The sequence below is a fragment of the Arachis stenosperma genome, chromosome 3 (genome assembly GCF_014773155.1).
Source record: "Arachis stenosperma cultivar V10309 chromosome 3, arast.V10309.gnm1.PFL2, whole genome shotgun sequence".
Lineage (NCBI taxonomy): Eukaryota > Viridiplantae > Streptophyta > Magnoliopsida > Fabales > Fabaceae > Arachis > Arachis stenosperma.
The window spans coordinates 68,808,244-68,880,332 of NC_080379.1; the positions used below are offsets into that span (position 1 = coordinate 68,808,244).

The following is a 72,089-nucleotide window of genomic DNA, read 5'->3' on the forward strand; positions in this document are numbered from 1 at the left end:
AGTCATCTTGGCCGGGTTAAAACGAAGACTCCAAGAGGCCAAAGGGGCATGGGCCGATGAACTCCCCCAGGTATTATGGGCATATCGGACAACCCCGCACTCTACAACGGGAGAATCCCCATTCCGACTAGCCTACAGAATGGAGGCAATGATTCCCGTCGAAATAGACGAAGGATCACCCAGAACCATCTTCTACAACGAAGGAGGTAACCCTCAGGCACAAAGGGAAGAACTCGACCTCCTACCCGAGGTCCGAGAAAGAGCCCGAATCAGAGAAGAAGTCTTAAAACGACGAACGGCCCTCAGATATAACCGAAAGGTGATAAAACAAAGCTTCTCCACTCACGACCTGATTTTAATCCGAAACGACATCGGAACACAAAAATCGGGAGAAGGAAAGCTAGCCGCAAATTGGAAGGGGCCCTACAAAGTAACAGAAGTCTTAGGGACAGGCTACTACAAGATATCCGACCTAGAAGGCAATGAGCTGCCCAGAACCTGGCACGCCTGTAACCTAAGACGATACTACAGCAAGAAAAACTTAACCCGAGGTGTACTCTTTTTCCCCACGAGGGTTTTTTAATGAGACACCCGGTTAAGTAGGACACCCGACCTAGTCAAAAGGGTAAACACTTTGTACATATTCTTCTTTTTAATACTAATCAAATTTCTTTATTTTCTCTTTCTCGTTATAAAGCATATCCTAAAAAGTACCCCACCAAGGCGCATTAATTATGCTCGGCAAAACGCAAAAAATCATTTGCCAAAGGCCATACGAGGTCGGCAAAGATGAAGCGACGAGGTTCAAATTAATGTGAGAAGTTATAAACGTAACTCTGAAATGGCTCAAAAAGCCAAATAGAAAAGAAGTTACAAAAATAACTTAAAAAAGGCCGACCAAACAACAAAGTCGGACCTGACCAAAGGGGTACTCAAGGATCCCGATGTCCGAGAGTAAACTCGGACCCAAGAAAGAAGCTGGCAAAGAACCAGGACTTCGAGAAACGCTAGCTAAAAAGTTGTTACCCAAAAACAACTAAAAAGCAAAAGCGAGAAAGTCAAGGCGCTAGCTAAAAAGTTGTTACCCAAAAACAACTAAAAAGCAAAAAGCGAGAAAGTCAAGGCGCTAGCTAAAAAGTTGTTACCCAAAAACAACTAAAAAGCAAAAGCGAGAAAGTCAAGGCGCTAGCTAAAAAGTTGTTACCCAAAAACAACTAAAAAGCAAAAAGCGAGAAAGTCAAGGCGCTAGCTAAAAAGTTGTTACCCAAAAACAACTAAAAAGCAAAAAGCGAGAAAGTCAAGGCGCTAGCTAAAAGGTTGTTACCCAAAAACAACTAAAAAGCAAAAGCGAGAAAGTCAAGGCACTAGCTAAAAAGTTGTTACCCAAAAACAACTAAAAAGCAAAAAGCGAGAAGTCAAAGCGCTAGCTAAAAGTTGTTACCCAAAAACAACTAAAAAAGCAAAAAGCGAGAAGTCAAAACGCTAGCTAAAAAGTTGTTACCCGAGAACAACTAAAAAGCATAAAAGCGGAACGAAGACAATCGAAACACAAAGCATGGCATAATAAAGCTACAAGAGTAGCTAAAATAGCAGAACAGGTGTCCAAAATGTTTGCAGAAAACATCCAAAAAACAAAAAGCCCACAGGTCGGGCAAAAGCACAAAAAGTACAAAAAATTACAGAGGATCAAGGCCCTTTCCAGACTCCGCATCAACACCTGGCTGAAACATGGATATCGGGACTGCAGGAACAGCACCATCGCTTGGAACCTCCATACCAACTCTATCCTCGGCCAAAGGTGAAGTCGGGTTCACGACCGGAGCCTCGGGGTCGGACACCGGAGCCTTGGGGTCGGACATCGGAACCTCATCCTCAACAGGGGCAGGAACAATCTTCCCCTCCACAACCATGTTATCCGTACTGAACAAACTGAGATCCAATTCGGGAGCAAGAACCCGGACCTGATCCCTCAAATTCACAAACATAGCATCCATACCCTTGGCCACATTATCTTCCAGCTCATAAAAGTCATCCCGAGCAGATTGCAGCTTCTCCTTCGTCTCCACAAGCTCAGCATACAGCTTGGTATAGTTCTCCGTCGCCACCCTCGCCATCTCCTCAGACGTCTTCGCCACCGCCACAGCCGCGGTAGCCCTAGTCTTCTCTTCCTCCAAAGACTCCTCCAGCTCGGCAATCCTAGCATCCTTCAGCTGACTAACCTTATCAAGCTCGGACCGGGCCTTCTCAAGTCGGGAGCTGGTCGCCCCAAGGGGAGCTTTCTTAAACTCCCGAGCAATGGCGGCATGAAGGCTAGCCATCCGAACACAACTCCGCGCCATATACTGAAAGTGATGCTCCATGGACGCATCATCAGTAGAAATAAAAGTCTGAGGAAGAATGTGCTGCTCAACCCAACCGAGAGCATCGAAATCCTTGTCATTGAAACCAGCAGGCTCTCGGGAAGTCTTCTGTTTCTTGGGGGGAGGACCCGAGGTCGAGGTCGGGGAAAGCTGACCGGGTCCGGAGGTCGGAGGATCCTGAGTTATAGCTCGGAACTGAGGGACCGGAATGGTCTTCGACCGAGTCTGAACACCAATTGTAGTCTTCTGCAGAGAAGGTCGGGGAGAAGCTTCAGCCTCGATATTCCGAGATGCCGCAGATTTCTTCGCTCGACGGAGAAACTTCATAGAATCAGCCTGAGAAGACATCTCTGCAGAAACGAAACAAAGAGGTTATCAAACAGAAAGATCAAAACAAAGTCAAAATATGAAAATGAAATCTCAAAAAGAGGTCGGGAACTACCTAACTCGGAACGGAGAAGGCTTGGATCTCCCAACATTTTCTTCGTATCCAAGTGAGGTGCCCGACCCCATAGACTGCTCAACACACCAACGAAATCCTGTTCCACCTCATCTAGACTCTCGAAAGTGTACTTAACCGACACCACACTCTCTTGCCAACAAAGAGGAAACGAAGGCTCCCCACTCTCATCTAAGAAAAAAGGTCGGACATCTCCAACAGCCCGGACTTTGAAGTAATAGTTTTTGAAATCGTGAAACGACTCATCATACAAAGTGCAAAATTTCCTACCCTGGTTAGCCCTAAACGAAACCCAGGACACCTTCCCAGCACCCGACCCCGGCTTCGTCAGTACAAACAGATAAGAAAAAAGAGAAACAGAAGGGGAGACGTCTAAAATCTGACACAAAAGTTGGAAAAGCTTTAAAAACGCCCAAGAGTTCGGATGGAGTTGTGTAGGGGCAAGGTTACAAGACCAAAGGACCTCGGATTCCAGGTCGGTGAAAGGAAGACGGACACCTAGCTTGGAGAAGAAACAATCATAAGCATAGAAGAAAAGTTTCTCGGAACTCTCTAACGGCGGAAAACATACCCTCTCCTCGGACTCCGGGGCTGCTAACTCGTAATCCCGCTCAGACTCCCTGTTCTCAAAAATACTACACTCCCTACGGAACCTAATCAGATACTCAGAATCTACAACAGACGGGACCCTTAAAGGAGCAGGATCTACCCAACCTAGACCACTCGGAATCTTGGTTGACATTGCTTGAAACACCTTTCGAGACATAAAAAAATCTTGCCTACAAAGAAAGAATACAACAGCAAGACAAAAATCACACAAAGGCAGAAAAACCAAATTCAACAAAAAAAAAGAAAGCAAAGTTCTTTTACAAACAAGAAGGCAGCAACTCGAATAACAAAAATGGATCGGAGAAAAGAGTCCCCCACACACACATACAAAGCAATAGCGGCGCCTCTTTTCGGGGCAACCCGGGCATAGAAGATATCAGAAAAAAGAAGCGTACGAAGAATAAAAGCGAAAAAAGCAAACCTGGAAAAGAAGAAAGCGACGAGCTCCGACGAAAGGAAAAACGGCGGCGCAGAAAAGAACTCTGAAAAAACGCACAAAAAATGGAAGACGAAGAACAGAGAGAAAGAAGAGAAGATGCTCGAAAAGAAGTGATGAATAAACAAAGAAAAATGAAGAAAGGGGCAAATAAATAAAGCCTCCACAGAGCGCCGCACGGAAATCGAGGAAGAAACGGTAACAAGCAATAAATGCTGAAACGACCGTTTTCAAATTTTGAAAAACTACTATGCCCGAGCTCGACCTTCCGAAAAAAGACGAACTCGGGCAGGGGCACTGTTCATACCCTGACCGAGCTCTCCAAACTCGGTAAAGCTGATAGAAGGCCCGACCTCGACCCAAGGCCCACGTTCGAGGTCGGACCTCGGACAAACAGGCCAAAAGAATGGCCCATCAGAAGGAACTAAGCCCAAAACCTAAAGGCCGAAAGGGCCTGGGAAAGGCGGTTCCGCAAAGATAGAGATGAATCTCCCAAAAGATAAGATAAGATAAGAATATCTTATCCAGGGATGATCGCAGCCAACTACTATAAATACACTGGAGCACCCAGGTATAAACTCATACTCTAATTCTACTTGATATCTGCTTGGACCCATGCTAACTTAAGCATCGGAGTGTCATTGCAGGTACAACCCCCCGCCGTTCAGCACAACCAGCTCGGGTCTCAGACCCACCACCTCGGGCCTTGCCGGAAGACCGAGCTGCACGTTTCAGGTAACCCTCGGAACATTGGCGCCGTTGCCGGGGACCTGGAAGTCATCCCTTTACCATGGCGGACGACCCTCCCAACAATAACCACGCTACATCAGAACAAGAAGAGGAAGTTGACACCGGAGAACGGCCGGACAGCCCTCTATCACCACACACTCCAGGAGGAAACAAACAGAATCGCCCAAAGACATCACCCCCAGACAAAGATCCACAAAATCCCGAAAGAGAAAAAAGTTCGGAGATTCTGGAAACAGTTCGGGCACAACAAAGCCGGCTGAGACAACTCGAAGAGGACGTAAAGAAGCAGAAGGAAACTGAACAGGATCTGAGAAGGGAAGCTCGCAAACGCAGAGAATTGGAAGAAAAACTGCGGAAGATAGAGGCCAACCTGAAAGATCGGACGGAACACGGCACCACTCCCGAAAGCAACCATGATCCCTTCACACAAGAGATCATGAAAGAGAAGGTACCGCGAAACTTCAAACCACCAGATATGGACCTCTACGACGGCACCACCGATCCAAGTCATCACCTCAGCAATTTCAGAAGCAGAATGTACTTAGTCGACGCCTCCGACGCGATTCGATGCAAAGCCTTCCCCACCACTCTCACTAAGTCAGCCATGAAGTGGTTCGACAACCTGCCACCAGGATCAATCTCCAGCTTTGAAGACCTGACCAAAAAATTCTTAACAAGGTTCTCTATTCAAAAGGACAAGGCAAACCATGCCCCCAGCCTACTCGGGATCAAACAAGGCAACCAAGAAACTCTCAGAGAGTACATGGAGCGATTCAACAAGGCCTGCCTGGACATACAACACTTGCCCACGGAAGCAGCCATCATGGGACTAGCAAACGGCCTAAAAGAAGGACCGTTTAGCCAATCCCTATCCAAAAGATACCCGACCTCCTTATACGAAGTACAAGAACGGGCAGGAAAGTATATCAACATGGAAGAAACCTCCCAGCTGAGAGACTCTTCCAGGAAGGAGTCAACCTACCCGCCCCGAGATCGAGATCGGGAACAGAAAAGAAAGAAGAATCCAACTCGGACAAGCCACGAAAATACCACAGCTACACTCCCCTCCGAGTCTCCCTGGTAGACGTCTACAGAGAAGTATGCCACACCGAGAAGATCCCACCACCCAAACCTCTGAAGCACAAGAGAGCAGGAAGAGATCGGTCCGAGTACTGCGAATATCACAGACTCTACGGCCACTCTACTAACGACTGCCACGACTTAAAGAATGTTATAGAAAAGCTAGCCAGAGAGGGAAAACTCGACAGATACATAGCTGAGAAAGGAGAAGAAACCAGAAAGAGAAGACGGGGAGATAACGAAGATCGGGCCGAGCAAACACGAACCCCGCGAACTCCTGAAAGGCACATACACATGATAAACGGAGGTTTCGCAGGGGGAGGGACATCCAAATCCTCACGGAAGAGACACCTCAAAGAAGTCTACCATGTCCGAGAAGACAGCCCCTTACCCGAGTTACCTACTATCTCATTTACCCGAGAAGATGCTCTTGGAATAATACCCGGACACGACGACCCTATGGTGATCACCATCATCCTAGCCAATGCCAACTTACATCGAACCCTGATCGACCAAGGAAGCTCAGCAGATATCCTGTTCAAAGCAGCCTTCGACAAGCTCGGACTCGAAGAAAAAGAGCTAAAAGCCTATCCCACTGACCTGTTTGGACTAGGAGATACCCCGATCCGCCCCTTGGGATACATCTCATTACACACTACCTTTGGAAAAGGCGAGCAAACCAAAACACTAAGCATCGACTACATTGTAGTCGACGTCACTTCAGCATACAATGCCCTCATCGGACGACCAACCCTAAACAGACTAGCGGCTATAGTCTCGACCCCACACCTCTGTATGAAGTTCCCTACCGCAAAGGGAATCGCTACCCTAAAAGGCGACCAAAAACTAGCACGACAATGCTACAACGAAAACCTGAGCCTAAAAGGGAAAGAGGTCAACACAATAGAACTCGGGCGAGTCCAAGCCCGAGAAGATCTTCGGCCACAACCAGAAGGAGAGACCGAAAAGATCCAGATCGGGAACACACCCGAGAAAGTAACAAACATAGGGGCAAACCTCGAAGCAGGCCTAAAGGAGGAACTCACAACCCTCTTAAGGGAGAATTCCGACCTCTTCACCTGGAAAGCCTCCGATATACCAGGCATAAGCCCCGACCTGATGCAGGGTTCATTAGGGAAGTAAAGTACCCCCTATGGCTCGCAAACGTGTTCCTAGTGAAGAAGCCCAATGGAAAATGGAGGATGTGCGTCGACTACACGGATCTCAACAAAGCCTGCCCCAAAGATCCATATCCACTACCGAACATCGACGCCTTAGTCGATGCCGCTTCGGGCTACAGATACCTCTCCTTCATGGATGCATACTCGGGATACAATCAAATCCCGATGTATGGACCCGACCAAGAAAAGACCTCGTTCATAACCCAAGGGCAAACTACTGCTACGTAGTAATGCCCTTCGGGCTGAAGAACGCAGGGGCAACCTACCAGAGGCTAATGAACAAAATGTTCTCAGAACACATCGGGCTACAGCTAGAGGTGTACGTCGACGACATGCTAGTAAAGACACAAGAAGACAGAAACTTGGTCGCCGACCTCAGCAGTATCTTCGACACCCTCCGGAAACACAACATGAGACTTAACCCGACAAAGTGCACCTTCGCCGCAGAAGCCGGGAAGTTCTTAGGCTTCATGCTGACTCAGAGAGGCATCGAAGCAAACCCGGACAAATGCCAAGCAATACTCAATATGAAAAGCCCGACGTGTGTCAAAGAAGTACAACAACTAAATGGGAGACTAGCCGCCCTATCAAGATTCTTGGCAGGATCAGCGATAAGATCACTCCCTCTCTACTCACTCCTAAAGAAAGGGAAACCCTTCTCTTGGACCCCGGAATGCGAAAAGGCCTTCCAAGAATTCAAGGAATTCCTCGGGCAGCCACCAATCTTAACCCGACCGCTAAAAGGGGAAGAGCTCGTACTATACCTGTCGGTCGGACATCGGGCAGTCGCCTCGGCACTAATACGAGAAAATGAGGAGGGGCAACACCCCATATACTTCGTAAGCAAAGCACTACAAGGGGCCGAATTAAACTATCAGAAAATAGAGAAATTCGCCTATGCACTAGTGTTCACAGCTCGGAGACTCCGCCCCTACTTTCAAGCCCACACCATCAAAGTCCGGACAAACCAACCCATGAGACACATCCTACAAAAGACAGACATGGCAGGACGAATCCTACAATGGGCGGTGGAATTGTCCGAGTTCGACCTCCACTATGAAGCCCGGACTGCCATAAAATCTCAATACCTAGCCGACTTCGTCGCAGAATACACTGAGACCCCGGGAACCCCACTCTCATGGAATCTGTATGTCGACGGATCCTCAAACAAAACAGGAAGCGGGGCCGGTGTTATACTCGAAAGCGATCAAGGAACACGGATTGAGCTATCCCTAAAATTCGAGTTCCAGGCCTCAAATAACCAAGCCGAATACGAAGCCCTACTAGCGGGACTAAAACTAGCCGAAGAGGTCAGAGCAAAGAGGATCACGATCTTCAGCGACTCCCAGGTCGTCACATCACAAGTAAATGGAAGCTACCAGGCCAAAGACCCTACTATGAAAAAATACCTGGACCAAACACAGGCGCAATTACGACACTTCCCGGAAATACAAATCCAGCACATACCCCGGGAGCAAAATGCCCGGGCAGACGCCCTCTCAAAACTTGCTAGCACCAAGCCCGGAGGGAACAACAGAAGTCTCCTCCAAGAAACTCTACAATCCCCCTCCGTGTTAAGGGAGGAAGAAATACTAAATATATCCGGGCAACAACAAGGATGGATAACCCCCATACTCAACTATCTGAAATCGGGAACTCTCCCCGCCGAAAGAAAAGAAGCTAAAAGGCTTACAAAAGACGCCCAGAACTACACGTTAATCCACGACGTATTATACAGAAGAGGATTCTCAAACCCCCTCCTGAGGTGCGTCCCGACCACAGAAACAAAGAGCGTCCTCGAAGAAGTCCACAAAGGCATGTGTGGGAACCATCTCGGAGCCCGGGCCCTGTCCAAGAAAATAGTCAGAGCCGGGTTCTACTGGCCGACCTTGCAAAGAGACGCGGCAGAGTTTGTGAAAATATGCCCCCCTGCCAAAAAAATGCCAATTTTCACAAAGCACCGCCCGAAGACCTCATAAGCATCACCGCACCATGGCCCTTCGCAAAGTGGGGACTCGACCTACTCGGCCCATTCCCACAAGGACCGGGGCAAGTCAAGTACCTCATAGTAGGGGTCGACTACTTCACAAAGTGGATCGAGGCTGAACCCTTAGCCACTATTACGGCTCAGAAAAGCCGTAAATTCCTATACAAAAACATTGTCACGAGGTTCGGAGTCCCCTACTCCATCACAACAGACAATGGAACACAGTTCACAGACACAAGTTTTCAGAACTTGGTGGCCGAGCTAAAAATCAAACAGCAGTTCACATCGGTCGAACACCCGCAAGCCAATGGACAAGCAGAGGCCGCAAATAAAGTCATCTTGGCCGGGTTAAAACGAAGACTCCAAGAGGCCAAAGGGGCATGGGCCGATGAACTCCCCCAGGTATTATGGGCATATCGGACAACCCCGCACTCTACAACAGGAGAATCCCCATTCCGACTAGCCTACGGAATGGAGGCAATGATTCCCGTCGAAATAGACGAAGGATCACCCAGAACCATCTTCTACAACGAAGGAGGCAACCCTCAGGCACAAAGGGAAGAACTCGACCTCCTACCCGAGGTCCGAGAAAGAGCCCGAATCAGAGAAGAAGTCTTAAAACGACGAACGGCCCTCAGATATAACCGAAAGGTGATAAAACGAAGCTTCTCCACTCACGACCTGATTTTAATCCGAAACGACATCGGAACACAAAAATCGGGAGAAGGAAAGCTAGCCGCAAATTGGAAGGGGCCCTACAAAGTAACAGAAGTCTTAGGGACAGGCTACTACAAGATATCCGACCTAGAAGGCAATGAGCTGCCCAGAACCTGGCACGCCTGTAACCTAAGACGATACTACAGCTAGAAAAACTTAACCCGAGGTGTACTCTTTTTCCCCACGAGGGTTTTTTAATGAGACACCCGGTTAAGTAGGACACCCGACCTAGTCAAAAGGGTAAACACTTTGTACATATTCTTCTTTTTAATACTAATCAAATTTCTTTATTTTCTCTTTCTCGTTATAAAGCATATCCTAAAAAGTACCCCACCAAGGCGCATTAATTTATGCTCGGCAAAACGCAAAAAATCATTTGCCAAAGGCCATACGAGGTCGGCAAAGATGAAGCGACGAGGTTCAAATTAATGTGAGAAGTTATAAACGTAACTCTGAAATGGCTCAAAAAGCCAAATAGAAAAGAAGTTACAAAAATAACTTAAAAAAGGCCGACCAAACAACAAAGTCGGACCTGACCAAAGGGGTACTCAAGGATCCCGATGTCCGAGAGTAAACTCGGACCCAAGAAAGAAGCTGGCAAAGAACCAGGACTTCGAGAAACGCTAGCTAAAAAGTTGTTACCCAAAAACAACTAAAAAGCAAAAAGCGAGAAAGTCAAGGCGCTAGCTAAAAAGTTGTTACCCAAAAACAACTAAAAAGCAAAAAGCGAGAAAGTCAAGGCGCTAGCTAAAAAGTTGTTACCCAAAAACAACTAAAAAGCAAAAAGCGAGAAAGTCAAGGCGCTAGCTAAAAAGTTGTTACCCAAAAACAACTAAAAAGCAAAAAGCGAGAAAGTCAAGGCGCTAGCTAAAAAGTTGTTACCCAAAAACAACTAAAAAGCAAAAAGCGAGAAAGTCAAGGCGCTAGCTAAAAGGTTGTTACCCAAAAACAACTAAAAAGCAAAAAGCGAGAAAGTCAAGGCACTAGCTAAAAAGTTGTTACCCAAAAACAACTAAAAAGCAAAAAGCGAGAAGTCAAAGCGCTAGCTAAAAAGTTGTTACCCAAAAACAACTAAAAAGCAAAAAGCGAGAAGTCAAAACGCTAGCTAAAAAGTTGTTACCCGAGAACAACTAAAAAGCATAAAAGCGGAACGAAGACAATCGAAACACAAAGCATGGCATAATAAAGCTACAAGAGTAGCTAAAATAGCAGAACAGGTGTCCAAAATGTTTGCAGAAAACATCCAAAAAACAAAAAGCCCACAGGTCGGGCAAAAGCACAAAAAGTACAAAAATTACAGAGGATCAAGGCCCTTTCCAGACTCCGCATCAACACCTGGCTGAAACATGGATATCGGGACTGCAGGAACAGCACCATCGCTTGGAACCTCCATACCAACTCTATCCTCGGCCAAAGGTGAAGTCGGGTTCACGACCGGAGCCTCGGGGTCGGACACCGGAGCCTTGGGGTCGGACATCGGAACCTCATCCTCAACAGGGGCAGGAACAATCTTCCCCTCCACAACCATGTTATCCGTACTGAACAAACTGAGATCCAATTCGGGAGCAAGAACCCGGACCTGATCCCTCAAATTCACAAACATAGCATCCATACCCTTGGCCACATTATCTTCCAGCTCATAAAAGTCATCCCGAGCAGATTGCAGCTTCTCCTTCGTCTCCACAAGCTCAGCATACAGCTTGGTATAGTTCTCCGTCGCCACCCTCGCCATCTCCTCAGACGTCTTCGCCACCGCCACAGCCGCGGTAGCCCTAGTCTTCTCTTCCTCCAAAGACTCCTCCAGCTCGGCAATCCTAGCATCCTTCAGCTGACTAACCTTATCAAGCTCGGACCGGGCCTTCTCAAGTCGGGAGCTGGTCGCCCCAAGGGGAGCTTTCTTAAACTCCCGAGCAATGGCGGCATGAAGGCTAGCCATCCGAACACAACTCCGCGCCATATACTGAAAGTGATGCTCCATGGACGCATCATCAGTAGAAATAAAAGTCTGAGGAAGAATGTGCTGCTCAACCCAACCGAGAGCATCGAAATCCTTGTCATTGAAACCAGCAGGCTCTCGGGAAGTCTTCTGTTTCTTGGGGGGAGGACCCGAGGTCGAGGTCGGGGAAAGCTGACCGGGTCCGGAGGTCGGAGGATCCTGAGTTATAGCTCGGAACTGAGGGACCGGAATGGTCTTCGACCGAGTCTGAACACCAATTGTAGTCTTCTGCGGAGAAGGTCGGGGAGAAGCTTCAGCCTCGATATTCCGAGATGCCGCAGATTTCTTCGCTCGACGGAGAAACTTCATAGAATCAGCCTGAGAAGACATCTCTGCAGAAACGAAACAAAGAGGTTATCAAACAGAAAGATCAAAACAAAGTCAAAATATGAAAATAAAATCTCAAAAAGAGGTCGGGAACTACCTAACTCGGAACGGAGAAGGCTTGGATCTCCCAACATTTTCTTCGTATCCAAGTGAGGTGCCCGACCCTATAGACTGCTCAACACACCAACGAAAGCCTGTTCCACCTCATCTAGACTCTCGAAAGTGTACTTAACCGACACCACACTCTCTTGCCAACAAAGAGGAAACGAAGGCTCCCCACTCTCATCTAAGAAAAAAGGTCGGACATCTCCAACAGCCCGGACTTTGAAGTAATAGTTTTTGAAATCGTGAAACGACTCATCATACAAAGTGCAAAATTTCCTACCCTGGTTAGCCCTAAACGAAACCCAGGACACCTTCCCAGCACCCGACCCCGGCTTCGTCAGTACAAACAGATAAGAAAAAAGAGAAACAGAAGGGGAGACGCCTAAAATCTGACACAAAAGTTGGAAAAGCTTTAAAAACGCCCAAGAGTTCGGATGGAGTTGTGTAGGGGCAAGGTTACAAGACCAAAGGACCTCGGATTCCAGGTCGGTGAAAGGAAGACGGACACCTAGCTTGGAGAAGAAACAATCATAAGCATAGAAGAAAAGTTTCTCGGAACTCTCTAACGGCGGAAAACATACCCTCTCCTCGGACTCCGGGGCTGCTAACTCGTAATCCCGCTCAGACTCCCTGTTCTCACAAATACTACACTCCCTACGGAATCTAATCAGATACTCAGAATCTACAACAGACGGGACCCTTAAAGGAGCAGGATCTACCCAACCTAGACCACTCGGAATCTTGGTCGACATTGCTTGAAACACCTTTCGAGACATAAAAAAAATCTTGCCTACAAAGAAAGAATACAACAGCAAGACAAAAATCACACAAAGGCAGAAAAACCAAATTCAACAAAAACAAAAGAAAGCAAAGTTCTTTTACAAACAAGAAGGCAGCAACTCGAATAACAAAAATGGATCGGAGAAAAGAGTCCCCCCACACACACATACAAAGCAATAGCGGCGCCTCTTTTCGGGGCAACCCGGGCATAGAAGATATCAGAAAAAAGAAGCGTACGAAGAATAAAAGCGAAAAAAGCAAACCTGGAAAAGAAGAAAGCGACGAGCTCCGACGAAAGGAAAAACGGCGGCGCAGAAAAGAACTCTGAAAAAACGCACAAAAAATGGAAGACGAAGAACAGAGAGAAAGAAGAGAAGATGCTCGAAAAGAAGTGATGAATAAACAAAGAAAAATGAAGAAAGGGGCAAATAAATAAAGCCTCCACAGAGCGCCGCACGGAAATCGAGGAAGAAACGGTAACAAGCAATAAATGCTGAAACGACCGTTTTCAAATTTTGAAAAACTACTATGCCCGAGCTCGACCTTCCGAAAAAAGACGAACTCGGGCAGGGGCACTGTTCATACCCTGACCGAGCTCTCCAAACTCGGTAAAGCTGATAGAAGGCCCGACCTCGACCCAAGGCCCACGTTCGAGGTCGGACCTCGGACAAACAGGCCAAAGAAAGGCCCATCAGAAGGAACTAAGCCCAAAACCTAAAGGCCGAAAGGGCCTGGGAAAGGCGGTTCCGCAAAGATAGAGATGAATCTCCCAAAAGATAAGATAAGATAAGAATATCTTATCCAGGGATGATCGCAGCCAACTACTATAAATACACTGGAGCACCCAGGTATAACTCATACTCTAATTCTACTTGATATCTGCTTGGACCCATGCTAACTTAAGCATCGGAGTGTCATTGCAGGTACAACCCCCCGCCGTTCAGCACAACCAGCTCGGGTCTCAGACCCACCACCTCGGGCCTTGCCGGAAGACCGAGCTGCACGTTTCAGGTAACCCTCGGAACACCAGGCATAAAGAAAAAGAAACAAACAAGAGCCACACAAAGAACAGAAGCATATGTGCACAAGAAAAAAGAAACATGGGAACAAACCTGGAAAAAGGAAACAAAGACGACGAGCTCCGAAGCAAGGAGAACGAAACGACGGCACAGAGAAAAACCCCAGAAAGACACACGGAGAGATTCTGAGAAACAGAGCAAAGAGAAAGAAGAAGCAGTGCTCGAAAAAGGATAAAGAAAAACAACGCAGAAAAGGAGGAAAGGGGGCAAATAAATAAAGCCTTCACAGGGCCCGAACGGAAATCGAGGAAAAACGGTAAAACGCAATAAATGCAGGAGCGGCCATTTTTGAATTTTGAAAAACTACTATGCCCGAGCTCGACCTCCCAAAAAGGACGAACTCAGGCAGGGGCACTGTTCATACCCTGACCGGGCTCCTCCAACTCGGCAAATTCATAAAAGGTCCGACCTCGTCCTAAGGCTCACGCCTAAAGGTCGGACCTCGGACAAAAAGCAAGGAAGGCCCATCAAAAGGAACGCAGCCCAAAACCTAAAGGCCGAAAAAGGCCTAGAAGAGGCGGTTCCGCAAAGATAGAGATAAACTCCCAAAAGATAAGATAAGATAAGAATATCTTATCCAGAGAAGATCACGGCCAACTACTATAAATACACTGGAGCACCCAGGTATGGCATTCATTCCACATTCTACGCATATCTGCTTGGACCCATGCTAACTTAAGCATCGGAGTGTCATTGCAGGTACAACCACCAACCACTCCGCATATCAAGCTCGGATCCCTGAACCCCCACCTCGGGCCTCTCCAGACGACCGAGCTACACGTTTCAGGTAACCCTCGGAACAGAAACCAAGAGAAATGGGGCATTAAAAGCCAATTAATAAGGGTGTTAAACCCTCACACGTTTCCAAAGCTAGAGCGCTAATGCAAGAGCGCGCACTTTTAAAGAAACAGAAACGTTCCGCATTCAAAAAGGATAACTCTACAAAGAAAAAATCGACAAAATGTTCGAGTTCGGCTTCACCAAAGAAGGATTGAAGTCCTAAAACTAAAGACTCGACCTCAAAAAGGAAAACCAAGCTCGAGCAGGGGTACTGTTCATACCCTGGGTCGAGTTGTCCGACCCGGGATGTTCTACAGACAAAGCGACCGACCTCTTCAGGTCAGGACAACCCGACCTCTTCTCAAAGAGCTCGGCCAAGTCACCAGGAAAGCCCAAAGAAGGGCCATAACGGAGGATCGCGCACCAAAGCCCAAGGCAACCCAAGCCTACAGGGAGAAGGGCGGTTCCTTTGAAGATAAGATGACCTCACTCAAAAGATAAAGATAAGATAAGATAACTAACTTATCTTATCTAAGAAAGTCACTCTACACTATTATAAATATGCTGGAGCACCCAGGTATAACTGATACTCTAATTCTACTTAATACCTGTTTAATACCCTTGCTAACTTAAGCATCGGAGTCCCTTGCAGGTACCCCCCACCCTCTGGGGATGAAGGAATCAGCACCGCCACCAAGTCCAACAAATCGGACACAGCAACTCCGACCATTACAGAAGATCTCATCCGAGATCGACCTACAATTTCAGGTAACCCTCGGAACACTTATGTATTTTCAACGGTGGAGTTTCTACACACCATAGATTAAGGTGTGGAGCTCTGCTGTACCTCGAGTATTAATGCAAAGTACTATTGTTCGTCTATTCAATTCACGCTTATTCTTATTCTAAGATATCCATTCGCACCCAAAAACCTGATGAATGTGTTGATTATGTGACGCTCAAATAAGCTTGACAACCACTTTCGTTCTATATTCAAATAAGCTTGAATGAATATCTCTTGGATTCCTTAATCAGAATCTTCGTGGTATAAGCTAGAATCCATTGGCAGCATTCTTGAGAATCCGGAAAGTCTAAACCTTATCTGTGGTATTCCGAGTAGGATTCAGGGATTGAATGACTGTGACGAGCTTTAAACTCGCGACTGTAGGGCGTGGTGACAACGCAAAAGGATAGTAAATCCTATTCTTACATGATCGAGAATCAACAGATGATTAGCCATGCGGTGACAGCGCACCTGGACCATTTTCACTGAGAGGACGGACAGTAGCCATTGACAACGGTGATCCCCAACATACAGCTTGCCATGGAAACGAGTAAGAATGATTGGATTAAAGCAGTAGGAAGGCAGAGATTCAAAAGGAACACAGTATCTTCATGCGCTTATCTGAAATTCTCACCAATGAATTACATAAGTATCTCTATCTCTATTTTATGCTTTATTTATCTTTATATTCGAAAATTATTATAACCATTAGAATTCGCCTGACTGAGATTTACAAGATGACCATAGCTTGCTTCATACCAACAATCTCCGTGGGATCGACCCTTACTCACGTAAGGTTTATTACTTGGATGACCCAGTGCACTTGCTGGTTAGTTGTGCAAAGTTGTGAAGAATGTGTGTGAACCATAGTATTATGCACCAAGTTTTTGGAGCCATTTCTAGGAATTGTTCGAGTTGTGAAAAGTATGAGTCACAATTTTGCCTACCAGGGACAAAGACATCTCGCAACGGCCAGAGGAAGGCCATGAATGATTTGCTAAAAGGTACGGAAGTCTTGAAAAAAGACACTACTTAAAAGGCAAAAGCACAAATCAAAATGGCGCTAAAAATTCATCCAAACAAACTGTAAAAAAGGTTCCCATCGAAACACAACCTAAAAAGTTGTTAGATTATGACTAAAAAGCCCGAACAGCGAAGACAAACAAGTCGGAAGAAGCCTGAAAATACCTCTCAACAAACTAAAAGGGGCAATACCAGACTCGCATAAAGGAGAAACTACTCAAAGATCGACCAAAGTCAGGATGCTTGAGCATGACTTCCTCAAAGAGATCAAAGCTCTAAAAGCACGATCTCATGGAAAGATCCAAACTCAAGCAGGGGCAAAGTCATACAGGTCGACGTCAGCTAAAGAAGAGGCGCAAGTACGACTTCAAAAAAGAACAAGCAAAAGGTTGGGAAACAACTTAAGGCTCAAATGTGCTTAGCCAAAAGGGATACAACTACACTCAAAGAAGGCACAATCTCAAAACAGGGCTACGAACGTCATTCGAGACTAAAAAAGGTTCTATATAAAGAACACTAAAAAATCATTGGACAAGTCACTAAAAGCTCGGATATCAAGCCGCCAGGATAACTTCGCCAAAGCAGAGGGTTGTCAACACAAACTTAAAGCAAAGCGTGATCCAGAAGGCAAGGGTAGAAAACCCACACTGCCACTCAAAAGAGGTTGGACTGTGAAGTACCAAACCTTTAGAAAATCTGCAAAGATTTCAAAGCAATGAAGAAACAAGCCAGACAGATGCTTGAGCACGACTTCCAAAGAGATCGAAGCTCTGAAAAGCACGATCTCACGGAAAGATCGAACTCAAGCAGGGGCATTGTTCATACCCTGGGTCAAGCTGTCCGACCCGGGATGTTTAGCGACAAGCCAACCAACCTCTTCAGGTCAGACTATCTAACCTCTTCTCAAAGTGCTTGGCCAATGTCCGACCTCTTCCCAAAGAGCTTGGACAAAACACCATAGAGGCCCAAGTAGGCCCAAACGAAGGAACAAAACCCAATCTAAAGGCAGCTAAAAGCCCAGAAAAGATAAAGGCGGTTCCCCAGAAGATAGGATGACCTCACTCAAAGATAAGATAGGATAAGATAATATAACTAACTTATCATATCTAAAAAGGTCACTCCACACCATTATAAATATACTGGAGCACCCAGGTATAACTCATACTCTGATTCTACTAAAAACCTGCTTAATACCCTTGCTAACTTAAGCATCGGAGTCCCTTGCAGGTACCACCACCCTCCGGTGACGAAGGTTCAGCACCTCCACCAAGTCCAACAGGTCAGACATGACAGCTCCGGCCACCAGATCCAACGAGTCAGACACGACAGTTCTGACTGCCAGATCCAACAAGTCAGACGCGACAGCTCCTACAAGTCGGACACGTGGGCTCCGACCAGCACAAAAGTTCTCGTCCGAAATCGACCTACAGTTTCAGGTAACCCTCGGAACAGTAACATTCTGGAAAACCACAAACCGGATACAGCCATTAAAACAGCCACCTCTCAAACTACAGTTTTAGTCTATCAACAAAAGGAACTACCAAATAGCAAGAGCATGTCAAGCGAAAAATTTTCAAAAACACAATCTTTCTTCAGAATCAAACAAGCCATCATAAAAAAGAGTCATTATCAGCAAGATACAGAAACAGGCAACAACATGCAAAGACCTAAAAGCTTCAACCATCAGGGAAACATCAGAAAAAAGGACCAGAAAACAAATTGACAAAAAGTATAGAAGCGCAAAAAAAATTCAAGCTCTCCAATATACACTTAGGTAGTGTTTGGTGAAGAGACAGATACCGAAAGACTGAGATTGAGAGACAGAGACTAAGAGACAGAAACTGAAATAAGTTTTAGTATTCTGTTTGGTGTCAAGTAAGAGATAAAAATTGAAACAAGAATAAAAGTCTAATTTAATTTGCACGAATGATAAAATTGGAATTAATTAATTAAAATGAGAGTATTTTAGGTATAAAATGTTATTAAAGTTTCAGCCTCTGTTTCTAAAAATATCAGTCCCCTGTGTCCCTACATTTTGGAGGCACTGAAATACTGAAATTTTGGGGACAGAGACAGAAATTTTAGTACCAGTCTCTGAGTCAACAAACATGATACTGTGTCTCAGTCTCTCAGTCTCTGTCCTAGTACTGTAAAACAAATGCTACCTTAAAGATCAAAACTTTACCGAAAGAAACAAGAACAATATAGAAATAGAAACAGAAAGGAGAACCAACCTGGAAAAGGAAAAAGCTTCGAAGAAATTGAAGACAGAAAGACAGAGTCCTGAATCGCCTTTCAAAGCAACAAAGGCACCAACAGTCACTAAACGACATCCCAGAGAGAAACGCGAGTCTCAGGCAAACAAAAAGGTAGAAAGAAAAGGGGGAAGTTACAGCGAAGAAACGAGAGAAGAGAAACAATTTTTTTTTGTGAAAAAGTTCAAAATAAACGTGGGAGGCAAAGAAACGAAGCATTAAAAGAATTAATGAGGGTAACTAAACCCTCATGCATTCCCAAACCAAGGAGATGCGCATTTTCAAAAGAACGAAAATTCAAAGAAAAAACGATCTGCATTCGAATGAGAACTCTACAAAGAATAAGTCGACAAAATGCTCGAGTTTGGCTTCACCACAAAGGAACTGAAGTCCTAAAAACTAAAGACTCAACCTCAAAAAGGAAGACCGAGCTCGAGCAGGGGCACTGTTCATACCTTGGGTCGAGCTATCCAACCCGGGATGTTCTACTAACAAATCGACCGACCACTTTAGGTCAGGACAATCCGACCTCTTCTCAAAGAGCTCGGCCAAACCACCAAGAAGAGCCCAAAAAGGGCCCAACAGAGGAAGTCCAAGAAAGGTCACTTTACACCATTATAAATATACTGGAGCACCAATGTATAACTCATACTCTGATTCTACTAAAAACCTGCTTAATACCCTTGCTAACTTAAGCATCGGAGTCCCTTGCAGGTACCACCACCCTCCGGTGATGAAGGATCAGCACCACCACCAAGTCCAACAAGTTGGGCGCAGCAACTTTGGTCACTATTATCAAGTCGGACACAACAACGCCGACCAGTACAGAAGATCTCGTCCGAGATCGACCTACAGTTTCATGTAACCATTGGAAAAACAATCAAACACAAAACTCAACACCCAAGAGCTTAAGGATTCAAAATTTCACTAGGGTTTGAGGTATCTTACCTTAACCAAGGGTCAAGGGAGTAAGAACAAGCCTTCCCTTCAAATTAGTTTGAGCCTACAACATCCAAACTAAAAAATCTCAACACTTTTACCCACAAATTTTTGAAAATGAGGACTGAGAATTCGAAGAGAATTCTGTGACTTACCTCAAAATTGCTTGGGTGGGTTTTGTAGAGTTCAGTGCCGCAGTCATGTAGACGCAAACAGTGCGTCAATCAGAGCCCCGGATCAAAAGATATGATGAATTGAAGTTGGAGCAAGGGTTTGTGTTTCTCCTCCCCTCTCCCTTCTAATTTTCAGCGGGTGTGGTGTTCTTTGGGGGGGAGAAAGGGCTGAGCTTCATTTAATTAATGAAGCTTGGCTGGGCCTTGGGCCCAACCTGGGTCCGGTTGGCCCGGTTTGGCTCGTTCGTCCCAATCTTGGGCCGATTTCTTTAAAATTGGTGCCATAATTCTCATTTCGAATTTCTCTACCACATTAAACCATAAAAATCTCATTTCTCACTTTCTAGAATATATTTTAATCTATGGGTTAATTAGCCATAAATTAACCAGGTTTTACAACTTCGGCGGTCCATAACTCGGTCCTCGGAGTTAGGAATTCTTAAAAATTAGATTTTTATGAAAGTTTATTCAACGATCTTTCCAACGGATCAGAAATGGTTGAAAAAGAAATTTTGTAGAAGAAGTAATGTGTGGCAGAAGTTTAAGGTTTAAAAATGGAATTCTGTAACTTTTTAGACTTATTCCGACCCGCACACATGGCTGACACGCACGTGTCAACCACGATTTTTACTCCCTCATGGGTGCACCTGGCCGACGCGTATGCGTTGCTGTAATGATGCAAGTGCCCTATAGAAAATCCAGAGAGTTGTGCTGGTACTAGTTTGGTTTTGTGCGAGGAGCACAAAACGTACCCACGCGTACGCATGGGCGATGCTCACGCGTCACTCTAGTTTTCCACCTTCCACGTGTGCGCTTGAGCGACGCGCACGCGTGACCCCATTTTCAACAAAGTTGTTTTTTTTTTAGTTTTTTAAAGTCAAAGTTCAAACTTCTAAGCCTCTATTTTCATTCCTTAAGTCCTAAATTTTTATAATATGCCTAGTAATGAAAAGAAGTTAGGACATGTGGTAACTTACGGATGAAGTAAAGTGAGAATCAATGATGAATGATGAGTAATGCTGATTGTATGAGTTGCTGAGCACGATGGTGAAAGTGTTGTGTATAGTATGGGCCGGATGGCTGTGATAAGAATTGAATTATGGCTGAGTATGTATATGTATATGATTAATGATTAAATGTGGTAAATGAATAATGATGAAAAATGTTGAATGTGATGTATGACCCCAGGTAGTAGGCAGTGGCGTTGTCCACTTTCTCCAGGTGTGAGATGGGGAAGGAGGATTTCGATAAATGAGTTTAATTATGTAGTTTTGAAGGAATGTATGTTTGAGATGCCTGGGTAGTAGCAATGGTTGTGGTCATCCCACTTGCTCCAGGTTATAGATTGTGACGCCTAGGTAGTTGCGGTAGTAGTGGTGATTCCACTTGCTCCAGGTTGAGCTTTTAGACACCTGCCTGGGCAGATGGAGTGGCTTTGATCTACTTGCTTTGCGATGTGGTGGGATATACCTGCCTGAGTAGATGTAGTGGCATTTGTTCCACTTGCTCCAGGTTTGGTTTGCAACTCCTGGGGTAGATGCAGAGGTTAGCCCCCACTTACTCCCAGTCGAGGTTGATTTGAGATTTGTAAAATTATCTGAGTTTCAAATTTCCCTGGGTAGATGCCGCGGGTCGGCTCCACTTACTCCAGGTTGAGAGCCGAGATTCTGTTGACCCTATATCGTAAGTGTGGCCGGACACTATAAAAATTCCGGATGAGCTCTCTCCCATGGATAAACACTAGTGTGGGTGTTGTGTGATTATGATTATGATTGTGAATTACTCGAGTTGAGGATGCAAGATAGAAGGATACTCCAATGGCTAGCTACCAGGACTTGTCGGGTTGGCTGTATAACAACAGATGAGGCTCATCAACCATAGGACAGGCATACATCATTTGCATATGTTTAAATTTTTTGGGGTTGCCTATTTGTTTTGGATTTCTATATCATATATGCTATGTTACCTGATTATGTGCTATTTATTTTACTTGTACCTTATTGTGTATTACTTGCCTGTATTGCTTGTGTTTGTACAACTGAAAGGTCCCTCATGCTGGTGTCGGTTGACACTGAGGGCTGTTCTTGATGAGATGAGTTGATGATGTAATTGAATAATGATGATGATTATTGAATGAGGTAATTGAGCTCCCTGGGTAAACGCAGAGAAGTGATTTCACTTGCTCCAGGTTAGGCTATGAGGTAATGATATAGAATTATTGAGACAGTATGGATGGGATTGGTTTCGTTTATAATTCTGACTGTGAATTGTCTGGGAGTTAGAAAGTTGGAAAGCAAGAGGAATATGAATTAGATTTAGCATTCCTTTGTGTCAGTTGCCTATTTATGGATTAGCGAGAACATAGGATGAATATTTCGTGAAAGGAAGTTTAGGATGCTTAATGGGTTTTTATTACAATACATTGTATTTATTTGGCACTTTTACTGTACTGGGGACCCATGGGTCGGGGGTTCTCATTCCGTATATATCTCTTGTTTTTCAGATACAGATCCAAGTGCTCAGAAGTGAGTTGTGGTTCATCTAAGAGATGGCGAAAATCTTTATATTCTCTACTTTATATTTTGCTTAGAATCTCTCCATCTTTATTTTGAAAAGCCTATATTATTTCTTGAACTCTTTTGAATTTGCCTATAGAGGCTTTCATGTTTTATTTGGGAGAGATTAGGAGGTACTGTTGTCATCTACTTTTATATTGTATCCTAGCCAACCTAAACTTTGCGGGTTGTGACTAGTGGCTACTTACTTATGCCATATATCCATATACTGTCCTTCTCTTATTCTCCTTTATGACTTTATCCTTATATCGTTTTCGATCCATGTTTTATCTATTGTTGATACATGAGCGATACGACTTTGCAATTTTATTTTACTCAATTTCAGGCTTCTCGTTTAATACTTCCTTTCAATTCTAATTATAATTATGTATTATAATCCATCTGGGAGCCATACCACCATAATATCATTAACTTATGACTCGAGCATAAGGATTTGAACTTGGTGCCACATTATGGTATTAGAGCAGTTCGTCCTCGTGAGCCTAAGCGATGGAACTGCTTATGCTTCAATGCACACTCTGAGTCTATGCCTGTGCTAGTTAGGGTATCTGACTGATACGTCTAACATGAAGTTCATGAGTGTTCCTTTTGTAAATTGAAGCACTGAACTTGAGATATTGAGACTGATCAACCTGATATCAATTATTTGGTGTGTATAGGAACTAGAGGGTGCCTCATACACATGGTCGAGGTCGTGAGAGAGATCGTACTAGGACTCAGGAACTGGAAACCAACCCGAATAACGTGATAAACTTCATTACGGCGTTGGAGAACATGGCTATTGTTATGCAGGCCACTGCGGAGGCTCTTGGGCAATATATAAAGAATAATGGCAATGGCGGAAGTGAAACTCAGGGCCCGATGACACTGGCAACCTTCTTAAAGGTTAATCCACCTAAGTTCAAGGGAACCACCAATTCGACTGAAGTTGATACCTGGTTTAAGACTATGGAGCAAGTACTGCAAGCGCAGTTGGTGCCAGAGGAGTAGTGTGTTAAATTTGCTACATATCTGCTCATTGGGGAAGCATCGCATTGGTGGCAGGGACCCCAAGGTCTCCTGCAGCAGGGGGATGACCCTATCACCTAGGATGCCTTCTAGGTGGAATTCTATAAGAAGTACTTTTCGAATTCTGCCAGGATGGCCAAGGCACTTGAGTTACCAATCCGACTGAAGCTGATACCTGGTTTAAGGCTATGGAGTGAGCACTGCAAGCACAGTTGGTGTTTGAAGAGCATTGTGTTAAATTTACTACCTATCTGCTCATTGGGGAAGCATTGCATTGGTGGCAGGGACCCCAACGTCTCCTGCAGCAGGGGGATGACCCTATCACCTGGGATGCCTTCTCGGTGGAATTCTATATAAGAAGTACTTTTCGAATTCTGCCAGGATGGCCAAGGAACTTGAGTTACTGCAGCTGAAGTAGGGTGTTATGTCTGTATCGGAGCATACAGACAAATTTGAGGAGCTATTCAGGTTTTTTGGCATGTGTCAGGGAGCTCCGAGAGACTTCAAGGAATGAAAGTGCATTAAGTATGAAGGAGGACTCCAGAGCAATATCTTAAGTTCAGTGGGACCAACAGAGATCAGAATTTTCTCAGAGTTGATGAATAAAAGTAGGGTTGCTGAAGAGTGTGAGAAAAAGGGGGCTGCAAAGAGAAGAAGTCATAGGGGACCTTTTCAACAGAACCGAGGAAGAGACTTTGCTCCAAGGGGTCAAGATTTTAAGATAGCAGGTTATAGTCCACAGCTCCAGCAAGCCCAAGACTATTCTGTAAGGAATAACAATAATAATCATCAAAGGTGGATGCATGGAAAGCAACCTTAGAATGAAATGACTTGTAAGCGGTGTGGAAGTTATCACCCGGGAACTCCGTGTCGAGCTGGATTGGGACTTTGCTGTAGTTGTGGAGGAGCTGGACACATGTCCTGGAACTGTCTTGAGAAGGCCAACTGGAATACTGCCAACAGCCAACAACAAGGTCGTGTGTTCACTATGACGACGGAGGATACCGCTAGATCCGACGGTTTGAGAAGAAGTAAGTGAAAGATCGGTAACAACGTGTTAAAAGTACGATTAAGTTGGTATTTGATTTTGACTATCATAGATAAAAATCCGGTGAATGTCGGTCATGCTAAATTGCTGTTTAGCACTTGAGGAAATAAGTGATAGGATTAGAACTAGACGAGAAATCAGAGTGGCACAGCGGAAGTTTATGAAAGTATTAAAATGTGATAGATACCAATGGGAGCTGGACATGATGATTAAAAATACCCTAGGTTTGAACACTTGGAAGGTTTAATGAGGTAATTCCAATACTGATTCGCAAATAGTTAAGTTCAATTGTGGCTCTGGGGTTAGATTGATTCTAAAATAGCTGTATAAATGACTAGAGGTGTAATTGAATTCGTGCTTAAATTTTAATGGATAAATTATTGGACTTTGGATGATGGGGTTGGAAGACTGTAGATTGAAACATTGAGGCTGTATTAAGGTTAATTTAAGGGAAACGGTGAAGGATGGTAAGTTTTGGTTTTAGGGAAGGTATTATGAGGGGTGAGATGAACATAACATCTGATTAGTTATTGAGAAAGCTTATATGAAGACTTGATATGGAATTTTCGAGGGCGAAAATTTCTGTTAGGGGGTAGAATGTAAAATCCGGTCAAACCGTAATTAATTAAATAATAAATTAGATATGAGCGAATATGGTTAGAAAATTTAGCAATTAGAATTTGATAATCTAAATATGATATTTGGATTCAGTGAATTTTTCTGAGTCGAAAAACATAGTTTTTTGCGTAAAAACGCGCACTGAAATTTTGGCCGACAATACCGGCTGAGATCTATCTGGTACTATAGCTGAGAAAATTGATTATAAGTAAATAAGGCTAAGAAATTAGGATTTATAATTAAGACAGGTAGAAATATTTAAAATCTGATTTAAAGCTCTAATCTTAAAGGTTTTGACCCAAAATTGGGCTAACTGGCTAAACCAAGTGAATTGGGCCCAAGTGGACCCAAGCCAAGCATATATAAGCCTTAACTTAAAGCCATTCAACCACCATAACCCTCATTTAGTGTGTTTGTTGCTGAAATGAAAAGAGAGAGATGAGAAGAGAGAAGCCGTAACTCTCTTTGATCTTCAAATAACCATAACTTGAGATACGGAGCTCCGATTGCAAGCCATTTGCAGCCACGCATTGCTCTTCTCTTCCTCTTCCAGTCTATCTAAGTTTTATGGTGAGTATTTAACTCTCCTCTACCCAGTTTTGTTTTTTCTCCTGTACTTTAAATTTGGATTGGGTTTTGAGGAAATCTTGTGATTTTGGTTGTTTTTGAATGCGCTAATATGAGCCATTGGTGATATTCATCACAAAATTTCATGGGTTAAGGTAAGAAACCTTCTAACCCTTGTGATTTATCGATTTCACAAACCCTAGGATGATTATAAGTGTGAAATTGGTTATGTTAGAGTATTGGTTGATTTTAGTGCACAATTGGGAGGTTGGTGTTGCTTGTGGAGCTTTGGTGAGGCATGAAGCTAAGGGTTGGTGGGGAGTTCCAAGAAGAAACTTAATTATTTTGGCTACAAGAGGTACGATTTAAGTTTCATTTAAGTACCGTGTGGTGTGATGAGAATTCCTAGGCTAGATGCCGCTAGGATTAAGTTTGGATTATGCAAATGGTTGGTACTTGTTCATACCCTGGGTCGAGCTATCTGACCTGGGATGATCGACGACAAAGCGACCGACCTCTTCAGGTCAAGCAGACCGACTTCTTCATAAAGAACTCGGCCGAGTCAACAAGAGAGCCCAATAAAGGGCCCGGGTAGAGGAACACAACCCAAATCCTAAGGCAGCCCAAGCCTATAGAGATAAAGGCGGTTCCGTTGAAGATACGCTGACCTCAAATCGAAGATAAAGATAAGATAAAGATAACTAACTTATCTTATCCAAAAGGTCACATCTCACCATTATAAATACACTGGAGCACCCAGGTAGAACTCATACTCTGATTCTACTCAATACCTGCTTAATACCCTTACTAACTTAAGCATCGGTGTCCCTTGTAGGTACCCCCCACCCTCCGGGGACAAAGGAATCAACACCACCACCAAGTCCAACAAGTCGGACACAACAGCTCCGGTCATCTCCCACCAGCCGGACACGTTAGTACCGACCAGTACAGAAGATCTCGTTCGAGATCGACCTCCAGTTTCAGGTAACCCTCGGAACATTGGCGCCGTTTCCGGGGATCCTGGAAGTCATCCCATCACCATGGCAGATGACCATGACAACGACCACAATTCAGGTCTGGAGGATCGAACACCGCACAAAAACGCGGATGTCACGCTACAAAACACTCCGGAAACCAACAAAGACAAAGACTCATCAAATTAAGGGGCAATAAAAGCACTCCTGAATCGTCTAAAACAACTGAAAAAAGAAACCAAACTACAACGGGAAATTGGAAGAGATCTCAAAAGAGAGGTGCGGCGACGTCGGGAGTTGGAAGAAAAACTACAGCAATTGGAAGCCGATCTTAAATCAAAAGCACCCCGGGCTAATCTCGAGAAAAATTCACGCAAAGAGCAAGACCCGTTCACCAGGGAAATCATGAAAACCAAAATTCCAAAAGACTTCAAGCTCCCGGATATGACCCTGTATGATGGCACCACGGATCCCAACCACCACCTCAGCAACTTCAGAAGTAGAATGTACCTCATTGACCCCCCAGATGCTGTTCGCTGCAAAGCTTTTTCAACAACTCTCACGAAGACAGCGATCCGATGGTTCGACAACCTACCCCCAAAGTCCATCTCAAGCTTTGATGACTTAGCTAAAAAATTCCTAGCCAGATTCTCTATTCAAAAAGATAAAGCCAAGCACGCCCCCAGTTTACTAGGGATCAAACAAGGAGATCGGGAGAGCCTCCGCAACTACATGGAGAGATTCAACAAAACATGCATGGACATACAAAGTTTACCAACGGAGGCCGCCATTATGGGACTCATCAATGGCCTACGAGAGGGACCTTTCAGCCAATCTATCTCAAAAAAGTACCCGACCTCCTTAGACAAAGTACAGGAACGAGCAGAAAAATACATCAACATGGAAGAAAACGCTCGGTTAGGAGAGACCTCAAAGTTAGGGCCTCCTACCGAGACAGAGACAAGGAATCCAAGAGAAAAAAAGATCGACAAGGGGAGAAAGTCAAAAAATACCATAATTTCACTCCTCTCAGGGCATCCCAGGTCGAGATATACAAAGAAGTCTGCCATACAGAAAAATTCCCGCCAGCACGGCCACTCAACGGCAAAAGGGGAGGAGGAAACCGGAAGGAATATTGTGAATAGCATCGAGTCCGAGGACACTCCACAAATGAATGCTTCGACTTAAAAAATATCATAGAAAAATTGGTGAGAGAAGGAAAATTAGATCGATTCCTGGCCACCCGAGATGATGATCAAAGAAAGAGACGAAGGGATGAAGATACCGAACGAACAAAACGATCACCTCGGACACCAGAAAGACATGTCCACATGATACACGGCGGATTCACAGCAGGTGGGATCTCCAAATCCTCTCGCAAAAGATATCTCAAAGAAGTATATCATGTCGAAGGAGAGGAGAAAGCACTCAACATTCCATCAATTACATTTACTAAAGAGGACGCATCCGGCATCATCACAGGACACGATGATCCCATGGTTATCACCATCATATTGGCAAACGCCAACCTATACCGCACCTTAATAGACCAAGGGAGTTCTGTCGACATCTTATTCAAAACAGCCTTTGATAAACTCGGCTTGGAAGAAAAAGAACTTAAAGCATATCCAAATAGCCTGTTTGGGATAGGAGATACCCCGGTTCGACCACTCGGATACATACCACTACATACACCTTCGGAAAAGGGGACCAATCCAGGACCCTCAAAATAGACTACATCGTATTCGATGTAAGTTCAGCTTACAACGCTCTCATAGGACGGACAACACTCAACCAACTCGGCACAATAGTCTCGACCCTACACCTATGTATGAAGTTCCCAACCCCAAAAGGGATAGCCACGATAAAAGCAGACCAGAAGACGGCACGTCGCTGTTATAACGAAAGCATAAACCTCAGAGGCAAAAGAGAAGAGTTCAACACTGATGACAGGTCATCATATACCCATTTTTCAAGCTAATTTCACTTGTTTTACTAGTCATTATGCACTTTCTTGCATCCTAAGTAAGCAATTTGGAATGAAAATGCATAACTACTTTAAATCAAACAACCACCATTAAATTGATGCTAAATCATGTGGTTTAAGCTAAAATTTATTGATTTTTAATGAATTATAAACCTTAGGAGGTTAGAGATACTTTGATTGGTTGTTTTGGTTTCTTGTAGGTGAAGAAAGGAAGAAAAGAAGAAAAACATGGCTTAAGAAGTGTGGCCAAGAAATGAGAAGTGTGGTGCAACAAAGAAGGAGGAGGCAAACACTGTCCTCCACAAGAGCACAATGCCCTCCAGGAGAGCAGCATAATGAACCAAGCCTTGAAAAGCAACATTGCCCTGCCGACAACAAGAGCGGAGCACAATTTGATGCCAAGGACCAAAGGAAGCAAAAACTCTGCCCTGCCCTCCTCAAGAGCAATATCGGGCTTTCATGGAAAATAATTCAAAGGAAATTGCTTCCTAGTGCTTCCTATGGGTTTCGAACCCAAGAGCAAGGAGGAAAGAAGTAGCGCTCAACCACAAGGAAAACAAGCAAAAATTGGCTTGCTTTCAATCTCCAAGAATCGAACACGGCACCATGAGGAAGCAAGGAACTAGGCGTTACTTTGTTGCCAAGAAAACCAAGGAAAAAGGAGCAACATGTGCCTCCACCGAGTTTCGAATGTGGGAGTTCACCATTGGCACATTGCCCTGCCCTCCACAAGGGCAGGGCAGCATTTCTTGGTGCATGGTGCAGCATCTTGGCACGGCCAGGACTTGAGCACTCGGCCAGCAGCACGCACGAATGGACAGCACTTGGCGCACCATGGCAACTCTGCCCTGCCCTCCACAAGGGCAGGGCAGCATCCTGCAGCATCACACGCAGCATGAGCACGTAATGAGGCTTCATCACACAATTTCCTGCTCTGCCCTCTACAAGGGCAGGGCAGCCTCCTGGAAGCTACTTTCTCACGGGCTCAAAATTAGATTAAAAATCCAATTTAATTCATTTCTTCACCAAATCAAAAGCCCATCCAAATTCCAAAATCCAAGAATAGAAAGTGTATAAATAGGAGATAGTTTGATGTAATTGGAGCTTCTTTTGATTTTTGAATTTTTACATTTTGAAACTTCATCTTCTCTGAGAGCTTTGAACTGAGATTTGAGAGAATTGGGAAGGAGAATTGATCTCTCTTCTTCCTCGTTCTTGCTTGAGCACTTTTTACTTTTCTTGTTTGAGTCTTGGGTATGAAGAATTGAGGAATTTCTGTCTCAATCTCCATTTAAGATCTCTTTGATTACCTCACTGCATAATTGAGTTGAATCCAGTTTCCTTTACTGCTTCCTCTTTAATTTCTTGTTAATTGCTTTGTGAATTTGGATCTGGGAAGGCAATTGAGATCTAGACTTTGCTATCTAGTCTCTGGAGTCCTGAGATCCCATTTTCCTTTTGGTTCTTTTGTGAACCCCTGCTTCAATTTACTTTCCCTTTCTGTTTGAGATCTAACAGAACTCAAATCATCTCTTGCTTTGCTAATTGTTGCAAATTTAATTTCCCTTGCTTGAATTCTGAAATCCAAGTCCTCAAATCCCTTTTCCATTCAAGCAATTTATATTTCTTGCACTTTAAGTTACTGCAATTTACATTTCTTGCACTTTAAGTTTCAGTCATTTAATTTCTTGTTCTTTAAGATTCAGCTCTTTTACTTTCAGTTCTCTTTAATTTCTATAATTCTTCCCTCCCCCTTTACATTTTCTATCATTTACTTACTGTTGGATACAAAATCACTCAACCAAAACTTGATTCGCTTGACTAAATCAACCACTAAACTAAAATTGCTCAATCCTTCAATCCTTGTGGGATCGACCTCACTCCCGTGAGTTTTATTACTTGATGCAACTCGGTACACTTGCCGCTGAGTTTTGTGTTGGATCGTTTTCCACACATCAAGTTTTTGGCGCCGTTGCTGGGGATTGATCAGATTGACAATGATTAAGTAAAGTGGAGATCTAGATCAAGCACTTTTTCTTTATTTTTAACTAACACGCTAACTGTTTGAATTTTTGCTTAAACTAACTAAAACTTCATTCTAGCAATAGATTGAAGTTTCACTGGTTTTCTGGATCTGTGTGTTTCATATTGTGTGTTTGTATGTCAGGTACAGGAAGAGCTTCCCCTATTCTCTCTGAAATTGACCAAAGAACTCTTCGAAGAATAAGAAGAGCTGAAAGAGGGAAGAACGTTATTGCAGAGGAAGAATCTGAGGAGGAATTCCAAGAAATGGAAGGAGATCCATCAAATCCCAATCAACCAGAAGAAGGGGCCAACAATAACCCACAACAAAGAAGAGTACTGGCTTCCTACACATTTGCAAATGCTAGACATTGTGGGAGTAGCATTCTTACCCCTAATGTCAATGCAAACAACTTTGAACTAAAGTCACAACTCATCACATTGGTCCAAAACAACTGCTCTTTTGGAGGAGGGCCATTGGAGGACCCGAATCAACATCTATCTACCTTCTTGAGAATTTGTGACACGGTCAAAACCAATGGTGTACCTCCTGACAGTTACAAGTTGCTGCTCTTTCCATTCTCTCTCATGGACAAAGCCACTCAATGGCTAGAAACATTTCCAAAGGAAAGCATCAACACTTGGGATGATTTGGTGAGCAAGTTTCTTGCCAAATTTTATCCCCCTCAAAGGATCATAAGATTGAAGACTGAGGTGCAGACATTCACTCAAATGGATGTTGAAAATTTATATGAGGCATGGGAAAGATATAAGGCTCTGCTAAGGAAATGTCCACCAGAAATGTTCACTGAGTGGGACAAGCTGCAGAACTTCTATGAAGGACTTACTCTGAAAGCTCAAGAGGCACTTGATCACTCAGCTGGAGGATCATTGCAATTGATGAAAACTACAGAGGAAGCTCAGAGCCTCATTGATATGGTGGCTAATAACCAATATTTCTTTACTCACCAAAGGCAACGCCAACCGTCACAGAGGAAGGGAGTGTTGGAATTAGAAGGAGTGGATACAATTTTGGCTCAACACAAAGTGATGCAGCAACAGATTCAGCAACAATTTGAGCAAATGGCCAAGAGAATTGATAACCTTCAAGTTACATCAGTGAGTGCCACAAGCCAACCATCAACTCTTTGGGAACATAATGAAGAGAACCAAGAAGAACAGCAACAAGAGCAAGTGCACTATATGAACAACCAAAATTCTGGATCAAATGAAGTGTATGGTGACACCTACAATCCATCTTGGAAGAACCACCCAAACCTTAGGTGGGGAGACAACCACAACCAAAACCAACAACCATGGCAAAGAAACTCAGCTCAAAACACTCCAAGAAACAACCAAAATCACAACCAGCAGCCAACTAACCAAAACTTTTACAGAAAACCCTGAAACAATTACCCTAACTCTAACCATTATCCACCCAATAACCAACCAACTAACCAAAACACTTACCATCATCCATCAACACCCCAAAACCAACCAATCTCACAAGACTCTCAGAGGATTACTAATCTAGAGCTGCTCATGGAGAAGATGATGAAGAACCAAGAATTGACAACAAAGAACCAAGAAGTTTCCATGAAGAGCCTAGAAAGGCAGATTGGACAAATCTCCAAGCAGATTTCTATAGAGAGACCTTCAAGCTCACTACCAAGTGATACCATTCCTAATCCAAAAGAAGAATGCAAAACCGTGCAATTAAGGAGTGGAAAGACATTGGTGGATGGCAACCAAGGAACAACCAAGAAACTTACAGAGAGTGACAAAAAACCAACAGAGAAAGATGGAGCTAACAACAAGGACATAACAAGCAAGAATGTCCCAGAAAAGCTCACAGAAGAGGACAACCAACCACAGAACTTAAAGAAAGGAAAGCAGATCATGGAAGAACCAAATCCAAAACAGCAGCAAGTGGAGAAGAGTCTTACACTTCCACTTCCCTATCCACAGAGATTCCAAAAAGAAGCAAAGGATCAACATTTCCACAAATTTCTTGAGACTTTCAAGAAGCTGGAAATCAACATACCTTTGGCTGAGGCATTGGAGCAAATGCCTCTATATGCCAAGTTCTTAAAGGAGCTCATCAATAAGAAAAGGAGTTGGAATGAGAAGGAGACTATAATGCTTAGTGAAGAATGTAGTGCACTAATCAAAAAGGGCTCCCTCCCAAGCTTGAAGATCCTGGAGGTTTCTTCCTACCTTGCACTATTGGAAGCCTATTCATCAACAAGGGGATGTGTGACTTAGGAGCGAGTATAAATCTAATTCCATCTTTTTTAGTGAAAAAGCTTGGCATATGAGAGGTGAAACCAATACAGATGTCCTTGGAATTGGTGGACCAATCAGTGGTATATCCTAAAGGGTTAATTGAGAACCTTTTAGTTAAGGTTGACAAGTTCATCTTTCCTGCAGACTTTGTGATCCTAGATTCATTAGAGAATGAGAATGACTCCATAATACTTGGTCGACCATTTTTGGCCACTGCTAGAGCCATTGTAGATATAGAGCAGGGAGAGCTAACCCTCAGGATGCATGAGGAGAGCATCACCTTGAAAGTGTTTCCAGAATCACAAAGTAATGAAGAAACAAGCAAGACAAATAGTGACTATCTTCTATGGCAAGCAACCAACAACACAGTGGAACAGAAGAATGAGCAGGTGCAAGGAGGGGAAGGAATTCAAAAAGAGGCCGGGATGATAAACAAAAAGGGAGGTATCACAACTCAAGTCACTGTCAAGGGAGACAGATCAACAAGAAAGGAAAAGAAGAAAAACAAGAAGAAGGCTTACAAAGGGTGGAAGAGAAAAAAATTCCCAACTGAAGGATTTTCCAAAGGTGACAAAGTGCAATTAGTATACCAACAGCTGGGAACAGAAGATCATTACACTGTCAACAAAGTACTCTCTCTTGAGCACATTGAAATTGAGCATCAAGGCACACAGAGAAAGCTTACAATGAGAGGGGACAAGTTGAGACATCACCAACATCAACCACCCTAAAGGGAGTTCAATGTCAAGCTAGTGACAATAAAGAAGCGCTTGTTGGGAGGCAACCCAACCTGAGGTAGTTTTCTTTTCATAGTTTTTTTTTTTCAATAAAAATGTTGAATAATTGGTATGTATTGTAAGGAGCTAAGTTTGGTGTTGCACACCAAAACAATTTAAGGGAGAATGAAAGATTCTAAGTTTGGTGTTCCACCAAAAATCTCATTTAAAAGCACATTCTCACCTCTTGCATAATGCTAGCTCCAAGCAATCAAACAAATTATCCAACTATTTAACTGCTTTCTAGTTTTAATTCCAAAACCTTTAGCAAGGACACAAGGTTTCACATATGGTTAAGTTGATGCATCGAAACTAGTGGCAAGGGACTAAGTTTGGTGTTCATACACCAAAGTAAGTTCAAAAAGCCATAATCATTTTTAGACTAACCAATTGCACAAAGGCTTGAGAAGCAAGCAACCTTTGAGAACTATGCAGGACAATAGCCAGCCATTGAAGATATTGTGCATCTTAACTCAAAGAGGACACAACAGAAGGAAGAATCAAAGGGCTGCAACATCAAAGGTTGTATCTAAACTTAATCCTTGTTACTGTAAAGTGTTTTGAATCTGGGAAGCATTGTATGTCCTGTTAAAGTGTTTATCTAGTTGCAAGTGAAATTGTTTGATAAGAATGCTGATCTGCAAGATGCTTGTCATTCATCACCTAGCTGAATTTTGTTTTGTTCCCCATATGCTTGAATAAAAGAGAATTGTTTGAATTAGAAAGTAGATATCCAATGTTGCATAAGTTAGAATGGAAGTTAATGGTGGTGAATGTGTTTGATTAAATGCATAACTCATTAAATAATTGCTGCATAATGCCATTTTTATTGAAGTGTGAGCTAGCTTGCTGTTATAAAGGTTCTTATCATTAAAGAAAAATCCCTTGAGAAAAAAAAAATAATAAAACAGAAAGAAAAAGAAGAAGAAAAAGCCAATGTGGCAAGAAAAACAAAGAATAAAGGCTGGACACCAATAGCTTGGACCCTAGGACACATGCCTGTGGTGTTCTTGTACTAGGATATGCTTGGATAAGTAAATTACGAGGGGTATTTCAAAACCCGGTCACTTAGATCAACTGATTTGGGATGGCCAATTGAAACTCCACAATAAAGAGCAACCTAGATACAGAACATTTAGTTATCCAAAGAGATGCTGGGCATCAATGATCCTAGGAAGAAATAGTGAGCCACGTGTCTGTGGTGGAAAGATGTTGAGTAAAAATAAAGCCAAAGGCTACTACTGCAACATTAGATACCAAGCCTTCAAAGAATAATAAGCTTGATAAGCAACATGAGAAAAGAAAAGTTAGTAAGGGAGCAAGTAAAGAATAAACCTTATAACAACAAGTTTAGTAAGCCTTTGAGGTATGTAACAGCAAATAATAACTTGAGTTATCATTGTCTGCATAAAAACTCCATGAATCAAGTTCTGCTATATGCCTAATAAGGATATGTTTGCTCTTCTTTTTCGTTTCATTTTCTCTTAGTGTTGACGCTTGCTTGGGGACAAGCAAGAATTAAGTTTGGTGTTGTGATGACAGGTCATCATATACCCATTTTTCAAGCTAATTTCACTTGTTTTACTAGTCTTTATGCACTTTCTTGCATCCTAAGTAAGCAATTTGGAATGAAAATGCATAACTTCTTTAAATCAAACAACCACCATTAAATTGATGCTAAATCATGAGGTTTAAGCTAAAATTTATTAATTTTTAATGAATTATAAACCTTATGAGTTTAGAGATACTTTGATTGGTTGTTCTGGTTTCTTGTAGGTGAAGAAAGGAAGAAAAGAAGAAAAACGTGGCTTAAGAAGTGTGGCCAAGAAATGAGAAGTGTGGTGCAACAAAGAAGGAGGAGGCAAACACTACCCTCCACAAGAGCACAATGCCCTCCAGGAGAGCAGCATAATGAACCAAGCCTTGAAAAGCAACATTGCCCTGCCGACAACAAGAGCGGAGCACAATTTGATGCCAAGGACCAAAGGAAGCAAAAACTCTGCCCTGCCCTCCTCAAGAGCAATATCGGGCTTTCATGGAAAATAATTCAAAGGAAATTGCTTCCTAGTGCTTCCTATGGGTTTCGAACCCAAGAGCAAGGAGGAAAGAAGTAGCGCTCAACCACAAGGAAAACAAGCAAAAATTGGCTTGCTTTCAATCTCCAAGAATCGAACACGGCACCATGAGAAAGCAAGGAACTAGGCGTTACTTTGTTGCCAAGAAAACCAAGGAAAAAGGAGCAACATGTGCCTCCACCGAGTTTCGAACGTGGGACTTCACCATTGGCACATTGCCCTACCCTCCACAAGGGCAGGTGATGACAAGTCATCATATACCCATTTTTCAAGCTAATTTCACTTGTTTTGTTAGCATTTATGCACTTTCTTGCATCCTAAGTTAGTGATTTGGAGTGAAAATGCATAACTTCTTTAAATCAAGCAACCACCATGAATTTAATGTTAATCATTGAGGTTTGAGCTCATTTTAATTGAATTTTAATTGATTTATAAGCCTCTTGAATTTAGTGATACTTTGAGTGGTTGTTTGGTTCATTATAGGTGAAGAAAAGAAAAGAAAATGAAAAGCGTGGCCTAAGAAGCGTGACACAAGAAAAGGAAAGCGTGGCCAAAAGAGGAGAGAAGCGTGCCGCAACTAATGAGGGAAGCAACCTTGCCCTCCACAAGGGCAGACTGCCCTCTAGGAGGGCAACATTAGGTGACCAAACAAGAAAAGGCAACCTTGCCCTGCCCACTCCAAGGGCAGAGCACAAAATGGTGCCTTGGAGCCAAGAGAAGCAAACTCTGCCCTGCCCTTGTGGAGAGCAGAATCGGGCTCCATGAGGAAGAAAATCAAGGAGAAAATATCAACTATGCATGCTACAAGGCTCGAGCAAGGGACCATAAGGAAGCCAAAGACTAAGGGTGACTAGCGTGCCAAGAAACCAAGAAAATAATTAGCGTGTTTGCACCCTCCCAGGATCGAACCCACGATGTGAAGGAAGGGACCTTGCCCTGCCCTTGACGCGGGCAGGGCAGAAATTTGAATGGCGCACCAACTTTGCTTCCTGGCGCACCAATTTCCTCGTCCTGGCAGCATCTGGCGCGCGCGTTCCTTCCCTGGCGCACCAAACCGATCCTGCCCTGCCCTTGGCGCGGGCAGGGCAGCGTCCCACGCACCAACGTGCATCGCGCGCACGCGCGCTCCTCAATTCTGGCGCATCAACATTTTCTGCCCCGCCCTTGGCGCGGGCAGGGCAGCCTCTGGCGCACCAACCTCATGCCAGACGCGCACCACGCAGCACCAAAACGCACCATGGCCGCACCAACTCCAAGCACCAAGCATCAATTTTCTGCCCTGCCCTCCACAAGGGCAGGGCAGCCTCCTGGGAGTGGTTTTTGGGCCAAAATTCAAATTAAAAATTCATTTGAATTCATTTCTTCACCAATCCAAAAGCCCATCCAAATCCCATTATCCAAGAATAGAAAGTGTATAAATAGGAGTTAGTTTGATGTAATTAGGACCTTTATGCTCACTTTTGAATTTTTACTTTTACCTTGGCTTTTGAATTTCCACTTTCACATTCCTTTGGAGCTTTGACTCTCTTGGAATTGTTCTTGAGAGAATTGGCCGAGAACTGAGAGGATCAAGGGAGAATTGATTGATCTCCTTCCTCATTTCCCTTGGGCAATTCTACTCTCTGTTTTTCTGAGTATTGGGTGTGTGAAATTGGGGAAATTCTGTCCCAATTCCCATTCAAACTCTTTGCACTTTGATTTCTGCATAATTAAATTCCAATTCTGTTCTTCTATTGCTTCTTCTTTAATTTTCTGTCAATCGCTTAGTTCATTCAGATCTGGGAAGGAAATTGGGTTTTAGGCTCTGCTACCTAAGCCCTTGGGATCCTGAGATCACAATTTCACTTTTGGTTCTTCTGTGAACCTTTGCTGCGTTTTATTTTCTCTTTGTTTGAATGCTCTTTGCTTCTGATTTACTTTCTGCTCAACCATTTACTGCAATTTACTTCTTCTTTGTTTAAATCTTACAATCCCATTCCTCAATTCCCTTTTACTTTCTAGCAATTTATCTTTCTTGCCATTTAAGTTACTGCAATTTAAGTTTCTTGCACTTTAAGTTTCAGTCATTTACTTTCTTGCTATTTAAGATTCTGCACATTTACAATTCTGTTCTTCAATTTACTGCATTTCTCCCTTCTCCCTTTACATTTACTGTCATTTAATTTCTGTTAAACACAAACCACTCAATCAAAACTTGATTCGCTTGACTAAATCACCCACTAAACTAAAATTGCTCAATCCTTCAATCCCTGTGGGATCGACCTCACTCATGTGAGTTATTATTACTTGATGCGACCCGGTACACTTGCCGGTGAGTTTTGTGTTGGATCGTTTTCCACACATCAGCAGGGCAGCATTTCCTGGTGCATGGCGCAGCATCTTGGCACGGCCAGGACTTGAGCACCCGGCCAGCAGCACGCACGCACGGACAGCACTTGGCGCACCATGGCAACTCTGCCCTGCCCTCCACAAGGGCAGGGCAGCATCTTGCAGCATCACACATAGCACGAGCACGCAATGAGGCTTCATCACACAATTTCCTGCTCTGCCCTCCACAAGGGCAGGGCAGCCTCCTGGAATCTACTTTCTCATGGGCTCAAAATTGGATTAAAAATCCAATTTAATTCATTTCTTCACCAAATCAAAAGCCTATCCAAATTCCAAAATCCAAGAATAGAAAATGTATAAATAGGAGATAGTTTGATGTAATTGGAGCTTCTTTTGATTTTTGAAGTTTTACATTTTAAAACTTCATCTTCTCTAAGAGCTTTGAACTGAGATTTGAGAGAATTGGGAAGGAGAATTGATCTCTCTTCTTCCTCGTTCTTGCTTGAGCACTTTTTACTTTTCTTGTTTGAGTCTTGGGTGTGAAGAATTGAGGAATTTCTGTCTCAATCTCCATTTAAGATCTCTTTGATTACCTCACTGCATAATTGAGTTGAATCCAGTTTCCTTTACTGCTTCCTCTTTAATTTCTTGTTAATTGCTTTGTGAATTTGGATCTGGGAAGGCAATTGAGATCTAGACTTTGCTATCTAGTCTCTGGAGTCCTGAGATCCCATTTTCCTTTTGGTTCTTCTGTGAACCGCTGCTGCAATTTACTTTCCCTTTCTGTTTGAGATCTAACAGAACTCAAATCATCTCTTGCTTTGATAATTGTTGCAAATTTAGTTTCCCTTGCTTGAATTCTGAAATCCCAGTCCTCAAATCCCTTTTCCATTCAAGAAATTTATATTTCTTGCACTTTAAGTTACTGCAATTTACATTTCTTGCACTTTAAGTTTCAGTCATTTAATTTCTTGTTCTTTAAGATTCAGCTCTTTTACTTTCAGTTCTCTTTAATTTCTGCAATTCTTCCCTCCCCCTTTACATTTTCTGTCATTTACTTACTGTTGGATACAAAATCACTCAAACAAAACTTGATTCGCTTGACTAAATCAACCACTAAACTAAAATTGCTCAATCCTTCAATCCTTGTGGGATCGACCTTACTCCCGTGAGTTTTATTACTTGGTGCGACCCGGTACACTTGCCGGTGAGTTTTGTGTTGGATCGTTTTCCACACATCACACACAATCAAGCTGGGCAGAGTTCAACGACGAGAAGAACTTCGTCCCCAGCCAGAAGGCGAGATAGAAAAGATTCAGATCGGGGACACCTAAAAAAAACAACCAATATCGGCACAGTCCTAAAAGGAGATTTAAAAGAATTACTAATACAATTCTTGCGAGACAACATCGATCTCTTCGCGTGGAAAGCCGCAGACATACCAGGCATAGACCCTAAGCTAATGTGTCATAAGTTGGCAGTTTATCCAGGATCTCGACCGGTGCAGCAGAGACGAAGAAAACTTGGGCCAGAGCGATCCCAAGCTGTGGACGAGCAAGTACAGGCACTACTGGAAGCTGGATTCATAAGAGAAGTCAAATACCCGCTATGGCTAGCCAACGTTGTCTTGGTGAAAAATCAAATGGGAAGTGGTGAATGTGCACCGATTACACCGATCTCAACAAGGCTTGTCCAAAAGATCCATACCCACTCCCAAGTATTGATACTCTAGTCGATGCTTCCTCCGGATACAAATATCTCTCGTTTATAGACGCATACTCGGGGTACAATCAAATTTCCATGTATCCACCAGATCAAGAAAAGACCTCGTTCCTAACACCGAAAGCAAACCACTGCTACATTGTGATGCCTTTCGGTCTCAAGAACGCAGGAGCTACTTATCAAAGGCTAATGAATAAAGTCTTCGCGGATTACATCGGAAAGATCATGGAAGTCTACGTGGACGACATGCTAATAAAAACACAAAGCGAAGAGACATTATTGTCCGACCTAGCCCAAGTGTTTGACACCATCAGGAAGCATGATATGCGACTCAATCCCGCGAAATGCACCTTTGCAGTAGAAGCAGGCAAATTCTTAGGCTTCATGCTCACACAAAGAGGAATTGAAGCAAATCCAGATAAATGCCAGGCCATACTCAACATGAGGAGCCCAACCTGTGTCAAAGAAGTACAACAGCTCAACGGAAGATTGGCTGCCTTATCCCGGTTCTTAGCAGGAGCCGCGATAAGATCCCTTCCCTTCTATGCTACTTTAAGAAAGGGTAAACAATTCGAATGGACGACAGAGTGCGAACAAGCCTTCCAAAACTTTAAGAAGTTCTTAGGACAGCCACCTATCCTATCTCGACCACGAGAAGGAGAACCACTCATATTATATCTCGCAGTAGGAAGCCAAGCAGTAGCATCAGCACTAGTTAGAGAATACGAAAATGGACAACAACCCGTCTACTTTATTAGCAAAACACTACAGGGATCCGAGCTGAACTACCAGAAAATAGAAAAATTTGCCTACACTCTCATTCTAACATCTCGGCGACTCCGCCCTTACTTCCAGGCCCACACCATTAAAATTCGAACTAATCAGCCCTTAAATGGAATATTGCAAAAAATAGATTTAGCGGGCAGAATTCTACAATGGGCAGTCGAGTTGTCGATCTCCAATACAAAGCTCAGACGGCCATTAAATCACAATATCTGGCCGACTTTATCGCGGAATTCACAGATACTCTGGAAACCCTCACAGAGTGGAATCTCTATGTGGACGGCTCTTCAAATAAAACTGGAAGCGGCGCAGGGGTGATAATAGAAAGCAACCAGGGAACCCAAGTTGAGCTCTCCCTCAAGTTCGGGTTCCCGGCTTCGAATAATTAGGCGGAATACGAAGCATTGCTAGCTGGATTGAAGCTGGCCGAAGAGATTGGAGCTAAAAAACTCAATATCTACAGCGATTCGCAAGTGGTCACGTCACAAATAATAGGGAACTACAAAGCTAAAGATCCCACCATGAAAAAGTACTTGGATAAGACCAAGGAACATCTCGGGAAAATCAGAGAATATAAGATCTGTCATATACCTTGTGAACAAAATGCCCGAGCTGACGTACTCTCGAAACTGGCCAGCACCAAACCAGGGGGCAACAATAGAATTCTCATACAGGAAATACTACAGAACCCGTCAATCTCGGAAGAACAAAAAGTCCTAACCATAACAAGCCAGGACTAAGGATGGATAACCCCCATAATCAACTACCTCAAAACAGGAACACTCCCCACAGAAGAAAAAGAAGCAAAAAGGTTAAAAAGAGAGGCACAGTACTACTCCATCATAAACAACACCCTGTACAAAAGGGGGATTTCAGCACCATTACTAAAATGCGTGTCGACCTCCCACACCAGGGAAGTGTTAGAAGAAGTACACGGCGGCATTTGTGCCAATCATCTCGGAGCACGGGCTCTTGCCAAGAAGATACTTCGGGCAGGGTTTTATTGGCCAACTCTACAGAAAGAATCTACAGAATTCGTAAAGACATGTCCACCGTGTCAGAAACATGCCAACTTTCACATCGCCCCGCCAGAAGAACTCATCAGCGTGACTTCACCTTGGCCATTTGCAAAATGGAGACTTGACCTTCTCGGCCCCTTCCCCCAGGGATCAGGGCAAGTTAAATTCCTCATAGTAGGGGTAGATTACTTTACAAAGTGGATCGAGGCAGAACCCCTAGCCAATGCCACCGCCCAAAGAAGTCGAAAATTGTTGGGCTGAAACATTGTCACGAGGTTTGGAGTTCCATATTCAATAACTGCAAATAATGGCACTCAATTCACAGATGCGGGCTTCAGAAAGTTAGTAGCCGACTTGAATATAAAGCACCAGTACACCTCCGTCGAGCATCCACAAGCCAATGGACAGGCCGAAGCCGCCAACAAAGTCATATTGGCAGGGTTAAAATGGAGACTGCAAGATGCAAAGGGAGCCTGGGCAGAGGAGCTTCCACAGGTCCTATGGGCATACCGAACAACGCCACACTCCACCACAAAGGAATCCCCCTTTCGGTTAGCATACGGAATGGAGGCAATGATTCCAGTAGAAATTGAGGAAGGATCGCATAGAGTAGTCCATTATAATGAGGGAGCAAACTCCCAACTTCAGAAGGAAGAGCTCGACCTACTACCTGAAATCCAAGAAAGAGCTCAGATCCGAGAAGAAGCTCTAAAGCACCGAATGGCTTCCAGATATAATCAAAGAGTAGTACCGAGAAGTTTTGCTGAGAACGATCTCATCTTAATCCAAAATGACATTGGAACAACTCGACCCGGAGAAGGAAAGCTGGCAGCAAACTGGAAAGGACCCTACCGAGTCATAGAAGTACTTGGGAAGGGCTACTAAAGACTGTCCGAGCTTGATGGATGAGAGCTTCCCCGATCATGGCACGCCTGCAACCTAAGAACGTACTACAGTTAGAAAAGGTAAAGGATCTCACTAAATGGATGCGCTCTTTTTCCTGAAAAGGTTTTTTAATGAGGCACCAAGTCGAGACCTAGACCATACCCGACTTAAAGGGATGAGAAAATTCCCACATGTATATATTTGCATTTTTCTTTGAATAAAGTTTACTGAGATATTCTACAAGATTCCAAGACGCATTAATCTAAAGTATTCATCGTTCGATTATAAACCAACAGGTCGGCAGAAAGTGAAAAACAAATTCACTACACGACCACGATAAAGATAACCGTCCGATAAAGGTGAAAACGCGATTCACCCAAAGGACGATCTAAAGATGCCAACCAGTTTCTACAAATTGGCAACGATGAACACAAAATAATGTAAGAAGTTATCGGAAGCAATCCAAAAAAGAACCTGACGAGGTCTTACGGACAGCTAATATAATAACTTAAAGACTGGCCGACGTTCGGAAGTCGGACCAAGTCAACCCAAGTTATAAGTAAACCCTGGAAAGAGGTCTGGCCAACCCTATTAAAGAGGATTACTTTAACTTAGAAGGGCCTGACATAACAAAGTCAGCCTAAAACAAAAAGTTATACAAGTAGTCCCTGAAAGAGATCTGACAAAGATCCAAGAAAGAGGACTACAAAAAATAACTTAAAGGAGACCGACATAACCAAGTCGGACTCCTACCACTAAAAAGTTATACAAGTAGTCCCTGAAAGAGATCTGACAAAGATCCAAGAAAGATGACTACAAAAAATAACTTAAAGGAGACCGACATAACCAAGTCGAACTCCTACCGCTAAAAAGTTATACAAGTAGTCCCTGAAAAAGATCTGACAAAGATCCAAGAAAGAGGACTACAAAAAAAAAAAAACTTAAAGGAGACTGATGAGCGGATAAATTGTACGCTTTTTGGCATTGTTTTTAGTATGTTTTTGATATGATTTAGTTGAGTTTTTATTATATTTTTATTAGTTTTTAGTTAAAATTCACTTTTCTGGACTTTACTATGAGTTTGTGTTTTTTTCTGTGATTTCAGGTATTTTCTGGCTGAAATTGAGGGATCTGAGCAAAAATCTGATCCAGAGACTCAAAAGGACTGCAGATGCTGTTGGATTCTGACCTCCCTGCACTCGAAGTGGATTTTATGGAGCTACAGAAGCCCAATTGGCGCGCTCTCAACGGCGTTGGAAAGTAGACATCCTGGGCTTTCCAGCAATATATGATAGTCCATACTTTGCCCAAGATTTGATGGCCCAAACCGGCGTTCAAAGTCACCTCAAGAAATTCCAGCGTTAAACGCCGGAACTTGCACCTAATTGGGAGTTAAACGCCCAAACTGGCATAAAAGCTGGCGTTTAACTCCAAGAAGAGTCTCTACACGAAAATGCTTCATTGCTCAGCCCAAGCACACACCAAGTGGGCCCGGAAGTGGATTTTTATGTCATTTACTCATCTCTGTACACCCTAGGCTACTAGTTCTCTATATATAGGACCTTTTACTATTGTATTTATCATCTTTGGACATCTAGTTCTTAGATCATTGGGAGGCTGGCCTCACGGCCATGCCTAGACCTTGTTCTTATGTATTTTCAACGGTGGAGTTTCTACACACCATAGATTAAGGTGTGGAGCTCTGCTGTACCTCGAGTATTAATGCAATTACTATTGTTCTTCTATTCAATTCCGCTTGTTCTTTGTCCAAGATATCACTTGTTCTTCAACTTGATGAAGGTGATGATTGACGCCCATCATCATTCTCACCCATGAATAAAGTGACTGACAACCACTCTTGTTCTACAAGCATTCGAGGCTTAGTGAATATCTCTTGGATTTCTGATTGCACGATGCATGGTTGATCGCCTGACAACCGAGTGCTCGCCTGACAAACGAGCCAGCCATTCCGTGAGATCAGAGTCTTCGTGGTATAGGCGAGAACTGATGGCGGCATTCAAGAGAATCCGGAAGGTCTCACCTTGTCTGTGGTATTCTGAGTAGGATTCAATGATTGAATGACTGTGACGTGCTTCAAACTCCTAGCAGGCTAGGGCGTTAGTGACAGACGCAAAAGTATCAATGGATATTATTCCGGCCTGAACGAGAACCGACAGATGATTAGCCTATGCTGTGACAGAGCATCAGGGACGTATTTTCACTGAGAGGATGGGAGGTAGCTGCTGACAACAGTGAAACCCTACACAAGCTTGCCATGGAAAGGAGTAAGAAGGATTGGATGAAGGCAGTAGGAAAGCAGAGAGACGGAAGGGAAGGCATCTTCATACGCTTGTCTGAAGCTCTTACACCAATGATATACATAAGTATCTCTATCTTTATCTTTATGCTTTATTCGTTTATCACTATACCCATTTGAGTCTGCCTGACTGAGATTTACAAGATGACCATAGCTTGCTTCATACCACCAATCTCCGTGGGATCGACCCTTACTCGCGTAAGGTTTATTACTTGGACGACCCAGTGCACTTGCTGGTTAGTTGTGCGAAGTTGTGTTTATGCCATGGTATTGAGCACCAAGTCTTTGGAGCCATTACTAGGGATTGTTTATGTTTTGAAAAGTATTGATCACAATTTCGTGCACCAAGTTTTTGGCGCCGTTGCCGGGGATTGTTCTTGAGTATGGACAACTGACGGTTCATCTTGTTGCTTAGATTAGGTATTATTTTTCTTCAGAGTTCTTAAGAATGAATTCTAGTGTTTCAAGGTGATGTTCTTATCATCACCAAAGCTGATTGATCATCATCAATTTAGCTCTTGAATGCAATGTCTTGCTGAAGCTTAGCTAGCTATGTCTAATTCCTTTAGACTAAAGCTTTAGACTAACATTGCATGATTCCTGGAATTCTCATTAAGAATTTTGATACCTTTATTTTCCTTTTCACTTAATTTTCGAAAAAACACGAAAAAATTACAAAATCATAAAATCCAAAAATATGTCTTGTTTGAGTCTAGAGTCTCATCTTAAGCTTAGTATCAATTGCATGTTTCTGTTCTTATTGCATTCATGCATGTGTCTTCATTAATCTTCAAGATGTTCTTGATGATTTCCTTGTTTTGATCTTTGAATTCTCTTGACTTGAGTGTTTATGTGTCTCATATGCATTCTCATTAGTGTCAGTAGTATGCAAACTGCTAAGTTTGGTGTCTTGCATGCATTGTTATTTGATTTCAATTGCATTTTGGTTATTTCTTACTGATAAAAATCCAAAAATATTTTCAATTTGTGTCTTCTCAAGTCAATAATACAAGAGAATTGAAGATTCATAACATGCTGCAGAGGAATTGCACAGAAAAAGCTGGGCGTTCAAAACGCCCAGTGAAGAAGGACAGACTGGCGTTTAAACGCCAGCCAGGGTACCTGGTTGGGCGTTTAACGCCCAAAAAGGGTGCATTTTGGGCGTTAAACGCCAGAATGTATACCATTCTGGGCGTTTAACGCCAGGATGGTGCTAGGGGGAAGATTTTGTTTTCAAATCAATTTTTTTTTCAAGTTTTCAAAGTTTTTCAAAATCAAATCTTTTTCAAATCAAATCTTTTCAATCAAATCTTTTTCAAAATCAATTTCTTTCCTTTTTCAAAGATACTTACTAACAATTAATGATTTGATTGAACATTTTTTTCTTTCCTGTTGAGGAAGGTTTTATGTTTGAATCATATCTTTTCTTGTTAGGCAAGTCATTAATTTTTTAAAATCATATCTTTTCAAATTGTTTTCAAATCATATCTTTTAAAATTGTTTTCAAATCATATTTTCTCAATCACATTTTTTTTAAACCAATCATATCTTCTTAATCACATCTTTTTCAAAATAGTTTTCAATCAAATCTTTTTAACTTCTAATTTCAAAATCTTTTTCAAAAATCACTTGATTTCTTTCCCACTCTTATTTCGAAAATCAATTAGTGTTTTCAAAAATTTTTCAAAATCTTTTACTTAATTTTCGAAAATTACTTCCCTTCTTCTCACATCCTTCTGTTTATGGACTAACACTATCCCTTAATGCAAAATTCGAACTCAATCTTCTTTGATAAGTTCGAATTTTCTACTTCTGTCTTCTATTTCTCTTCTTCCTCTGACACCTCAAGGAATCTCTATACTGTGACATAGAGGATTCCATATTTTCTTGTTCACTTCTCTTTCATATGAGCAGGAACAAAGACAAAGGCATTCTTGTTGAAGCTGACCCTGAACCTGAAAGGACCTTGAAGAGAAAGCTAAGAGAAGCCAAAACACAACTCTCTTTAGAGGACCTGACCGAATTCTTCAAAGAAGAAGAACACATGGCAGCCGAAAACAACAACAATGCCAACAATGCAAGGAAGGTGCTGGGTGACTTTACTGCACCTACTCCCAACTTCTATGGGAGAAGCATCTCTATCCCTACCATTGGAGCAAACAACTTTGAGCTTAAGCCTCAATTAGTTTCTCTAATGCAACAGAATTGCAAGTTCCATGGACTTCCATTGGAAGATCCTCATCAGTTTTTAGCTGAGTTCTTGCAAATCTGTGACACAGTCAAGACTAATGGGGTTGACCCTGAGGTTTACAGACTGATGCTATTCCCTTTTGTTGTAAGAGACAGAGCTAGGACATGGTTGGACTCTCAACCTAAAGAAAGCCTGGACTCTTGGGAAAAGCTAGTCAATGCCTTCTTGGCAAAGTTCTTTCCACCACAAAGATGGAGTAAGCTTAGAGTGGAAGTCCAAACCTTCAGACAGAAGGATGGAGAATCCCTCTATGAAGCTTGGGAAAGATACAAACAATTAATCAGAAAATGTCCCTCAGACATGCTTTCTGAATGGAGCATCATAGGTATTTTCTATGATGGTCTCTCTGAACTATCTAAGATGTCCTTGGATAGCTCTGCTGGAGGATCTCTTCATCTGAAGAAGACGCCTACAGAGGCTCAATAGCTAATTGAAATGGTTGCAAATAACCAATTCATGTACACTTCTGAAAGGAATCCTGTGAACAATGGGACTAATCAGAAGAAAGGAGTTCTTGAGATTGACACTCTGAACGCCATTTTGGCTCAGAATAAAATATTGACTCAACAAGTCAATTTGATTTCTCAAAGTCTGTCTGGAATGCAAAATGCACCAAACAGTACTAAGGATGCTTCATCTAAGGAAGAAGCTTATGATCCTGAGAACCCTTCAATGGAAGAGGTGAATTACCTAGGAGAACCCTATGGAAACACCTATAACTCTTCATGGAGAAATCACCCAAATTTCTCATGGAAGAATCAAGAAAGACCTCAACAAGGTTTCAATAACAATAATGGTGGAAGAAACAGGTTTAGCAATAGCAAGCCTTTTCCATCATCTTCTCAGCAACAGACAGAGAGTGCTAAGCAGAACCCCTCTGACTTAGCAACCATGGTCTCTGATCTAATCAAAACCACTCAAAGTTTCATGAATGAAACAAGGTCTTCCATTAGGAATTTGGAAGCACAAGTGGGACAGCTGAACAAGAAAGTTACTGAACTCCCTCCTAGTACTCTCCCAAGTAATACAGAAGAAAATCCAAAAGGAGAGTGCAAAGCCATAACCATGGCCGAATCTAGAGAGGGAAGAGAGGAAGTGGACGCCACTGAGGAAGGCCTCAATGGGCGTGCACTAGCCTCCAATGAGTTCCCCAATGAGGAACCATGGGAATCTGAGGCTCAAAATGAGACCATAGAGATTCCATTGAACTTACTTCTGCCTTTCATGAGCTCTGATGAGTATTCTTCCTCTGAAGAGGATGAGAATGTCACTGAAGAGCAAGTTGCTAAATACCTTGGAGCAATCATGAAGCTAAATGACAAGTTATTTGGAAATGAGACTTGGGAAGATGAACCTCCCTTGCTCACCAAAGAACTGGATGACTTGTCTAGGCAGAAATTGCCTCAAAAGAGGCAAGATCCTGGGAAGTTTTCCATACCTTGTACCATAGGCACCATGACCTTCAAAGAAGACCTTGTGTGACTTAGGGTCAAGTGTAAACCTCATGCCTCTCTCTGCAATGGAGAAGCTAGGGATCTTTGAGGTACAAGCTGCAAGAATCTCACTAGAGATGGCAGACAATTCAAGAAAACAAGCTCATGGACTTGTAGAGAATGTTCTGGTAAAAGTTGAAGACCATTACATCCCTACTGACTTCATAGTCCTAGAGACTGGAAAGTGCATGGATGAATCCATCATCCTTGGCAGACCCTTCCTAGCCACAGCAAAAGCTGTGATTGATGTTGATGGAGGTGAACTGATCATTCAAGTGAATGAAAAATCCTTGGTGTTTAAGGCTCAAGGATATCCCTCTGTCACCATGGAGAAGAAGCATGAAGAGCTTCTCTCAAATCAGAGTCAAACAGAGCCCCCACAGTCAAACTCTAAGTTTGGTGTTGGGAGGCCACAACCAAACTCTAAGTTTGGTGTTGAACCCCCACATTCAAACTCTAAGTTTGGTGTTGGGAGGTTCCCACGTTGCTGAGTATCTGTGAGGCTCCATGAGAGTCCTCTGTCAAGCTAATGACATTAAAGAAGCGCTTGTTGGGAGGCAACCCAATGTTTTATAATTAACTATTTCCTTTTGTTATTTTATCTTTTTTGTAGGTTGATGATCATAAGAAGTCACAAAATCAATGAAAAAAGCAAAACCAGAATGAAAAACAGGAAGAAAAACAGCACACCCTGGAGGAAGAACTCACTGGCGTTTAAACGCCAGTGAGGCTAGCAGTTGGGCATTTAACGCCCAGTCTGGCACCATTCTGGGCGTTTAACGCCAGAAAGGGGCACCAGACTGGCGTTAAACGCCAGGAAAGGGCAAGAACCTGGCGTTAAACGCCAGAAATGGGCACCAACCTGGCATTTAACGCCAGAATTGGCTCAAAACGTGATTTTTGATGCCATTTGGTGCAGGGATGACTTTTCCTTGACACCTAAGGATCTGTGGACCCCACAGGATCCCCACAAACCCCTCACCTATCAAATCCCATCTCTCTTCACCACTCACCTCCATAAATCCCCACTTACCTCACCATCCAAATTCAAACCACTACTTCTTCCCCTTTTGGCCTAACCACAAAGCCATCTCCCTCTCCTCCATTTCTTCTTCTCTACTCTCTTCTTTCTTCTTTTGCTCGAGGACGAGCAAACCTTTTAAGTTTGGTGTGGTAAAAGTATTGCTCTTTGTTTTTCCATAACCATTTATGGCATCCAAAGCCGGTTCAACTGAGAAGGCATGACCTCAAGCCCATCACTAAGAAGAAGATGGAGCAAACAAGAGACCCCTCTCATTAAGAGATCCCTAAGATACCTCAAGGGATGCACTTTCCTCCACAAGACTATTGGGAGCAACTGAACACCTCCCTAGGAGAATTAAGTTCCAACATGGGACAACTAAGGGTGGAGCACCAAGAACACTCCATCATCCTCCATGAAATTAGAGAAGATCAAAGAATCATGAGAGAGGAGCAACAAAGACAAGGAAGAGACATTGAGGAGCTCAAGCACTCCATAGGATCTTCAAGAGAAAGAAAGAGCCGCCATCACTAAGGTGGACCCGTTCTTTAATCTCCTTGTTCTTTATTTTTCTGTTTTTCGAATTTTAGTGCTTTATGTTTATCCATGTTTGTGTCTTATGATCATTAGTGTCTTAGTGTCTATGCCTTAAAGCTATGAATATGAATCCATCACCTTTCTTAAATGAAAACTGTTTTTATCACAAAAGAACAAGAAGTACAGGATTTCAAATTCATCTTTAAAACTAGCTTAATTAGTTTGATGTGGTGACAATACTTTTTGTTTTCTGAATGCATGCTTAAACAGTGCATATGTCTTTTGAATTTGTGATTCATGAATGTTAAAATTGTTGGCTCTTGAAAGAATGATGAAAAAGGAGACATGTTACTGAGGATCTGAAAAATCATAAAAATGATTCTTGAAGCAAGAAAAAGCAGTGAATACAAAAAAAAAGGGGGGGAGAAAGAAAAAGAAAAAGAAAAAGAAAGAAATAAAGTTGTGATCCAAGGCAAAAAGAGTGTGCTTAAGAACCCTGGACACCTCTAATTGGAGACTTTAGCAAAGCTGAGTCACAATCTGAAAAGGTTCACCCAATTATGTGTCTGTGGCATGTATGTATCCGGTGGTAATACTGGAAGACAGAGTGCTTTGGGCCACAGCCAAGACTCAATAAGTAGCTGTGTTCAAGAATCATCATACTTAACTAGGAGAATCAATAACACTATCTGGATTCGGAGTTCCTAAAGAAGCCAATCATTCTGAATTTCTAAGGATAAAGTGAGATGCCAAAACTGTTCGGAGGCAAAAAGCTACTAATCCCGCTCATCTAATTTGGAGCTTAGTTTCATTGATAATCTGGAGTCTATAGTATATTCTCTTCTTTTTATCTTATTTGATTTTCAGTTACTTGGGGACAAGCAACAATTTAAGTTTGGTGTTGTGATGAGCGAATAAATTGTACGCTTTTTGGCATTGTTTTTAGTATATTTTTGATATGATTTAGTTGAGTTTTTATTATATTTTTATTAGTTTTTAGTTAAAATTCACTTTTCTGGACTTTACTATGAGTTTGTGTGTTTTTCTGTGATTTCAGGTATTTTCTGGCTGAAATTGAGGGATCTGAGCAAAAATCTGATCCAGAGACTCAAAAGGACTGCAGATGCTGTTGGATTCTGACCTCCCTGCACTCGAAGTGGATTTTCTGGAGCTACAGAAGCCCAATTGGCGCGATCTCAACGGCGTTGGAAAGTAGACATCCTGGGCTTTCCAGCAATATATGATAGTCCATACTTTGCCCAAGATTTGATGGCCCAAACCGGCGTTCAAAGTCACCTCAAGAAATTCCAGCGTTAAACGCCGGAACTTGCACCTAATTGGGAGTTAAACGCCCAAACTGGCATAAAAGCTGGCGTTTAACTCCAAGAAGAGTCTCTACACGAAAATGCTTCATTGCTCAGCCCAAGCACACACCAAGTGGGCCCGGAAGTGGATTTTTATGTCATTTACTCATCTCTGTACACCCTAGGCTACTAGTTCTCTATATATAGGACCTTTTACTATTGTATTTATCATCTTTGGACATCTAGTTCTTAGATCATTGGGAGGCTGGCCTCACGGCCATGCCTAGAGCTTGTTCTTATGTATTTTCAACGGTGGAGTTTCTACACACCATAGATTAAGGTGTGGAGCTCTGCTGTACCTCGAGTATTAATGCAATTACTATTGTTCTTCTATTCAATTCCGCTTGTTCTTTGTCCAAGATATCACTTGTTCTTCAACTTGATGAAGGTGATGATTGACGCCCATCATCATTCTCACCCATGAATAAAGTGACTGACAACCACTCTTTTTCTACAAGCATTCGAGGCTTAGTGAATATCTCTTGGATTTCTGATTGCACGATGCATGGTTGATCGCCTGACAACCGAGTGCTCGCCTGACAAACGAGCCAGCCATTCCGTGAGATCAGAGTCTTCGTGGTATAGGCGAGAACTGATGGCGGCATTCAAGAGAATCCGGAAGGTCTCACCTTGTCTGTGGTATTCTGAGTAGGACTCAATGATTGAATGACTGTGACGTGCTTCAAACTCCTAGCAGGCTAGGGCGTTAGTGACAGACGCAAAAGTATCAATGGATATTATTCCGGCCTGAACGAGAACCGACAGATGATTAGCCTATGCTGTGACAGAGCATCAGGGACGTATTTTCACTGAGAGGATGGGAGGTAGCTGCTGACAACAGTGAAACCCTACACAAGCTTGCCATGGAAAGGAGTAAGAAGGATTGGATGAAGGCAGTAGGAAAGCAGAGAGACGGAAGGGAAGGCATCTTCATACGCTTGTCTGAAGCTCTTACACCAATGATATACATAAGTATCTCTATCTTTATCTTTATGCTTTATTCGTTTATCACTATACCCATTTGAGTCTGCCTGACTGAGATTTACAAGATGACCATAGCTTGCTTCATACCACCAATCTCCGTGGGATCGACCCTTACTCGCGTAAGGTTTATTACTTGGACGACCCAGTGCACTTGCTGGTTAGTTGTGCGAAGTTGTGTTTATGCCATGGTATTGAGCACCAAGTCTTTGGAGCCATTACTAGGGATTGTTTATGTTTTGAAAAGTATTGATCACAATTTCGTGCACCAGAGACCGACATAATCAAGTCGGACTCCTACCACTAAAAAGTTATACAAGTAGTCCCTGAAAGAGATTCGACAAAGATCCAAGAAAGAGGACTACAAAAAATAACTTAAAGGAGACCGACATAACCAAGTCGGACTCCTACCACTAAAAAGTTATCAAAGTAATCCCTGAAAGAGATCTGACAAAGATCCAAGAAAGAGGATTACAAAAATAACTTAAAAAGATCGACCTAACGAAGCCAATCTCCTACAGAATAAAAAGATTATAAAAATAATCCCTGAAAGAGACCTAACTAAGGTCCAAAAAAGAGGATTACAGAAATAACCTAGAAAGAGATCGACCTAACGAAATCGATCTCCTACAAATAAGTTATAAAAGTAATCCCCAAAAGAGACCTGACAAAGGTCCAAGAAAGAGGATTACAGAAATAACTTAAAGGGGGACCAGCACAAAAGAACCACCAAGAAACAAGTTGGACCCATAAGTCACAACCTCAAAGGATCCAAGCTATAAACAAATCCGAGGAGGTCGAGATACAAGATTTCAAACATCAGTAGAAAACTGAAAAGATGCCAAGTCAAAAAACTACCACTGTTACTCTACAAAAGTTATAAGGCCCGGAAGGCCACCAAAACCTACCGTGAAGGGATAGCGGGCTACCTTTTGTTTTCAAAATAAAAAGTTGCTAAACAAGCAACTAGGAAATGTCAGCAATTAAATAAAAAGTTTTAAAAAAGCCCACAAGCCGGGCCAACTACATATCCAGAAAGAGATCAGCAAACATCAGGAGCCTTCTTGGCAGCATCAGGGCAAGGAGAAGGAGGACGAGTCTGAATCGGCACAGCGTCCACAGTCCCATCCTCCCGGTTCAGAATCTGGCAATCCGAGTCAGGCGCAACCGGAGGAGCAGAAGAAGTCGACGCTTTGGCAGAGGACGCAGGGGTAGGAGCAACCTCATCATCAGGGACAATCTTGCCATCCCTGACAACATTATCCAGGCTAAAGAGGGTGAGATCGGCCTCGGGAGCAATAACTTGAACTTGCTCCTTCAAGTTCTCATAAGCAGCAGTCACGCTGCCAACGAGATGACCTTGGAGCTCAGCATAGTCTTCCCGGGCATTGTCGAGCTCCCCCCCAGGCGCATTCCCTCCCGATAAGATGTAACGTAACTCTCCTTATGCATCATGGCTGTGTCCTCCGCCAACCTCAAAGAAGCAGCCAGTGCTTGAGCACTCGCCTTCTTGTTCTCTAAATCCTTCTCCAGCTTGGCTACCTTCACCTCAAGTTCCTCCTTCAGCCCCCTCATCCGGTCGAACTCTTGTTTTGCCTCCTCCATAAATGCTTTGGTGGCATGGAGAGGGAGATTCTGAGCAGTTCGATATATCGCAGCCGCCATATACGCCATCTTTACGGGATTTCGGGCCATAAATTCCAAGTGATGGAGGATTGACACGTCGTCCATGGAAAAGGCACCATAGGGACCAATCTGCTGATCCACAAATTCAATGGCATTAAAATCAGGAGCGTCAAGGTCGAAGGGCTCAGCTATTTTTTGTTTTTTATTGGGAGGAGCAACAGATGGAGCGGCAGAAGTAGGATGAGGATCCACCAATCGGACTCGGGGTGTAGGGATCACCTTCTTCACCCCAGGGGAACTCGGCACGGATGGCTTCTCACGCACTTGGGAGGACCCCTCCCCAGCCGCCTTGGCCGCAATATTTCTGGCGGCAGTCGCCCTCTGTGCCCTCTTAAAAGCTTTCATAGATTATTTGTTCTTCATTGCCTCTGCAAATAAAACAGAAATCAAGCTACAAGTCGGACAAGTCGGAAAGACAGCTATAAGCAACATAAACAGATAATAAAAGAAACACAAGACACCCAGTTCAATTTGAAGAAGAGCAGGATTGGTTAGAAATTTCTTTGTGTCAAGATGGGGAGGTTAACCCCAGCGTTCTTCCAAGACTGTCACAAAAGCTCGCTCAGCCTCATCTAACATTTCCCACGAATATCTGGAGACCCTCACATCTTTTTGCCATTCCAAAGGAAAAGCAGGTTCGTCATTTTCATCCGGAAAAAAGGGTCGAGCTCCTTCAACAGCTCGGACCTTGAAAAAGTAGTTTTTAAAATCACGGAATGACTCGTCAAACATGGAAAAGACCTTCTTTCCTTGGGTAGAACGAAAGGAGACCCAAGCCGACTTCTTTTTTACCACACCAGGCTTAGTCAAGACAAACAGATAGAAAAAGAGAGATTGGGAAGCAGGAATACCAAAACCATTGCACAACAATTGGAAAATTTTTATGAAACCCCAGGAATTGGGGTGAAGTTAAGAGGGGGCAACATTACAGGACCATAACAAGTCGGTTTCAAATTGAGTAAAAGGAAGGGTAATACCCAGCGGACCGAAGAAAAAACCATAAACATAAAAGAAAGGGCGATCATCAACAACCCGAGTAGAAAAGCAGACTCTCTCGTCAGAAGAGGGAGGAATAAGCTCGTGGTTCTTCTCATCACTGGATTTACTACAAACACTATGAAACTGCCTAAGCTGCGCACAAAACTTAGAATCAACCAGAGAGACACACATAAGAACCATCGAGTCCACCCAATCGGCTATACCCTCAGGAACTTGGGAAGGCATCTCTACAACATTATTTCGGGAAGACATGAGGCCAACTAAATCCTACAAAAAGAAAAGTAGAAAGGATTACTCAAAAACATCTCGGACAAGGGGCAAAACATCTTGACGGGCGAATACACAGAAAAGGAAAAACCCCAAGACTCAAACTAAAAGTCCCGGGGCATCCTTTGGAGGCAGTAACAAAGCAAGGAGAAAGACAAAATACAAACAAAATAGAAAGTCATATTCCTACAGTCTATCAGCAAGAAACAAACATACTAGGCAAAAAAAGTCAAAGATGCAACCTTTTTTCAGAAACAAACAAAATTATCATTCCAAAGCTTCAAAATCAAAAGCATTTCACAACATGCAAAAGCCCTAAAGGTATCAAGCAACGGGAAAAGCGAAAAGCACCATGCAAAAGACGAAGAAATTACGAGATGCACAGTGATCAGGCATAGCAAAAAGCAGAAAAGATCCAAACTTTTCCCAACCAAGATAAAAACTTTCTCAAAACAGACACAAAAATGGCGTAGAGGGAAGAAGAAAGAAGAACCAAACCTGGGAAAATGAGAGAAAGCTACGAAGAAAAGCAGAGGAGCGGAAGGCAAAATCCAGAATCACCCCTTCTACCACGAAAAAGCGAAGTCACAAAGCAACATCGCTAGGCTGAAACGCGAAAACTATAGGCGGAGGCTTCAGAAAAGTCAAAAGGAAAAAGTTAAAAGTGAGAAAGTAAAGGGAGAAGTTACGAAGAAGAAGTGAAGAAGAGAAACCGTTTCTGATCGAGAAATTCAAAATAAAAACCAAGAGAAAATGAGGGCAATCAATGCCAATTAAATGCGGATATTAAAACCGCTTGCGTTCCCAAAAAAGCACTGATATAAAAGCGCGCGCTTTTAGAGAAAAACGTTCTACATTCAAAAGCTACCACAAAAAGGAGTCGACAAAATGCTTGAGTTCAGTTTCACTAGAGAAAGACCGAAGTCAAGGACTCGACCTCGACAAAGAAGACCGAGCTCAAGCAGGGGCACTGTTCATACCCTGGGTCGAGCTATCCGACCTGGGATGATCGACGACAAAGCGACCGACCTCTTCAGGTCAAGCGGACCGACTTCTTCATAAAGAACTCGGCCGAGTCAACAAGAGAGCCCAATAAAGGGCCCGGGTAGAGGAACACGACCCAAATCCTAAGGCAGCCCAAGCCTATAGAGATAAAGGCGGTTCCGTTGAAGATACGTTCACCTCAACTCGAAGATAAAGATAAGATAAAGATAACTAACTTATCTTATCCAAAAGGTCACATCTCACCATTATAAATACACTGGAGCTCCCAGTATAACTCATACTCTGATTCTACTCAATACCTGCTTAATACCCTTGCTAACTTAAGCATCGGAGTCCCTTGCAGGTACCCTCACCCTCTGGGGACAAAGGAATCAGCACCACCACCAAGTCCAACAAGTCCGACACAACCGCTCCGGCCGTCTCCCACCAGCCGGACACGTTAGCACCGACCAGTACTGAAGATCTCGTCCAAGATCGACCTCCAGTTTCAGGTAACCCTTGGAACAGTACTAATATGCATAGTTGATATGTAATGTAAATTAATGATTGGGTTGAGAATTGTGTGAATTTGTATGTTTGGTGTGTTGAGGATTCGATGAATTGGATTATGAATATTGGTTTGTGGAATATGCATTTAAATTGTGAATTTGGGCCGGAGGCCGAAAAGAGGTAAGGAAGGTAAGTTGATGTGTGTATTGTGCGATGATAAAAGAGATTGGATGGATTTTAGATATTGAATGTGTGAATAATTGGTTTGATTATTGAATAATAAGGTTTGAGAAATTGAGGTGTGGGAGTTGATAGTTTTAGGTGAAATTCTGTAGATGAGGTATGTTTGGTTTTGGTTGAGTGTAATTATGTGAATATGGTTGGGTTGTGGTCATTTAGATTAGTGGAAATAAATTTGGCTTGCAAACATTGGAAAAATTGCTGATTTCTATTTTTGGGTAAAAACTTATTTTTGACCAACTTCGGCGGTCCGTAAATCCGTCCTCGGAGTTAGGAATTCTTAAAAATTGGATTTTTAGGAAAGTTTATTCAACAATCTTTCCAACGGTTAAGAAATGGTTGAAAAATAAATTTTGTAGAAAAAGGTATGTGTGGCGGAAGTTTGAGGTACAAAAATGGAATTCTGCAGTTTGAGGTATAAAAATTTTTAAGAAAACGTACTTCGACGCGCATGCGTCAACCACGATTTTTACTCCCTCACGCGTGCGCCTAGCCGATGCATACCCGTCGCTGTAATGATGCAAGTGCCTAGTAGAAAATCCCGAGAGTTGCGCTGGTACTGGGCTGGTTTTGTGCGAGGAGCACAAAATGTACTCACGTGTACGCGTTGATGTGTGAGCATCTTGTCTATCTTTTCCTAGTGAATTTGCATCCAATTTGTTGAGTTTAATTAAGAATTAATTATATTTTAGCCATTATGGATGCTATTTTGAGTTTTGTGCAATTTTATTTATTTTAGGTAGCATTCGGAGGGATTAGATGAAGTTTCTGCAGAGAAAAAGAAGAAACCAAAGAGATGACCAGCGAAGACCGACGCGGACGCATGGCTCACACGACCGCGCGGAATGGAGAAATTGCACTGACGCGATCGCGTGCCTGACACGAACGCGTGGACTAGAATCTGCACAAATGACGCAAGCGCATGGACGACGCGGACGCGTCACATGCGCGATTTGCAATAATACAGAAAATACTGGTTACGATTTCTGGGCTGTTTTTGACCCAGTTTCCAGCCCAGAAAACACATATTAGAAGCTGCAAAATGGACAAATCAAGTGGTCCCCACCCATCAGCTGAAGATCTGTTAATTAATTCGAATTTAAATTCAAATCTTATCTTTTAGGAAAATATATTATTTTTAATTTTTGATTTTAAACCTATTAGGATTAGTAATAAATAGAAACTCTGTACATTTAGACAAGACAGATGGTGACCAGAACCCTTATTTTTCTTCTCTGAACCATGAGCAACTAATCCTTCATTGTTAAGGTTAGGAGCTCTGTCTATTTGTATGGATTTATTCGTTTGATCTTTCTAATTTAATTCATGTCTTGATTTATATTTCAATAATTGTTTTCGTTCTCCATTTTATGAAATATGGGTGGAACGGAAGTATGACCCATGTTCTAATTGAGTTCTTATAAAACTTGGAAAAGCTCTTTACTTGAACAATAGCTTGAAAACATATTATACTGAATTTTAATTGTTTGTATTTAACAGGATACGTGACATATAATCCCCTTATTTTTGGATAATTAGAATTTTTTTGGCATATAAACTAGAAATTGATCATCACCCTCTAATTGGAATTAATTGACCAAGGAATTGGCAATTAATGAATTTTAGAGGAGACTAGGAAGGTCTAAGGAATTAGGGTCTAGTCATATATAGTTTGCCATGAAATTAAATCTTGCATTATTAAAATAGTTAGTAAGAAAATAAATCTGGAAAAATAGATAACTCTGAAACCTTAACTGTTTTCTCTAATATTTTATTCCTAACTTATTAATCTGCCTGTCTTTGATATTCTGAATTTACACTTAAACTTTTTGAACATCTCAAAACAAATTTCTACTTGCCTAACTAAGCTTATCACTCAATAACTGTTGCTTAATCCATCAATCCTCGTGGGATCGACCCTTACTCACGTAAGGTATTACTTGGTACGACCCGGTGCACTTGCCGGTTAGTAAGTGTGGGTTATAAATTCTACATCAAGTTTTTGGCGCCGTTGCCGGGGATTGATAGTGATTAACAACTATTAGTTGTTTGATTGCTTAGATTAGGCGTTTTAGTTTTAATTTTTATTTAAATATTATTTTATTATTTTTCAAAAAAAATATTTTCAAAAAAAAATAATAATAATAAATAAATAAATAGCACTAATATTTTTCTTAATTTCTGAAATTAAGTTTGGTGTTACCTATTTATTATTTTTTTCTATTTATTTATTTATTTTATTCAATATTTTTATCTCTTTACACAGGTTACCTCACTAGGAATTCTCTGCACTCTGACGTAGAGATTTCCATTCTTTCTTATTTTCTGTTTGTTTATGCACAGGAACAAAGATAAAGAACATCTCTTAAGCTTTGATCCTGAACCTGAAAGGACTTTCAGGCGGTGTTTACAACAAGCAAGACTTTATAAGGCTGTAGAATCCACCAAGGATCTGACTAATAATGATAATACCAATACGGCAAACCCGAATGGGAATGAACAAAGGAGAGTACTTGGCTCTTTCTCTGTTCCTACTGCAGATCTGTATGGAAAGAGCATTGTGGTGCCTCCTATTACTGCGAACAACTTTGAGTTGAAGCCTCAACTGGTCACCCTGGTGCAACAGAACTGCCAGTATCATGGTCTTCCCCACAAAGACCCAAATCAATTCATTTCAACTTTTCTACAGATTTGTGATACTGTGAAGACAAACGGAGTGAACCCAGATGTGTACAAACTAATGCTCTTCCCGTTTGCTTTGAGGGATGGAGCAAAACTATGGCTAGATTCTCAACCCAAGGACAGTTTGGAAACTTGGAACAAGGTGATTACTGAGTTTCTCACAAAATTTTTCCCACCAAAGAAGCTGATTAAGCTTAGGATGGAGGTTCAGACCTTCAGACATAAGGATGGTGAGACTTTGTATGAAGCTTGGAAGAGATACAAACTACTGACTAGGCAATGCCCTCCAGACATGTTCTCCAAATGGTCAAAAATAGACATATTTTATGAAGGCTTGGGTGAAATGTCCAAAATGTGCTTAGATAATTCTGCAGGAGGTTCATTGCACAAAAAGAAGACACCGGAGGAGACTATTAAGCTTATTGAATTGGTTGCTAGCAACCAATATTTATACTCCTCTAACAGGAATCCTTTAAACTCTGAAACCCCTCAGAAGAGAAGCGTGTTGGAAGTAGATGCTATTAATGCTCTTCTTGCTCAGAACAAGCTGATGTCTCAGCAAATAAATCTACTTACTCAACAGATGGGTGGCATGCAAGTCTCAGCTATCAACACCTAAAATCCCCACAGGAAGTCTCCTATGACATGGCAGGTAATTTTGTGCAAAATGATAATTATGATTATGCTCAACCTTCTTTTGAACAGGTGAATTACATGGGGAGTGGTCCTAGAAATCCCAAGAATGACCCATATTCTAAGACATACAACCAGGGATGGAGAAATCACCTAAATTTTTGATGGACGGATCAACCTCAGAGACCTCAGAACTTCAACAATAATTCTCATGGTGGTTTCCAACAGAACAATGATTTGGAAGCAATATTGACAGGTTTTAGACAGGAAACCAGAGCATCCATCAAGAACCTAGAGATTCAAATGGGTCAAATAGCCACCAGAGTTAATAAAATTGATCAGAGGACCACTAATAGCCTTCCTAGTAACACAATTTCAAATCCAAGAGAGAAATGTAAGGCTATCACTGTGATAAGTGGACAAGTGACAAGTGAAGAAGCACAAGTTATACAGGAAACCAGAGCCTCCATTAAAAATTTAGAAGTACTAGTGGGTCAACTGAGTAAGCAAATACTTGAGAGGTCTGCAAGTACATTTCAAGGTGATATAGTGGTGAACTGATGACAGGTCATCATATACCCATTTTTCAAGCTAATTTCACTTGTTTTATTAGCCTTTATGCACTTTCTTGTATCTTAAGTAAGCAATTTGGAATGAAAATGCATAACTTCTTTAAATCAAACAACCACCATTAAATTGATGCTAAATCATGAGGTTTGAGCAAGAATTAATTGATTTTTTAATGAATTATAAACCTTATGAATTTAGAGATACTTTGATTGGTTGTTTTGATTATTTGAAGGTGAAGAAAAGAAGAAAAGAGGAAGCGTGGCTTAAGAAAGCGTGGCCCAAGAGATAAGAAGTGTGGCGCATGGAAGGGAGGAAGCAAACATTGCCCTCCACAAGGGCACACTGCCCTCCAGGAGAGCAACATAATGAACCAAGCCTTGAAAGCAACATTGCCCTGCCCACAACAAGGGCGGAGCACAATTTGATGCTAAGGATCAAAGAGAGCAAAAACTCTGCCCTGCCCTCCTCAAGAGCAATATCGGGCTTCACCCAAGAAAAATTCAAAGGAAATTGTTTCATAATGCTTCTGAAGAGCGGATAATTTATACGCTTTTTGGCATTATTTTTAGTGTGTTTTTAGTATGATCTAGTTAGTTTTTAGTATATTTTTATTAGTTTTTTGTAAAAATTCACTTTTCTGGACTTTACTATGAGTTAGTGTGTTTTTTTGTGATTTCAGGTATTTTCTGGCTGAAATTGAGGGACCTGAGCAAAAATCTGATTCAGAGACTGAAAAGGACTGCAGATGCTGTTGGATTCTGACCTCCCTGCACTCGAAGTAGATTTTTTGGAGCTACAGAAGCCCAATTGGCTCGCTCTCAACGGCGTTGGAAAGTAGACATCCTGGGCTTTCCAGCAATATATGATAGTTCATACTTTGCCCAAGATTGGATGGCCCAAACCGGCGTTCAAAGTCACCCTCAGAATTCCCAGCGTTAAACGCCGGAACTGGCACCAAAGTGGGAGTTAAACGCCCAAACTGGCACAAAAGCTGGCGTTTAACTCCAAGAAGAGTCTCTACACGAAAATGCTTCAATGCTCAGCCCAAGCACACACCAAGTGGGCTCGGAAGTGGATTTTTATGTCATTTACTCATCTTTGTAATTCTTAAGCTACTAGTTCCCTATAAGTAGGACCTTTTACTATTGTATTTTCATCTTGGTTTTTCTGGTTCCCTCTCTGGGACCGAAACCAATGATCACTCTTGTTCTTATGTATTTTCAACGGTGGAGTTTCTACACACCATAGATTAAGGTGTGGAGCTCTGCTGTACCTCGAGTATTAATGCAATTACTATTATTCTTCTATTCAATTCCGCTTGTTCTTGTTCCAAGATATCACTTGTTCTTCAACTTGATGAATGTGATGATCTGTGACACTCATCATCATTCTCACCTATGAACGTGTGACTGACAACCACCTCCGTTCTACCTTAGACTGGGTGAATATCTCTTGGATTCCTGATACACGATGCATGGTTGATCGCCTGACAACCAAGCGCTCGCCTGACAAACGAGCCAGCCATTCCGTGAGATCAGAGTCTTCGTGGTATAGGCAAGAACTGATGGCGGCATTCAAGAGAATCCGGAAGGTCTAACCTTGTCTGTGGTATTCTGAGTAGGATTCAATGATTGAATGACTGTGACGTGCTTCAAACTCCTGAGGGCGGGGCGTTAGTGACAGACGCAAAAGAATCACTGGATTCTATTCCGGCCTAATTGAGAACCGACAGATGGATAGCCGTGCCGTGACAGGGTGCGTTGAACATTTCCACTGAGAGGATGGGAGGTAGCCACTGACAACGGTGAAACCCTTGCATAAGCTTGCCATGGAAAGGAGTAAGAAGGATTGGATGAAGACAGTAGGAAAGCAGAGAGACGGAAGGAATAAAGCATCTTCATACGCTTATCTGAAGCTCTCACCAATGATATACATAGGTATCTCTATCTTTATCTTTATGTTTTATTCGTATATCACCCATACCCATTTGAGTCTGCCTGACTAAGATTTACAAGGTGACCATAGCTTGCTTCATACCAACAATCTCCGTGGGATCGACCCTTACTCGCGTAAGGTTTATTACTTGGACGACCCAGTGCACTTGCTGGTTAGTTGTGCGAAGTGGTAGGGATCACAATTTCGTGCACCAAGTTTTTGGCGCCGTTGCCGGGGATTGTTTCGTGTATGGACAACTGACGGTTCATCTTGTTGCTTAAATTAGGTAATTTTTTTTCCAGAATTTCTTTAAAAATGAATTCTAGAGTTTCATGATGATCTGTTGAAATCTGGCTGGCTGAGAAGCCATGTCTAATCTTATTGGACCGAGGTTTCAACTGATCATCACAAGAGCTTGTTGATCTCTATCAATCTTGCTATTGGAGCAATGATCTGCTAAGGCTTGGCTGGCCATTGGCCATGTCTAGTGTTTTGGACCGAAGCTTTCTTTGAAAGCTTGGCTGGCTGTGAAGCCATGTCTAATTCCTGGACCGGAGTCTTAGACTAGCATTGCAATGATTCCTGGAATCCAAATTAAGAATTCTGAAACCTTTATTTTCTATTTCCATATAATTTTCGAAAAATCCAAAAAAAAATTTTTAAAATCATAAAAACCAAAAATATTTTATGTGTCTTGTTTGAGTCTAGTGTCTAATTTTAAGTTTGGTGTCTTGCATGCATTGTTTATTTGATCTTGGTTCTATTTTCAAGTCAATAGTACAGGGAACTGAAGATTCAGAACATGCAGCAGAGGAATTACACAGAAAAAGCTGGACGTTCAAAACGCCCAGTGAAGAAGGACAGACTGGCGTTTAAACGCCAGCCAGGGTGCCTGGTTGGGCGTTTAACGCCCAAAAAGGTAGTGCATTGGGCGTTAAACGCCAGAATGTGCACCATTCTGGGCGTTTAATGCCAGGATGGCACAAGAGGGAAAATTCTGTTTTTAATTCAGATTTTTTTTTCAAGTTTTCAAAGTTTTTCAAAATCAAATCTTTTTCAAATCATATCTTTTCAATCAAATCTTTTTCAAAATCAATTTCTTTCCTTTTTCAAAGATACTTGCTAACAATTAATGATTTGATTGAACATTTTAAGTATGTTGCCTTTTCTGTTGAGAAAGGTTTAATGTTTGAATCATATCTTTTCTTGTTAGCCAAGTCATTAATTTTAAAATCAAATCTTTTTAAAATTGTTTTCAAATCATATCTTTTCAATCATATCTTTTTAAGAGAATAATTTTTCAAACATATCTTTTTAATCACATCTTTTTCAAAAATAGTTTTCAATCATATTTTTTTCAAAATCTTTTTCAAAAATCACTTGATTTCTTTCCCAATTTAAGTTTTCGAAAATTATCAATCAATTTTTCAAAATGTTTTTAAAATCTTTTTAACTTAATTTTCGAAAAATCTCTTCCCCTCTTCTCATATCCTTCTATTTATGGAGTACCACTCCTTCTCAATGCACAATTCGAACTCTATCTGATTAAGTTCGAATTCTTCTACCTCTTCCTTCTAATTTTCTTCTTCTCTGACACCTCAAGGAATCTCTATACTGTGACATAGAGGATTCCACATTTTCTTGTTCTCTCCTCTTTCATATGAGCAGGAACAAAGACAAAGGCATTCTTGTTGAAGCTGACCCTGAACCTGAAAGGACCTTGAAGCGAAAGCTAAGAGAAGCTAAGGCACAACTCTCTGTAGAGGACCTAACAGAAATCTTCAAAGAAGAAGACATGGCAGCTGAAAACAACAACAATGCAAACAATGCAAGGAAGGTGCTGGGTGACTTTACTGCACCTACTCCCGACTTCTATGGGAGAAGCATCTCTATCCCTGCCATTGGAGCAAACAACTTTGAGCTTAAGCCTCAATTGGTTTCTCTAATGCAATAGAATTGCAAGTTCCATGGGACTTCCATTGGAAGATCCTCATCAGTTCTTAGCGGAATTCTTGCAAATCTGTGACACTGTCAAGACTAATGGGGTTGACCCTGAGGTCTACAGACTTATGCTATTCCCTTTTGCTGTAAGAGACAGAGCTAGGACATGGTTGGACTCACAACCTAAAGAAAGCCTGGACTCATAGTCAATGCCTTCTTGGCAAAGTTCTTTCCACCTCAAAAATTGAGTAAGCTTAGAGTGGAAGTCCAAACCTTCAGACAGAAGGATGGAGAATCCCTCTATGAAGCTTGGGAAAGATACAAATAATTGATCAGAAAATGTCCTTCTGACATGCTTTCTGAATGGAGCATCATAGGTATTTTCTATGATGGTCTCTCTGAACTATCCAAGATGTCTTTGGATAGCTCTGCTGGAGGATCTCTTCATTTGAAGAAGACGCCTGCAGAAGCTCAAGAGCTAATTGAAATGGTTGCAAATAACCAATTCATGTACACTTCTGAAAGGAATCCTGTGAACAATGGGACAAATCAGAAGAAAGGAGTTCTTGAGATTGATACTCTGAATGCCATATTAGCTCAGAACAAGATATTGACTCAGCAAGTCAATTTGATTTCTCAAAGTCTGTCTGGAATGCAAAATGCACCAAGCAGTACTAAGGATGCTTCATCTGAAGAAGAAGCTTATGATCCTGAGAACCCTTCAATGGAAGAGGTAAATTACATGGGAGAACCCTATGGAAACACCTATAATTCTTCATGGAGAAATCATCCAAATCTCTCATGGAAGGATCAACAGAGACCTCAACAAGGTTTCAACAACAATAATGGTGGAAGAAACAGGTTTAGCAATGGCAAGCCTTTTCCATCATCTTCTCAGCAACAGACAGAGAATTCTAAGCAGAACCACTCTGACTTAGCAACCATGGTCTCTGATCTAATCAAAACCACTCAAAGTTTCATGACTGAAACAAGGTCCTCCATTAGGAATTTGGAGGCACAAGTGGGACAGCTGAGCAAGAAAGTTACTGAACTCCCTCCTAGTACTCTCCCAAGCAATACAGAAGAAAATCCAAAAGGAGAGTGCAAGGCCATCAACGTGGCCGAATTTAGAGAGGAAGGAGAGGCAGTGAACGCCACTGAGGAAGACCTCAATGGACGTCCACTGGCCTTCACTGAGTTCCCCAATGAGGAACCATGGGAATCTGAGGCTCAAAATGAGACCATAGAGATTCCATTGGACTTGCTTCTGCCTTTCATGAGCTCTGATGAGTATTCCTCCTCTGAAGAGGATGAGTATGTCACTGAAGAGCAAGTTGCTAAATACCTTGGAGCAATCATGAAGCTAAATGACAAGTTATTTGGAAATGAGACTTGGGAGGATGAACCCCCTTTACTCACCAAAGAATTGGATGACTTGTCTAGGCAGAAATTAACTCAAAAGAGGCAGGACCCTGGGAAGTTCTCCATACCTTGTACCATAGGCACCATGACCTTCAAGAAGGCTCTGTGTGACTTAGGGTCAAGTGTAAACCTCATGCCTCTCTCTGTAATGGAGAAGCTAGGGATCTTTGAGGTGCAAGCTGCAAGAATCTCACTAGAGATGGCAGACAATTCAAGAAAACAAGCTTATGGACTTGTAGAGGATGTTTTGGTGAAGATTGAAGACCATTACATCCCTGCTGATTTCATAGTCCTAGAGACTGGGAAGTGCATGGATGAATCTATCATCCTTGGCAGACCCTTCCTAGCCATAGCAAAGGCTGTGATTGATGTTGATGGAGGTGAACTGATCATTAAAGTGAATGAAGAATCCTTTGTGTTTAAGGCTCAAGGATATCCCTCTGTCACCATGGAGAGGAAGCATGAAGAGCTTCTCTCAAATCAGAGTCAAACAGAGCCCCCACAGTCAAACTCTAAGTTTGGTGTTGGGAGGCCACAACCAAACTCTAAGTTTGGTGTTGAACCCCCACATTCAAACTTTAAGTTTGGTGTTGGGAGGTTCCAACTTTGCTCTGAGCATTTGTGAGGCTCCATGAGAGCCCTCTGTCAAGCTACTAACATTAAAGAAGCGCTTGTTGGGAGGCAACCCAATGTCATATTTTATCTATTTTCCTTTGTTATTTTATGTTTTCTGTAGGTTGATGATCATGAGAAGTCACAAAATCAATTGAAAAAGCAAAAACAGAATGAAAAACAGGAAGAAAAATAGCACACCCTGGAGGAAGAACCTACTGGCGTTTAAACGCCAGTAAGGCTAGCAGATGGGCGTTTAACGCCCAGTCTGGCACCATTCTGGGTGTTTAACGCCAGAAAGGGGCACCAGACTGGCGTTAAACACCAGGAAAGGGCAAGAACCTGGCGTTAAACGCCAGAAATGGGCACCAGCACGGCGTTTAACGCCAGAATTGGCTCAAAACGCATTTTTGCATGCCATTTGGTGCAGGGATGACTTTTCCTTGACACCTCAGGATCTGTGGACCCCACAGGATCCCCACCAACCCCACCACCCTCTCTCTTCTTCACCCATTCACCAATCACCTCAATACCTCTTCCCTAAAAACCCTTCACCTATCAAATCCCATCTTCTCTTCACCACTCACATCCATCCTTCATAAAACCCCACCTACCTCACCATTCAAATTCAAACCACTTTTCCTCCCAAACCCACCCATAATGGCCGAACCCTACCCCTCCCCTCACCCCTATATAAACCCATCTTCACTCCTTCATTTTCACACACCCTAAACACTACTTCTTTCCCCTTTGGCCGAAACACAAAGCCATCTCCATCTCCTCCATTTTCTTCTTCTTCTACTCTATTCTTTCTTCTTTTGCTCGAGGACGAGCAAACCGTTTAAGTTTGGTGTGGTAAAAGCGTTGCTTTTTGTTTTTCCATAACCATTTATGGCATCCAAGGCCGGAGAAACCTCTAGAAAGAGGAAAGGGAAGGCAAAAGCTTTTACCTCCGAGTCATGGGAGATGGAGAGATTCATCTCAAGGGTGCATCAAGACCACTTCTATGAAGTTGTGTCCTTGAAGAAGGTGATCCCCGAGGTCCCTTTCAAACTCAAAAAGAGTGAATATCCGGAGATCCGACATGAGATTCAAAGAAGAGGTTGGGAAGTTCTCACCAACCCCATTCAACAAGTCGGAATCTTAATGTTTCAAGAGTTCTATGCCAATGCATGAATCACCAAGAGCCATGATCAAAGTGTGAACCAGAACCCAAAGAATTGGCTTACAATGGTTCGGGGGAAATACTTAGATTTTAGTCCAGAAAATGTGAGGTTGGCATTCAACTTGCCCATGATGCAAGGAGATGAACATTATTACACAAGAAGGGTCAACTTTGATCAAAGGTTGGACCAAGTCCTCACTGACATTTGTGAAGAGGGCGCCCAATGGAAGAGAGATTCAAGAGGGAAGCCGGTTCAATTGAGAAGGCATGACCTCAAGCCCGTGGCTAGAGGATGGTTGGAGTTTATCCAACGCTCAATCATTCCCACTAGCAACCGGTCCGAAGTTACTCTAGACCGGGCCATCATGATTCATAGCATCATGATTGGAGAAGAAGTAGAAGTTCATGAGGTTATAGCCCAAGAACTCTATAAGGTGGCGGACAAGTCCTCTACCTTGGCAAGGTTAGCCTTTCCTCATCTCATTTGTCACCTCTGTTATTCAGTAGGAGTTGACATAGAAGGAGACATCCTCATTGATGAGGACAAGCCCATCACTAAGAAAAGGATGGAGCAAACAAGAGATCCCACTCATCATGAAATCCCTGAGATGCCTCAAGGGATGCACTTTCCTCCACAAAACTATTGGGAGCAACTGAACACCTCCCTAGGAGAACTGAGTTCCAACATGGGACAACTAAGGGTGGAGCACCAAGAACACTCCATTCTCCTCCATGAAATTAGAGAAGATCAAAGAATCATGAGAGAGGAGCAACAAAGACAAGGAAGAGACATTGAGGAGCTCAAGCACTCCATAAGATCTTCAAGAGGAAGAACAAGCCGCCATCACTGAGGTGGACCCGTTCTTTAATCTCCCTGTTCTTTATTTTCTTGTTTTTCGAATTTTTATGCTTATGATTGTCCATGTTTGTGTCTTATGATCATTAGTGTCTTAGTGTCTATGCCTTAAAGTTATGAATGTCCTATGAATCCATCACCTTTCTTAAATGAAAACTGTTTTTAATCACAAAAGAATAAGAAGTACAGGATTTCGAATTCATCTTTAAAACTAGCTTAATTAGTTTGATGTGGTGGCAATACTTTTTGTTTACTGAATGTATGCTTGAACAGTGCATATGTCTTTTGAATTTGTGGTTCATGAATGTTGGCTCTTGAAAGAATGATGAAAAAGGAGACATGTTACTGAGGATCTGAAAAATCACAAAAATGATTCTTGAAGCAAGAAAAAGCAGTGAATACAAAAAAAAGAAGGAAAAAAACGAAAAAGAAAAAAAAAGGGGAGAAAGAAAAAGAAAAGAAAAAAAGAAAGAAATAAAGTTGTGATCCAAGGCAAAAAGAGTGTGCTTAAGAACCCTGGACACCTCTAATTGGGGACTTTAGCAAAGCTGAGTCACGATCTGAAAAGGTTCACCCAATTATGTGTCTGTGGCATGTATGTATCCGGTGGTAATACTGGAAGACAGAGTGCTTTGGGCCACGGCCAAGACTCAATAAGTAGCTGTGTTCAAGAATCATCATACTTAACTAGGAGAATCAATAACACTATCTGGATTCTGAGTTCCTAAAGAAGCCAATCATTCTGAATTTCAAAGGATAAAGTGAGATGCCAAAACTGTTCGGAGGCAAAAAGCTACTAGTCCTGCTCATCTAATTTGGAGCTAAGTTTCATTGATAATTTGGAGTCTATAGTATATTCTCTTCTTTTTATCTTATTTGATTTTCAGTTTCTTGGGGACAAGCAACAATTTAAGTTTGGTGTTGTGATGAGCGGATAATTTATACGCTTTTTGGCATTATTTTTAGTGTGTTTTTAGTATGATCTAGTTAGTTTTTAGTATATTTTTATTAGTTTTTAGTAAAAATTCACTTTTCTGGTCTTTACTATGAGTTTGTGTGTTTTTCTGTGATTTCAGGTATTTTCTGGCTGAAATTGAGGGACCTGAGCAAAAATCTGATTTAGAGACTGAAAAGGACTGCAGATGCTGTTGGATTCTGACCTCCCTGCACTCGAAGTGGATTTTTTGGAGCTACAGAAGCCGAATTGGCGCGATCTCAACGGCGTTGGAAAGTAGACATCCTGGGCTTTCCAGCAATATATGATAGTTCATACTTTGCCCAAGATTTGATGGCCCAAACCGGCGTTCAAAGTCACCCTCAGAATTCCCAGCGTTAAACGCCGGAACTGGCACCAAAGTGGGAGTTAAACGCCCAAACTGGCACAAAAGCTGGCGTTTAACTCCAAGAAGAGTCTCTACACGAAAATGCTTCAATGCTCAGCCCAAGCACACACCAAGTGGGCCCGGAAGTGGATTTTTATGTCATTTACTCATCTTTGTAATTCTTAAGCTACTAGTTCCCTATAAGTAGGACCTTTTACTATTGTATTTTCATCTTGGTTTTTCTGGTTCCCTCTCTGGGACTGAAACCAATGATCACTCTTGTTCTTATGTATTTTCAACGGTGGAGTTTCTATACACCATAGATTAAGGTGTGGAGCTCTGCTGTACCTCGAGTATTAATGCAATTACTATTATTCTTCCACAAGGGCAGGGCAGCATTTTGTGGTGCACGGCCAGCGCACAATATTGGCACGCACCAAGGGAGTCTCGGTCAGCAGCAGCGCGCGCGGGCAGAATCTGGCGCACCAAGAAAATTCTGCCCTGCCCTCCACAAGGGCAGGGCAGCATCCTGCAGCATCACACACACCAAGCTCGCACGCAACAAGGGCCGCACGCACCATTTTCTGCCCTGCCCTCCACAAGGGCAGGGCAGCATCCTGGAAGTCACTTTTCTCATGGGCTGAAAATTGGATTAAAAATCCAATTTAATTCATTTCTTCACCAAATCAAAAGCCCATCCAAATACCAAAATCCAAGAATAGAAAGTGTATAAATAGGAGATAGTTTGATGTAATTAGGACCTTCTTTTCACTTTGGATTAAGAGCTTCTTTTTGATTTTAGAATTTTGATATTTTGAAACTTCATTTTCTCTGAGAGCTTTGAACTGAGATTTGAGAGAATTGGGGAGGAGAATTGATCTCTCTTCTTCCTTCTTCTTGCTTGAGCATTTTTACTTTTCTTGTTTGAGTCTTGGGGGTGAAGAATTGAGGAATTTTTGTCTCAATCTCCATTCAAGATCTCTTTAATTTCTCTTCTGCATAATTGAGTTCAATTACATTTCCTTTACTGCTTCTTCTTTGATTTCTTGTTAATTGCTTTGTGAACTTGGATCTGGGAAGGCAATTGAGATCTAGACTTTGCTATCTAGTCTCTGGAGTCCTGAGATCCCATTTCCCCTTTTGGTTCTTCTGTGAACCCCTGCTGCAATTTAATTTCCCCTTCTGTTTGAGATTTAACAGAATTCAAATTATCTCTTGCTTTGATAATTGTTGCAATTTACTTTTCCTTGCTTGAATTTTGACATCCCAGTCCTCAAATCCCTTTTTCATTCAAGCAATTTATATTTCTTGCACTTTAAGTTACTGCAATTTACATTTCTTGCACTTTAAGTTTTAGTCATTTAATTTCTTGTTCTTTAAGATTCAGCACCTTTACTTCCAATTCTCTTTAATTTCTGCAATTCATCCCTCTCCCTTTACATTTCCTGCTATTTACTTACTGTTGGATACAAAATCACTCAACCAATACTTGATTCGCTTGACTAAATCAACCACTAAACTAAAATTGCTCAATCCTTCAATCCCTGTGGGATCGACCTCACTCCCGTGAGTTTTATTACTTGATGCGACCCAGTACACTTGCCGGTGAGTTTTGTGTTGGATCATTTTCCACACATCAAGTTTTTGGCGCCGTTGCCGGGGATTGAAATAGATTGACAATGATTAAGTGAAGTGGTGGTCTAGATCAAGCACTTTTTCTTTATTTTTAACTAACACGCTAACTGTTTGAATTTTTGCTTAAACTAACTAAAACTTCATTCTAGCAATAGATTGAAGTTTCACTGG

The 72,089-nt window shown here is 42.4% G+C and overlaps 2 non-coding genes across 2 annotated transcripts; both read right to left on the reverse strand.

Moving 5' to 3' along the window:
• Positions 1–47,261: 47,261 nt before the first annotated feature.
• Positions 47,262–47,369, reverse strand: LOC130971333 (small nucleolar RNA R71). Its single transcript, XR_009082557.1, has one exon. It is a non-coding gene; the product is annotated as a small nucleolar RNA R71 (small nucleolar RNA).
• Positions 47,370–65,156: 17,787 nt separating this feature from the next.
• Positions 65,157–65,264, reverse strand: LOC130972444 (small nucleolar RNA R71). Its single transcript, XR_009083611.1, has one exon. It is a non-coding gene; the product is annotated as a small nucleolar RNA R71 (small nucleolar RNA).
• Positions 65,265–72,089: the final 6,825 nt, after the last annotated feature.